This window comes from Engystomops pustulosus, chromosome 3, assembly GCF_040894005.1.
Source record: "Engystomops pustulosus chromosome 3, aEngPut4.maternal, whole genome shotgun sequence".
In the NCBI taxonomy this organism is placed as follows: Eukaryota; Metazoa; Chordata; class Amphibia; order Anura; family Leptodactylidae; genus Engystomops; species Engystomops pustulosus.
Window position 1 is genome coordinate 81,321,021 of NC_092413.1, and position 72,089 is coordinate 81,393,109.

Sequence of the window (72,089 nt, forward strand, 5' to 3'; positions counted from 1 at the left end):
CGGCTCCGTTTAGGAGCCGGCGCCAGAAGCTTGACGTACTATTACTGCATTTTGCGGGAACGCACCTCCCGCCATGCAGTAATAGTATGTCAAATGTCGGGAAGGGGTTAATCAGCATTCTGTATATTTTTTGAGCATACCACCACTATAAAAGACAATTTTTCTGCACAAAATCGGCAAGTCTGCTCAAAAAGGTTTAATTGTATACATTTTTTAATCATTTATTGGACTTCTATAGACATGAGTGGTTATTCTTTTTCTTTATAGTCAATTCACCCTGAAGAACATGGAAATTGAAATTGCAAGTGATGTTTTATCTTCTGGCAATAGTTGGTATTGCCCTTCAAAACTCCAGTCAGGTAAGAGATTATCTAACTACGTTAAATTACATCGAAAGTTTGTATGTCGAACAGGTGTCCACATTTAACGTTTAAAGTAAATATATATTTATTGAAAAAAACATGCAAACAAATGGCTACAAAGGTCATTTTGGAAAAAGTCTCCTAGGTTTTCTTATGAGTATTTTTCAAAGTAGGCCTTTTGTCCGTGGGATGTTTATGAATTACATTTAATGGGGCACATTTACTAAGGGCCGTGTGCAGTTTTCTGCCAGACTTTGCACATTCTTTTATGTGGAAACTTCTCTCACATGTATTTAATAAATTCCCATGCAACCCTTTTGTGTCACAGCTGCACTATTCTTCATGTGACACAAATTTAGGCATTCTAATGGGTGTTCTGGTGCACAGTCAGACTCTGTGCTACATTTATCAAGCAGAGTCTAACAGAAGTGTGTCGCATGCCACATCTTAAAGGTGCACCAAAAAATAGTTGGTGCACTCTGCCGGAGCTGTGCAGGGGGTGCCAGATTCATGAAGAACGAGTGCCACAATTCATAAATCTGCCGCCCTCTGCACACTACACAGGAAAACTGAATATAGTGCAGTTTGCAGTGTTTTTAGCAAATTTACCAGCCATTTTAATAATCAAGCATTCTTGGTAGACACTATTTACATCTAATTGGTTTTACTGCTAACAAATATGAGAAACCACAGGAGAACAACTGATGACACACCAAACTTAACAAAAAGCTCAGAAACCTGTCACAGCCTGTAACTCTGTGCCCGGGTTAGGGGTGGCTCCAGCGCTACGCTATGGAGTCCACCAGGCATCGTCAAGGTGTCACATGTTGCTCCTTTCTGACTGCACCCCAATGGGAAATAAGTCCAGTTAGTCAGTCAGGGTTTGCAGTGAACAGTTACCTTCTCTACTCAAGAAATTCAGGTGCAAAGCAATTATATATGCCCATTGTTGGCAAAGCATAGTCATTGTTTAAGATGCTGAATAATGACGTAACCTCTGTTTGGCTATTTTAAGATGTGCACTGGATGTTCTCAGGTTCTTCCAGTGCAGATTCTGTGATAAAAACATAGAACTGCACATTGCACCATTTTGTCCAGTAGGTGACGGACCCAATCCTTAAAGGGGTATTCCGGGAATATGAACATCTGATACAAAAGCCCATCATGCTATTAATTAATGAATGTAAGAAAACTTAATGTCATTAGTCAGAAAATGGAGCTTAAATAGTTTGATTTTATGATTCACAAAATTTTATGGCCTCTCTAAAGTTATCACAAGATGGATAACTTGCCACTAGAAACTACAAGTCCCAAGATCCTTTAGTTCTCAGTAACTCTTCCTTCCTCTTATGCTCTGCTCCCAGTGATGATGTAACAGGTTGTCTTGTTCTGTTACCATAGTAATGATGTGTAACTGCCATCACCAAAACATCGGCCATACTGGATGCACTGCAACCAACCCACTACAGCCAAACGTAGTGGTGATCACATGACCTGCCCAGGCACGTGCAGGACATGTGATGTGGACATGTGACCAGCGGCCATCTTCTGTCCTGTATATGCTCTGCAACGGACCGCGTGGAGGAAATTAACGGACTGACTAAGGGCCAGTAGCATTTTAATTCTTCATTACCGTCATCAGCATTTTTCTGCTAACAGGAGCAAAATTTTAAATAACATATTAGCTTATATTTTAAGGACCCATTTGTATATGAATTATGCTGATTCCTGGAATACCCCTTTAACAAACAGCCCTAATCAGTAGTTAGTATGGTTGAAAAAATACACTGTTTTTCCATCAAGTTCAACCAAGGAAGGCAAAAGAATGGGGAAGGAACGTAAGGGAACAGTATTCTATACAATCACGTAAACATTAAAATTATTTGGCTATAAGAAGGTGTCTAAGAACATCTTAAAGCCTTGTGCCAATGACCAGCTCTTGAGGCAGGCCATTTCACAGATTCACAGTTCTTATAGTAAAAAAAGTTTGCCACTGTGGTGTTACATGATGCACCTAGCATATGATAAATCTGAACCATCTAGTGTAGATCTTGCCATCTTCTAGTAACTTGTAATAACATATGTGGCAAAAATGCAGATGAATACATATTTAGTTGTGACTGACCGTATTTCAGTAGTCTGTGGGACATACATGAAGAGTAGTTTTCACATGGTCTTTATAATCTTGGCTTTCCCCTCGGAAATTTTGAGATGGCATACAGAGTATTTAGCAGACCATAATACCCACCTATGAATGATTGGAATTTGTATAAATGGCAATCACTACTATGCATTATAAAGTAGGGCATGTTCCTGTGAACCCGGCCTTATAATTGCTGTATCCTTAAGAAATACTGTAGTTGAGCACATAAGTATTTACAGATGTTTGGCTAAACACATTTCTTCAGATCAAATAAATGCAGCATTAGTACAGCATCTGATTAAAGTTCATGTTATCGGTCAGTTCACTTGACTTCTAAATAAACTGGTCAACTGGTAACTGTCAAAAATACAGTTTTATTTTTGTGCTTTTTGAACAAGTAACATAAATGTTATGTTACTTGGTCAAAAAGCACAAAAAAAACTATATTTCAGATTTTGCTTATTGGAAACAGGACAAATGTTGTTTCTTGTCCAATAAGCAAAATCTGTAGTGTGTACATGGATAGAGTCCAGAGTGGATCGCAGGACTTCCCATCTCCCATTTTGCTTATTGAGACCCCTGATGATCACACATTTTTTTATAATATATATTTATATAATATACATTTTATATAATATTATAATAAACAAATGCTAGAACAGTGCTGTCATGAAATTGACTACTCAATGAAGTAGACATATAAGCAATGTATAGAAAAAGAAAAATGGCAGAGACAAAGACAGACTGACATGGACAACTAGATGCACATTGTATATTTTTTAACACATTTGTGGATTGCAATTACCGTATATACTCGAGTATAAGCCGACCCGAGTATAAGCCGAGACCCCTAATTTTACCACCAAAAACTGGGAAAAACTACTGCCTCGAGTATAAGCCGAGGGTGGGAAATGCATTGGTCACAGCCCCCACCCAGTATATAGCCAGCAAACCCCCAGTAGTATATTGTCAGCCAGCTCCCAGTAGTATATAGCCAGCCTACCTCATGTAGTATACAGCCAGCCCCTGTAGTATACAAACAGCCAGCCAGCCCCTAGTTGTATACAGCCTGTCAGCCTCCGGGGAGCCGCGTGGAGCATCGGGCCGCCGGAGAGTATATAAGTTTATTTTTTTTAATATACTTGTGTGTAAGCTGAGGGGACGGTTTTCAGCACATTTTTTGTGCTGAAAAACTCGGCTTATACACAAGTATATACAGTAAATAGTGAATGGCTTTTGTTTTACCATTTTTGGGCGTGTAAATTCATGCTTGGTGTGTTGTGGTATTTATAAATCTGCTTTGAATTATTATTGTTACATCCATCTTTGTGCGTAAACCTCTGCTTTGATGTGAGTTTTATGTAAAAATGTATGTTTTCATGCATTTTTATATAATTTGTGTTTGCTACAAAGTTGAATAATGGCGGTACGGGCTGTGAACTGCTAACCAAGACAAATACAATTGCCAGATTGTCTGCTTTAAAAAATATATAGGCTTTAGGGGTTCTCTCAAGTTTTAATCTTGTTTAATTGCTATATTTTTTCAGGTTGTGACTTTCTTAAAATTTTAAAAGGAGATTTTGGGTTATTTCAGTATTAGTGATTTTGTGATGATTTATTTATGTGAACATATGATTATGGGGTATTGATGAACTCTACGCATGTTTATTTCTGTTTGGGGCACTTTTTTGCCATTAAGGCAATTTTTTGAGCCATTTTTATAAAATTTTGCACTTCTCTAAATGCAATTTTGAAAATGGGGCAAGTGTCTGTTTTCAGAAAATATTTAGTTGGTTGGAGTTTAGTATAATTCTTTATAATAATGTCATGTAAAAAATACATGTATAATACATGTCAAAAATGCAAAAGTTGCTCTGAGGTTTAAAGGAAATCTACCAAAAGTATGGAGTGCTTTTAACCTAATCAGATTTACATGCTGTAGTGTGACCAATGAGAAAGGATCCATTCTTCATTTATCAGCTATTACCTTTTTTTTCTGAGAAAAAAAGCAGTCAATACGCAAATGAGACTCAGGATCTTCTTCCCATCCCGTCCATTGACTGCTACTTATTCACGTTTTCCTTTGGCACCTGTGCCCGCCTCCTCCCTTCCCTGCCAGATGCTGGTGACATCAGATGGCTCTCGGTAAATCCTGCACATGCACGGTCGTCTCATCATTGCGCTGGCTGTATAATGTGGGAAGCAACTGCTTAAGCACAGTATTTGCCGTGAGCTAATTGACGTCACCGGCTCTCTTTTCAAATCTTGCTTTGGGCAGCAAGCGGGCAGCGTAGGGAATGTGAAAATCTCAGCAGGGATTCCCAGGATTGAACCTCCAATCACCACACAGAATTCACCTTGTCAGATTTGTTCAGGAAATTCCTCCAGCACACGCAGAGCCTTTTTTCTCAGATCAAATTTGCTTGTGGGTAACTGGCCTTAGTACTATGGCAAGGCTTTGGAAAGTACTCTAGGCTTTGGAAAAGATAAAATTTGCTCAGGGCAATATTTAATTTACATCTAGCCCTCTTGGATCCATGTTGGAATTTTAGCTCTTGGTAGATTTTAAACCTTATTATTGAACCTCTTGAATGCTTTTTTTCCCCCAGTAAAGTGATGCCTATAGTGTAATCAGCATAAACAATAATATGCTATGTAGTAGGCAGTGCAGTGATACACCGGTATAAATTGCTGCCTCATGGGTTGAATGATACCTGTGGGAGTGCTTTATTTGGAGTGAGTTGGTATCTGGAAGCATCACATAATCATTTTGCTGATAAATACCTCGGCTTCTTACATTTAGTGTGAACACAGTGGGGGTAATTTATTATGAGGCCAACTCCTCATAATAGTGAGTGGGGACTAGCAGCAATTTGCACCTAAATTTGCACCTAAAAGGAAAGTCTCAAATCATGAACTCAGGCCAATTGTTAAAACTAGTCTACGCAAATAATGAATTTGGTGTAAGCAGGGTCCATGTCAAAGTGACTTCACTGTCCCATGTTCATTTTCACCACAACTGAGCCCAAATAGAGACAAAAAAATTTGCATAATTACCTCCAGTATTTCTGCTCCGATTATATATTTTTCAGAAAATACCGTATTTTCCGGACTATAAGGCGCACTTAAAAGCATTGGATTTCCGTGGAAATCCAAAGTGCGCCTTATAGTCCGGTGCGCCCTATGTATGGTGCTGGGCAGCGGACCATACTTACATAGGTCCCCGCTACCGGAGACAGCAGATCTCCAGCGGGAGATCTGCTGTCTCCGGTAGCGGGGACCTATGTAAGTATGGTCCGCTGCCCTCCTCCACCTCCCCCTCACCTTCCCTGCTCACCTTCCCCGCGTTCCCCGTCGCGTCTCGGCGTCGCGTCCCGTCGCCGCGTCACGTCGGGTCTCCGCCACGCCCCCGGACCTCCGCCACGCCCCCGGCCCCCGGACCCCGCGCCTTATAGTCCGATGCGCCTTATATATGTAATTATTACATATATAAGGCGCATCGGACTAATGCGCCCTATAGTCCGGTGCGCCCTATAGGGCAAAAAATACGGTACTCTGGGGCAGATAAATCAAAAGGCATTTATGATGTAAATTTCTAAAATGTCTTCTATGATCCTGCATCAGCTTCTGAGTTAGGGATAATCGGAGTAGATGCGACTGTTATGCAGTTGGTTACAGAAAAATGTAGACTGCAAGAAAAAGAAAAGGAATATCTGCACAGATTGTCTATGTTCCACGTATTGTAAGGAATATGGCTGCAATGATTGTGTAGTCTATACACTCTACATACATAAGTGTATATGAGGCTAATACACTCACCGGCCACTTTATTAGGTACACCTGTCCAACTGCTGGTTAACACTTAATTTCTAATCAGCCAATCACATGGCGGAAACTCAGTGCATTTAGGCATGTAGACATGGTCAAGACAATCTCCTGCAGTTCAAACCGAGCATCAGTATGGGGAACAAAAGTGATTTTGAGTGCCTTTGAACGTGGCATGGTTGTTGGTGCCAGAAAGGCTGGTCTGAGTATTTCAGAAACTGCTGATCTACTCGGATTTTCTCTAGGGTTTACAGAGAATGGTCCGAAAAAGAAAAAACATCCAGTGAGCAGCAGTTCTGTGGGCGGAATTGCCTTGTTGATGCCAGAGGTCAGAGGAGAATGGGCAGACTGGTTCGAGCTGATAGAAAGGCAACAGTGACTCAAATCGCCACCCGTTACAGCCAAGGTAGGCAGAAGAGCATCTCTGAACGCACAGTACGTCGAACTTTAAGGCAGATGGGCTACAGCAGCAGAAGACCACACCAGGTGCCACTCCTTTCAGCTAAAAACAGGAAACTGAGGCTACAATTTGCACAAGCTCATTGAAATTGGACAGTAGAAGATTGGAAAAACGTTGCCTGGTCTGATGAGTCTCGATTTCTGCTGCGACATTCGGATTGTAGGGTCAGAATTTGGCGTCAACCACATGAAAGCATTGATCCATCCTGCCTTGTATCAACGGTTCAGGCTGGTGGTGGTGGTGTCATGGTGTGGGGAATATTTTCTTGGCACTCTTTGGGCCCCTTAGTACCAATTGAGCATCGTTGCAACGCCACAGCCTACCTGAGTATTGTTGCTGACTATGTCCATCCCTTTATGATCACAATGTACCCAACATCTGATGGCTACTTTCAGCAGGATAATGCGCCATGTCATAAAGCTGGAATCATCTCAGACTGGTTTCTTGAACATGACAATGAGTTCACTGTACTCAAATGGCCTCCACAGTCACCAGATCTCAATCCAATAGAGCATCTTTGGGATGTGGTGGAATGGGAGATTCGCATCATGGATGTGCAGCCAAAAAATCTGCGGCAACTGTGTGATGCCATCATGTCAATATGGACCAAAATCTCTGGGGAACGCTTCCAGCACCTTGTTGAATCTATGCCACGAAGAATTGAGGCAGTTCTGAAGGCAAAAGGGGATCCAACCCGGTGTAGCATGGTGTACCTAATAAAGTGGCCGGTGAGTGTATATTATATTAACAGGGGCGTAACTTGAGGGGTTGCAGAGGTTGCGGTTGCACCTGGGCCCAAGAGGTTTAAGGGGCCCTTATGGTGTTACTTTCCCATAAAAGAAGACTATTGCTATAAACCATAGATTACAGTCAGGGGCCTGGCACAGACTTTGCAATGGGGCCCATCAGCTTCTAGTTACGCCACTGTATATTAAAATAGCCATTTTCATTCCCTGAAATATAAGAAGCAATGAATAAAAGCATACTAGTGTTTGGTAACATCACCACGGGATACTTTATATATCGCTTACACTGTTTGAGTTCCAACACCAAAACAGGACAATGCCAGTATTTCAGCACAGGGCATCTAGGGAGTAATATCAGTTTTACCACATTAAAGGAGTCCATCTTAAAACGTCCTCCTTAGACTAAAGATATCAGCTGCTCTGCATCAGTTGCCTGTCAGATGTCTGGCTTGTCTAGTCTCTGGCAATAACAGCTGTTGTTGCTGGGGAAAGCTCTGCGCCGCTGCTTATGTAGTATAACATGGCACCTATTCAAATACATGGTTAACCATGTCATGCCAGGTAGTATAGAGTTTGTATGCTCTAGGTCTCTTGTGGGAAACCTTCTACCATAGCTTTCATATAACCTAATATCCATATTGGAAGGTGTTACTATGCTGTATATATGTATCTTTTCACTTGTACTCTATTAAAAAGTATTGAATCACAAACCTCATAACGTCCATACATCTTGGCAAAATTGAAAAATGTAAATAAAAAAACAATGTAGTCTTATGCAGCACTGGACAATGAAAAACTGTAGTGCTACCTTACTTGTGTCAGTGTCCACAGACAAGCTTATCCCGCATCAGTGCAGAAGGTTTGTTATGGGATTATATATTTTCTACACTCGTAACATTTTGCACCTGCCAGAAGTGATTTCTGAGTGTGACATTTATATAACTATACGGAGACATCTACATTATGTCAGCAATGTTTTGTCTTACTCAAGTAATCCTGCCACACTGGTGCAGCTGCCTGGAGATATCACAATTATAAATCAATTATATAGCATCAACTATTTTAACTAAGATGATAGAAATCAACCTTACCAGAATTATATTCGCCAATACTTTCAATGCCTTACATAAACTTGTTTTGTAACTCTGAGCAACTCTGTAGATTATCCTTCTTAATGAAGAGATGTGAAAATACAAAGAAACCAGAAACTAAGCATTGTCATTGGTAGCCTCCATCTGTGTTTCACATATTTGTTTTTATGTGGTCATTAAACACACACTTCCAGGAGAAGAAGGAAGTTAGGAAATCAAGTATCATAGGATCATGGTTATTACTTTACACAAAGCTTCTTATGCCACATTTAGAACTTGTTTTAGCTCTGCATTGTAACAATACTTTGGAGGGTATTCTGACGTATCCTCACAATAGAGGGCTAGGATGTATCCCGTTGTATGCAAATACAGTGGGATATGTTATCCTATTCCTCCCCTCCCTCTGAAAGAGGGAGGAGGAGTGAATATGTTCAGTGTACACTCAGCAGAGGCTGGGGGAGGATGCAATACTTTGCATCCATACCCCATAGCCTTCTGTGGCCTCAGCTGATTGTATACGTCACTCAACAGGAGGAAGTATGATAGAAAGATGTAGCTTGCAGCATTTTTTTCCATCCATTGTTTCCCACAGTTTGCAAAGTATTGTGTACAGAGGGGAGGCAAAAAGGTTGCCTCTGTCTGCCTTATGTGATGTATACACTGCATATAAGAATATAAGAAATAACAAGGTGGGAATGTAACCTTAAACTATTGAGAAAAAGAATGACAACCCACTTTACAAGGCAGAAACATGAATTACAAAAGAGATGGGTCTGGTGTTCATGTGAGCATTTTACTTCTTTTCGTGTATTGACTGATTTTTACTGCCCAGTAAGGGTCCTGGATAGTTTCAATAAATAATGTAAAAAATGCATATGTTGTGAGTACAGTAGCTGCTGATTTATTAGGTCGATGCTTTGCTTACACATCGCATTTGACATTTTGCATGTTTCTGAGTTCAGAGAGTCAGTGAGAGTAAAGCGTGTAACATGGGATTCATCTTTTAAACGTTCAGACCCTTTGTACTCCTGGAATGGATTGAGTGTTCTTTTCAATCCAGACTTTTTTGGCAGCCAGCGTGGGTGCACCTGCAAATGTATTTATCCAGCTGGCATCCTTCCATGTAATCTTCTGCATTAAGTCATTGCTTCAAATAAACCATTCACAGTAATAATGGCCTGAGTAGGAGCTATCTTAAAAGGAGATGCTTTATTTCATTGATCAAGTCCTAATGACTGTGATAATGGGTTATCAGCTAGAGATATCCCTGTGCTGTTCTAGGATTCCATACTTATGTGTAAGAAATAAGAAAGGAGAATGGCTTGCTTTGCTATAACTATTAGTTTCATGTTTCAATTTTTTTTTTTTATGAGGTCCGATTTGTTCAGCTTCATTTAGCAATGGCAATTCACAATTGATGATGAGCATAAAGTCAGCATAAAAGCATATTTTCAATGTTCTAATGTCCCTGAGTAGGGATAACACGGAAATAAATACATGCATGTTATGAGCTGTGCAACATTCAATTCATACATATTTTGCTTACTGCACTTGTAAAGAAATTACAAAAACTATTAGTGTCACATGACAACATTATTACTTTGAATGTCTTTATTAGTGTTCTAATCTACATTTTATATTGATCTGTAGCCAGTGCACATAACTCCATTATTACCTGACTTAAGCTTCACATCTGATAATTTCCAAAAATCTTTTTAGTCTTCCGTAGTCTTCCTGTCCTCACTTTTGATTCTGTTGTTTTTAGAGATCCAACTCGTTCAGTCCTTTAGCTGTCAAATAGCACATGAGCAGCAGTCATGTACCTGTCCAATATGGCTGCTCAAGACAAAGTGATGCCAATCAAGATCTAATCAAGAATGGAAGGACCTCATGAGCAAGTATATTTTTATTGAAAAAGTGACAGACAAGTAGACCGACAGGAGAGGATAATCTGAACACATAAATGTAAAGAACAGTTAATTGCTTTGTGTAGAGATGGAAAATCATTTCTGCATGCAAACTGATATTATCTGTTAATTTCCCTGATTGATCAGATAAGATCTAATCTTTAAAGATAGGAGTTGATAGTGAGCTTTGCTCTGCAAATCTAAGAGAGACCTTGTATAGTCAAACGTTTTATTTTCATATATTAGTGCAAATAAATACAGAATGAATAATTAAAAGGACATTCCCACTCTTTGCTTGCAATCACAAGCATTAGTCCATAACAATTGATCTCCACACCAACACCGTGGTATCATCGAGACCCTGGGCGCCCAAGCCGCAAGTCGGCTGCATGGTGATGCCACAGCGTTGGTGTGGAGATCGATCGTTATGGATTGCAAGCGAAGAGTGGCAATGTCCTCTTTTATTATTCATTCTGTATTTATTTGCACTAATATATGAAGATAAAAAGTTTGACTACACAAGGTCTCTTCGATTTGTTGTGCATGAATAAGAGGGAGGTGACGAGCTCCTGGTAAGACCTTGTTCACACCACACCACCAATAGAGGCTACAATATTTTTATAGACTTTGCTCTGCAGGACATTGTCCAGGAGATTTGCCGTAGTATCCCTACGATAGAGGAATATATGTAAACCTTTATCTTGTCCTAGTCTGGGTTAATATATGGTCGAGGTTCATGACAAGTTTTTGGTCTCTTCTGTTCTTTTCACAACAAACTCTCAATGACTGCCCCTTGGCTTTTTCCTACTTCTAGAAGAATCACTGCTTTACATTTTAGGGATTCTGATACATCCCTAAAGCAGAAAAGTATCTAATTTTCTATGACGTTTGCTTAACTGTCATTCTGAGCAGTCTTGTATATACTCTGTTTCCCCAAAAATAAGACTTTCTTTAATGTCTTTTATTAATTTTTGCTCCTAAAGAAGCAAGGTCTTATTTTCAGGGGGGTTTCTTACAACTTCTCTCACATCTTTATAACTCTCCAAACTATATTTCATTGTGAATTTCTTGTAAATCCATTTCTATTGGAATCGTTGTTCCCAATCTCTCTTGTATAGCAATAGTAATGACCTTCTTGTTCAGGTAGCTGCTCGTAGCACAACAGTCAGTGATTTTACCCCATGATTTCTTCACATGTCACAGCCTCTCGCAGTATCTAAAAGATTTACTAATATTAATTTACGGCGTGGGGGGAGCTGTTGCAATGACTGTTTCTAGGTTTTATTTACAGCGAAGGCCTTATATTTCTAAGCTTGAACAAACTTATACTAGGTCTTATTTTCAGGGCAATAGGAAAGCTTGTTCTTCCATGCTTACTAGATCTAAACCCATTTCTAAATTCTGTATTGGTTTTATTTAATGTATATGTACTGCTATAAATGGTTGACTATCATACAAACTGTCGTTTGCTTACAGAAATTGTTCTCTATAGAAAAAAATAGCATGGCATTACACTGTATGTAATGTTAATGTTTTAATCCCACTGCTCCTTTAATAATGGATATACCATTCTCTGTAACCTGAGTTGTCCAGAAACAAAATAAATCAGTAATCCTTACTATAAACTAATGTAAAAACTATATGGTCAGCGTTTGTATACCAGTTTGCTTTGCCAGGTCAGACTAGGCTTAAAACTTTTTTTTAATTGTAAGCAAAGCTTTTAGGAAACTCTCCAATTCTTAAGCATTGCTGCTAAGGATGAATAAAAAATAAGGATGCCAAAAGTAATAAAATCAACATAACCACAAATAGTGCATACAGCAAAAGATGTGATATAGAAAGACAGCTAGATTCCTTGCTGCATTTCATTTCTTTGGCTTTAGTTTTTGACTTCTCAGCTGCCAATGTCCTCTAGATCTTCTATTTGTAGTGAAAATCATGAAAACAAATTTGTTCCTAATAGAAAAGTTAGGTTTAGTTAGGAAAAGATAAGACAGCACTCCCATTATTACCCTATATAGTTTATTATGTTGCTCCGGGCACATGCAGCCATACGTCCATGTTGCCAGGACCCAATGTAATACACGAAAAATAGCAGCAGCATTCCTTATGTACCCATTGAAATAAAGTAGTGTACCTTACTTGCAGAGTTTTGCAACGTTTCGACATTAAATATTTCTCAAGCATCATGCAATACTCTGTGAATTAAGTACACTTCTTTATTTCAATGCATACATAAGAGGTTCTTCTGCCTTTTCTATTTTGTATGAAAATTGGTTTATCACAAAGGTTTTTATTATGCTAATGTGCTAAATAAAACCGTTTCCATCTCATTATGTTTATCTTTTATAACTTTATGCTACATAAGGCAGAACATTTACCCTCAGCGAGGTCACAATGAAAGCACCTTACAAATCAAAAAGAGAAAAAGGAAATTAAAAAGCAGTGAAAGACACTTTCCAGTAATTGGGCTGTGAGTCATGAACCTGAGGGTTATAAATGATTTCCACAATTTATTCTTGCTAAGAGGGGCCAAGCACAACTGCAGTTAGCCACTCAATAACAATAGGTCAATTTCCTATTATAGCTAATTGTGAAGATATCATTACATTAAATGAAGCGTTACAATTGAACTTTCCACATGAAAGGTTAACCATTTATATGTAACCCATCTTTTTCTAGATCTTTAGGGCAACATAAGTTCCACCAAATGCAAAGTGATATATTATAAATAATCTAAAATATTTAATATAAAAATGCTTTACACTACTTCTCAGTAAACAAAATCATCAAAATGTGTACCTGATATTTCCGCATAAAAAAGGGACTGTCTTTTAATTGTCATCAGCTGCAAATAATTGTATATGCTTGTTTTTTACTTCAACATGCAGAGTTTATTTTCGGTGAATGTAGTGTTTTAGGGTTTCTTCCTTATAGAAGCCTTGAGTAATTTTGATATAATTTAGAGGTGGACTTTTTTTTATCAACTCTTCATATCTTTATTTTTTAATCATTTCTGTGGTTTTACTCATATGTGTAAAATCATTGTCAAGTTGCAAGGTTCTCTTTTACTGAACTTCAGATTTCTGAGAGATGGTCTAGACTTAATCTCAAACAGATGATTCTCAACTTTATTACAAGGTTACCTGTCGCAAAATGTTTCTAGTCATAGGAAGCCCCAGTGATGTCCCTGCCTCAAAGAAGTACAGGGTGTGGAAAGATGAGACTTTTAAATACTCTTGTCCAGCTCGAGAATGTTGCCCAGAGATGCTCCCTGCTTTGGAAAGTATCTTTGTGCAGAATAAAATCAGCTTTAACTTCTTTATTGATAGAGGCAGTTCTTGTCGAATAATCCCGAATCAGGGTGCAAAGAACCCTAGCTGGGAGACCTTCTCTAGAATTATAGAGAAATCATAGTTCAGTTCATTCTATGAGTGTGATACCAAGGGCCTAATGCAGTATACACTCACCGGCCACTTTATTAGGTACACCATGCTAGTAACGGGTTGGACCCCCTTTTGCCTTCAGAACTGCCTCAATTGTTCGTGGCATAGATCCAACAAGGTGCTGGAAGCATTCCTCAGAGATTTTGGTCCACATTGACATGATGGCATCACACAGTTGCCGCAGATTTGTCGGCTGCACATCCATGATGCGAGTCTCCCGTTCCACCACATCCCAAAGATGCTCTATTGGATTGAGATCTGGTGACAGTGACCTCATTGTCATGTTCAAGAAACCCGTCTGAGATGATTCCAGCTTTATGACATGGCGCATTATCCTGCTGAAAGTAGCCATCAGATGTTGGGTACATTGTGCTCATAAAGGGATGGACATGGTCAGCAACAATACTCAGGTAGGCTGTGGCGTTGCAACGATGCTCAATTGGTACCAAGGGGCCCAAAGAGTGCCAAGAAAATATTCCCCACACCATGACACCACCACCACCAGCCTGAACCATTGATACAAGGCAGGATGGATCCATGCTTTCATGTTGTTGACGCCAAATTCTGACCCTACCATCCGAATGTCGCAGCAGAAATCGAGACTCATCAGACCAGGCAACGTTTTTCCAATCTTCTACTGTCCAATTTCAATGAGCTTGCGCAAATTGTAGCCTCAGTTTACTGTTCTTAGCTGAAAGGAGTGGCACCCGGTGTGGTCTTCTGCTGCTGTAGCCCATCTGCCTCAAAGTTCGACGTACTGTGCATTCAGGGATGCTCTTCTGCCTACCTTGGTTGTAACGAGTGGCGATTTGAGTCACTGTTGCCTTTCTATCAGCTCGAACCAGTCTGCCCATTCTCCTCTGACCTCTGGCATCAACAAGGCATTTCCGCCCACAGAACTGCCGCTCACTGGATGTTTTTTCTTTTTTTTACAATCTCTGTAAACCCTAGAGATGGTTGTGCGTGAAAATCCCAGTAGATCAGCAGTTTCTGAAATACTCAGACCAGCCCTTCTGGCACCAACAACCATGCCACGTTTAAAGGCACTCAAATCCCCTTTCTTCCCCATACTGATGCTCGGTTTGAACTGCAGGAGATTGTCTTGACCATGTCTACATGCCTAAATGCACTGAGTTGCCGCCATGTGATTGGCTGATTAGAAATTAAGTGTTAACGAGCAGTTGGACAGGTATACCTAATAAAGTGGCCGGTGAGTGTATTGGCCCAACAATATGGTATATATCTTTGCCAAACATGTCTTTGTGCCTGGTGTTTAACTCAGTTCTTGGGCAAACTTTCTGCACATGGAGCATATCCTTTGTAAAGTAGGTCTGATTTGTAAATTTTGACAGCATTTTCTATGAGCAGTTTGGGTGGTGATTTTTTTTAATTATTTCACATTTAAACATTTACTAGATCCACAGAAAATGCTTCTATGCAGACCTAAGTAGGTTGCCAATTCATTGATGATTCATACACATTGGCCAAGATATATTAGTTTTTTGTCTAAGTTTGCTTGAAGAAAAGTGTCTTTAGATTTGCCTATGTATTTTTTATGTATTTATGCCACAATTGTGTTGCTTTAGAATCTAACACAATGTCGCACGGTGTAGATTGAAGGTGCAACTTTGTGCATATCCTGAAAACAGATCAGATGAATTAAGAGTGTGCAACACTATTAAATAATGTACAAAGACACAGGACACACCTGGTGTGTGCCGTATCTTCTTACTCTATCAAGCTGTATTGAAAATCCTACAAATGCACCACTCCTTATCCATGAGTGTGGTTCCTCCATTTGTCTTCTATTACATAATGTGCACATTATTGAGGCAAACTGCACTAAGGCAGATTGTAATAGTTTGTATGTATCTGGGCCATTGAGGATTGAATGTGTTCAAGTTAAGAATGAGTAGTTTAAGCTATATAATTAACTTCTACATGATAAAATATTTATTATATACAAAGTTCAACGTATATATCAAAGTTTGCAGATTGCTTTCCCAAATGAGAAGGGTTGAGATCAAATGGGATTTTGGTAAGTGAACCAATAATACATTTGTAATAGAGAAACACAGTTAAAAGGTCAGCTTTGTCAGTGTGTGAATTACCACATCTGCAATGTATACCAGACCCAGTGGTAATATACTGTGTGCAAATAATAAGTAAATAAAGCCATTCTACATGGCTCAAATGAAAAGGATTTCTCACTGATCTATTTCCGTGAGAAAATAGTTCTGACAGAATGCCTTTGGCAAAGGCCATAAATTTATTTTAGTAATTGACCGTGGGAAAAATGTATTTGTTCATCTCGATTACTTAAGATAAGTGTAGGCTTCTGGTAACATTAGTATATTTCTCCAACACACAACACTTGCGGGGATGCAGAGCAATGAAGGTAGGCAGATCTCATTTGTTTATGTTTTTTAATAATTTTACTAGTATTCTCTCCATTAGAATCCATGCCCATATTTATGGTAAAATATGGGCTACTACTTTGCCATTATCTATAAAACATAAAGCATTTTATTCCAAATGACTAATTTTGTGGAAGATTACTGACATTCTTGATGTGGTAAATAGATTTTTATTTTTTTCTTACATTACTAGAAGAAATAACAGAAAAACTGTTGCCACAATAAAAGAAATTGAACTTCAATACCGATACCTGATGTACTTTAATATACTTTCTGGATAATGAATCTCATTAAGAAAAACCACACAAAAATAAAAGGTCCCTTCTTTGAATGTAAAATATTTATTAGATTGCCAGTTTTTTTTTTTTATTTTAGCCACGGGATATCAGGTTCAGAGCAGTTACTTTCCTACATGCAGGTCAGCTCCTCGGTGCTCCTTGTTGGGCCGGAATCAATGGCTTCAGCAGCACCTTGGTGATAGCAATGCATGAAATAAAAGTGGTTCTATGATTATTTTTCAACAGCACTCTTATTGTCTGCACTATTTTCCATAAGCTAGACATATTGTAAGGTTGACTCGCTTTATACATAAAGGAAACGGTTCTAAGAAATATTGGAAACATAACATTAAAAAAAAAATGCATTGGGTCAGAAAGCTGCCTAAAAGACATAAAATTTCAAGTTGCCCATGGCAACCAATCACAGCTCAGCTTTCATTTTACCAGTGCTCATGAATATTTTAAAGGGGAGCTATGATTGGTTGCCATGGGCAACTACAAATATTCTGACTTTCAGACAGCTTGATAAATCTGCCCCACTGACTTGAGTGATGGAAATTGCAATATACAATATATTGACTACTACAATTATAAAGAGTCTGGAAACAGATGAAGAGAACTGAAGTCATATTCAGAAAAGGATATTTTCTAACCATGAAAAAAGTGCATTTAAGAACTAAGGAGGATGATTTATCACTGTGTGGCTGGCAGACTTTTTTGGGTCTCAAAATGTAGTACAAGAAACCAAACAACGTGGTGATAAACCCCACCCCTGTTAAGAAGGATTGCCAGTAATTGGAGCACTATTGGCTTCACTCTGCCCAATGCACTCTACTGCTATAAAGCACTCTACATTGGCCCCCATAATGTGGCCACCCAGTTCCATGGCTTGTGTGGCGCTACACTCAAGATCCACACACCTAACCCACACAGCTAAACTTTGTACTTCCCTAAACATTGTGAAAAATTGCATCAATTCTCAGTATACACGATACAAATTATATTTAAGAGCACACGTGAATAACTGTAGATCTGTTACTACGTACTGGTTCATTGAGTAGTACATTATACACTGTGCAGCTTTATTCGATGCCTTAAGAAATCATATAGAGCATCCTGTTCCTCTTAGGTATTTCTTATGGGAATTAAATCCCTTCTACCTCTGTAAAAAATAGAAACACTTAAACTCCATTCTGGAAACATTGTTAACCTAATAAAACAACATATCAGTTTGCAAGATTTGTACTCCTCATATCCCTGCTGGTCAGTATGTTAAGGGCTGAATATGATCAACATCAGGCACTGAAGATTCAGGTAAATTGACGCACTTGTATGACCACAATGTCCACCATGAAATTGGTGCTATGGATAAAAATTGTATTAGGATTCAGTGAATGTTGACATATATGGTTGTAGAGGTTAGAGGATCAATGTTTATTATGGTACAGGCAGTCTCTGGGTTATGTACAAGATAGGTTTCGTAGGTTTGTTCTTAAATTGAATTTGCATGTAAGTCGGAACTGTATATTTTATAATTGGGACCAAAAAATTATTTGTCTGGAGGTACAGACAATAGGATTTTCAAACTTTTATAGGGCAGTAGGGGGCTGTCTGTATAAAGTTAAGTAAAATATAATAGTAGAAAACCAATATTAAAATTAAATGTTATAGTACAGGTGGATGGTAGTACAGTACATGTGTTATAGTACAGGTGGATGGTTGCACAGTACATGTGTTATTTTACAGGTGGATAATAGCACAGTGCATGTGTTATAGTGTAGGTGGATGGTAGTACAGTAAGTGTTTTAGTACAGGTGGGTGGCAATATAATGCATATGTTATAAGACAGGCATTACAGTACATTTACTAGAACACAGTAGACATTATATGCATCCTACAGCATATGAAATTACTATCTATATTGTCCATCTGCAATGTTACTGACACAGGCCAGCTGAACAGGGAGCAAGGAAGGGGTTCCTGATCAGCTTTAAAGTACAGGCAGTTTCAGACTTAAAGGGGTTTGCCTATGAAAGAAAGGTCTTTTAATACCTAGTGTTGTTTACACAATAAAGATCATTTTTACACCTCTTACTTTACAATTTTACTCAGTTTTATTGCTGTTTTAGCTCCTATCATTCAGTGATGGTCAGTGTAAAATTTCAGTGTGTGGGCGGGCTCTCTATAAGCAGACACTTCAGAATTCATATGTGCTATGAGATGCTGTGTGCTGATAGTGTGCTTAGTTTATCAGGGTACATGTTTATCTACACTTTTATTTAGCTTTTGAACATTCTACTAGTATCTGACATATATAAAAAGAGAGATGAGACAGATCAGAGATGTGAGATGATGGCACTATGCCTCCCTCTGGCTCTGCTATGCCTCCCTTTCAGACCTTATCCCGTCTGTATCTAGTAGAGTAAGTCTCTGCACGCTGCTTGCAAACAGGAAGTGCTTGAGCTGGTCTTGTAATACAGGGGGAGGGGCAGGAGGCAAAGGGCACTTTGTGCAGGCAAGAGAAGCTATTCATGAGAAGAATGCGACTACAGTCACAAGATGTACGCTCAGATCCAAGGACTGATAGGGGCAGTTTGGAATTATATCTGTGACATGCTGTATTTTTTGTTAATAACTGGGAGTTAGGATAACAAAACAACAAATTCTCTGAGTATATTTAGGAATCTTGTCTTCATGGGAATACCCCTTTAAGGACACTCAGGGTCAGACAGGGGGGCCTACTTACTGCTACATGGAAATATTAACTGTATATTTCTCCTCATATTGTGGCACTTCATCTCCTCCTCATATTGTTGCCTCTCATCTCCTCCTCATACTGTGGCCTCTCTCATCTCTCCCTTATATTATGGGCCCCCCTACATGGAAATATTACCTGTATATTCTATGGCCATGTTTATAGAATGTCTCTTCATTGTGTTTTCGAAAGGCAACGAAAATGCATCAAGTAAAATGTATCCAAAAACTCATCAGTATTAATGAATTGACGCAATTCAAACACATAATATGAAAGCAGGACACAATTGAATTGTATTTTAAAATGCATTTTTTGTGTTCAATTGACGTAGAGGCATTGTACTCCTCTAACACCCCACATGAGTGGGGTTTAAGAGGCATAAGACACTTTTTTGATACATGAGGGATACAGTTTTCCCAACACAATGAATTTGTGCTTCAATTGCTAGCCTTTCTACTGACACACAATTTCTTTTTATTTAATCACAAGCAAGAGACTGGGCTGGAGGGAAGAGACACAGATATTTGGAGACCATATGTACCAGATTACAAAGGAAATTGATTTATGGGTCAGGTTTATAGATGACATATTTTTAATATGGAAAGTCAGTGCCATTGAATTTAGCAATTTTGTCCAGCAATTAAATGGGACTTTTGTTCACTTACGAGACTGAGAAAGAAACGTTATCATTTTTGGATGTAAATCCAAAAAGTGATACGGGAAAGCTTGCTACAAAAATTTACCGTAAGGCAACAGCGATAAATTCACTCCTTAGATGGGACTCCCACTACCACTTAGGTGGCGAATACCCAAAGGGCAATACTTTACATTGAGGAGAAATTGCTCCTCTTCTGAAGAATTTAAAAAATAAGCAAGGGACCTAAGACAAAGATTTCTGGATAGAGGTAACCCAGATTATATTTTGCGGAAAGCATATCAGTAGCGAAATCAAACGGAAGGAATGAGTTGCTTACAAGATGTACTAAACAACAGGAAAAGAGACTAATACGCATGATTACAACAATTGACAACAGGGCCGAAGAAACTAGAAGAATCATGAAGAAGAACTGCCATATCCTAATGATGGAACCAGATATTAGAGAGGTACTAGGGGACCATCCATAAATAACATTTAGAAAGGGGAAGTCCCTATGTGTCAGACTGGTTCACAGCCACTTCACTCCACCCATGAATAAAACTTGGTTGGAGAGAATTGGTACAAATGGGTGCTATAGGTGTGGCGACAATTGCGTAGCTTGCCCATTATTGAGAACAGGGAAAAGATTCATCTCGGAACAAACAGGGATGAATTATGTGATAAACCACTTCATAAATTGTAAAACTGTAGGAGCTATTTATAAATTGACATTTTTGCAAATTAAGAATATGTCAGAAAATTACAAACCGGGAATTGCGGAGACTCATAGGAGAACATCTGAATGACATCACACACAAAAGAGATACATCAATCTCCAGACATGTAAATTCACATCATGCCGGTGAATGTCACACATCTTGTATTCCCCCCATGGATATAGTAAAACAAACAAGCGTTGGTAATTGGACAAAATTGATGTTGCAAAAAGAGAGCTATTGGATCTTTGTTCTCAACACATTGGTACTCATTTACTAAGGGTCCGTGGACAGCATTTTCTTCGGGTTTCCCGACGATTTCCGTGTTGTGCCCCATTGAACAAGGGTTTTTGGCGCACGCGATTGGATTTTGGCACAATCACGCCGACTTTCATGCGATGCAAATTGGGGGGCGTTGACGTTGGACAACCCGACGGATTCGGACTATGTGTGGGATTTAAAATTCAAATTGTGACGCAAGCCAGGCACTTACAAGCACCGGGAAGAAGGTGAACTCCAGCGGACCTCAGCTGGGAAGCGACAGATGCAGGATATTGGGCGCACCAGCTACGTGAATCGCAGCAGATCCGAATCCTCGTTGGACAACGCACCTCAGGGATCGCGATGGGAAGGGTAAGTAAATTTGCCCCATTGACTCCAAATGGCCTAAACGAGGAATTGGAATTTGGCTGTTTTCTATCAAAGTACATTAATCTAGCTTTTTCACCCTAGCTGTAAGCAATTCTGTATTAAACATGTCTATATGGTCTGGATCTAACCCCCTACTAAAACCCCCTATCCCCATGGGATAAAACATGGGGAATAGTGGACTAGTATTATATAATAATGTTATTAAGGAGAGCTCAACTCAGGTGAGTATATACTCATTGTGCAATTAGTAAAATACTAGGGTATCACTGGTACAAAATAGTGGAATTGCATACAGTTATTCAGCACTTCAAATGGATATAAGGCAAAATCTGTTTCTTAGAAAAATCCCTTTATTTGGTATAAAAACATGAATTTCATATATTACACACCAAAGATAAGCATGATTTGGGAAAGTATTTTATTTAAAAACTTTAAATGATAATGCATTCAATATAACTAAATGTAAACCAAGTTGAAATATGTCCAAAAGGGACAAAATTATATACACAACAAGATAAAATAATTATAATAACTATAGTATAATTGTTATTCTTGCAATGTTATACATTTCTCAATAGTGATATATCCAGCATATAAATAGGTTTTAATAAGTATATAGTATTATATAATGCGACCTGCAGACTGGGCAGCAAATACTGCAACACAACTTGCTAAATGTGAAGCTATCCCTATAAATAGTAAAAGAAAGGGTTAATAATAAAAGGCAACAGGCTGTGTAAATGATATAGTGTATCTTTGGAAGTGCACATATACATTCGTGGGGGGGGGGGCAGCAAATGACAGCCATTAAGAAGTTAAAGGGTTATTCCCACAAAGACAAGTTTCTTAAATATACTCAGCACATCAAAATAACACATTCTCTAATTCACTGTTATTAAAAAAAATACAGCATTTCACAGATATAAGTCCAACCTGTCTCTATCCGTCCTGCTGTACACAATTTCAGTTGCCCCTAGATCCAACCCAGTAACTTCAGACTTAGGGTTGGGTGCTATCTTGGGTCGGGCGCCCCCTGAAGTCCTATCACAGAGCTCACAGACACATACGCTGATTCACTTCCTGCCAGGAGATTGAGAGGAGAGACAAGTTGCAAACTACAAACTACAAGGAGATAAGTGATCTGGGAAAAGGGGAATTCAGCTGTGAGATGTAGCAGAGCTCACAGTGTAACAGTGTTATGGTCCATCAGCCTCCGTGTAATTATCTCATGCATCTCTCATCTGTCTCATCTCTCTCTGTCAGTATGTTAGTACAATGTCAGAAGCCATATGAAAGTGCATATACACCTTGTACCCTGATAATCTAACCACACTGTCGACCCGCAAAACTAGATTGGGTGATGATGTGTCTAATAGAGAGGCCCCACCCACACCCTGGAATTTTGCATTGAGCACCATAGATAGTGATAGGAGCTAAAACAGCAATAAATCTGAGGGATTGAAATGTGAGAATTTTCTTTCGTGGGAAAGCCTCTTTAAAATTAACTTGGCAACACCCATCCCCTAGGCAGTGCAATGATGAGCTGCAAACACAGATTGTTGGCACCATCTCTGGGTGATGTCTGGGGATCCAGTGACACACCATGATGAGTCAAGTGACCGCAGTCACATGACTATACTGAAGGCGGGACAAGTAATGTGACCGGTAACATGTGACCGGAAGTAGGAGTGATGCAACACCATGTGATCTCAGTGGGAAATCTGGAGGTGGAGCCTAAGGGGTTTAAATATCAGCATGGTGAGCAGTAAATCGCCCAGATGCAGAGGTTGCGATATCACCTCTACAAGCATCTATAAATACGCTTGGTGATTTTCTTGTTTAGGCACTAGCTGACAGCTCAGAGCGGTGGAAGCGCTTATTGCGATCAGTGCGTGCCGTCGCCAGATCCCAATGCCAGATCCAGAGCCGATAGAAGGTCATGTGACCGGAGCTTAGGTCACATGACATGCTACAGCGGCCACGGGGAGTAGCTCCGACCATCCCCTTGGCTGTGTGCGATCATGCACACTGTGCCATGCCATCGGCAGGATTGAGCTGTCTATATGACAGCCCGATCCTTTACCGTGACAGGGGGCTGATATTGTCAGTCCCCTGTCACCCTACCCGTTTACAGTGAGAGGCTGCAGGGAGAATGCTATATGCATCCTCTGCATGTCTCTCTATACAGATCACTGATAACCATTAGATCACTGTTATCTGTGATCTATATAATAGAACTGCAGGGAACACATGTATAATGTGTTCCTTGCTAAATTTGCCCCTGTAAAAATAATAAAAATTAAAAAATTAAAATCACCCCCATTTCCCTAGAACTGATATAAACCTTAATGAGCCGTAAAAATCCCAAACATATTAGGTCTCGCCGGGTCATAAAATGTCCCAGTCTATCAAAATATAAAAACGGTTATTCCTGGCAGTGAACCGCGTAACAATATAATAGTGCACAAATGTGTGACTTGCCACTTTTACACCATTTTACATCACATAAAAATTGACCAACAGGCTGTACAGCCCTCAAAGTGGCAGCAATGAAAACATAATCTCATCTTGCAAAAAATGACACCAAAGTATGAAGACGTTATTAGCATCAGAAGATCGCAAAATGTTCTTTAAATACATTTTCAGAAATTCATGAAACCTACATAAATTTGGTATCACTGTGATCCTACCGAACCAAAGAATAAAGTAGACGTATCATTCGGAGCACACAGTGAAAGTTGTAAAAAACTGATCCCACCAGAAAGTGACACAAAAGTGTTTTTTTTACCAATTTCTTCACATTTGGAATTTTTTTCCAGCCTCCCAGTACACGACATGGGATAATAAAAAACGTCACTGAGAAGTAAAAATTGTTACACAAAAAATAAGCCCTCACACAGCTCTGTACACGGAAAGGTATAGATTTTTGAGGGTGGAGAGCGAAAAATGAATGAAAAAAATGCTGCAACGTGAAGGGGTTATAACTATATACAACTAGTTTGTATTATTAAAAATTTCATACTCCTCCTCAGCTAAAAATACTCCTCAAAAACAGTGAGAGGAGTATTATTTCCCTTCTGGCAAAATGTTAGTGCGACCTCTGCCCAGATGTCTAGCAAAACTAGATGAGGCCTGAAATTAATTTGTTCCCCCATGTTTGATAAACCAAGAAAACTACAATACTGGTTGCCAGCCATTAGTGTGGACCTGCATTCTTGTTTATATCTTAGCCATCTGTGAAGGTGAAGGGCTGAGGGAGTTATACTGCTAAATCCCCTAAGGAGTCAAAATATTGATGAAACACACAGGAAGCGTAGGTATATTTGTGTTTGGGCCAGAATAGCCACCTACAGGGACAGATTCTGGGTACTTGTAAGGGCAGGAGTCATTGTGGCTATAAGCGAACAGATAATAAGAAGGGATAGAGACATAGCTCCCTGGTATACACCTTCTCCCTGAGACTCCTGACTAAATGGCTTTACGAGTCTGTGGTGAGACCAATTCTTCTTTACCGTGCACAGGTGTTAAGGGTACACAGACTTTTTATACACATTTTTGTTTGTATGTGATGCATATGCATTATTTTAATGATCAGAAGTAATGTAAATGTAAAGTTTTATTAATGGAAGTACCCTGCTTCAGATATAGATAGATTTAAATTGGGGGAATCTCCTCCTGGAACGTCTGCATTCAGTTGTCAGGGAGGAAATTCTCCAGATGCACCTAAAATGTAATTCAATCTTGTGAACATGGAATATGATTAGATAGGACATATTGAAAGCAATCGGTCCCTCTGCAAGCTCCTATTGTGGCCTCTTACCTCCCCCTCATATTGTGGCATCCTCTCATCTCCCCCTCATACTGTGGCCTCCTCTCATCCCCCCTCATATTGTGGCCTTCTCTCATCTCCCCCTCATATTGTGGCCTCCTCTCATCTCCCCCTCATATTGTGGCCTCCTCTCATCTCCCCTCATATTGTGGCCTCCTCTCATCTCCCCCTTATATTGTGGCCTCCTCTCATCTCCCCCTCATGTTGTGGCCTCCTCTCCAATCCCCCTCATATTGTGGCTTCCTCTCACCTCCCGCTCATACTGTGGCCTCCTCTCCACTCCCCCTCATACTGTGGCCTCCTCTCACCTCCCCCTCATACTGTGGCCTCCTCTCACCTCCCCCTCATACTGTGGCCTCCTCTCACCTCCCCCTCATACTGTGGCCTCCTCTCACCTCCCCCTCATATTGTGGCCTCCTCTCACCTTCCCCTCATATTATGGCTTCCTCTCACCTCCCCCTCATACTGTGGCCTCCACTCCCCCTCATACTGTGACCTCCTCTCACCTCCCTCTCATATTGTGGCTCCCTCTCACCTCTCCCTTATATTTTGGGCCCCTTCTCATACACTCAATGTTATACACTTCCAATATAATGTGCCATTTACCTTGCCATTTATGGTAGCCAAGCACAGCTGATATACCACTAATATAGACGTTGAACCCTCAAAATGAATAGTTTGCTGTGTTCTTCCATTGGCAAAGCTAGTGGTTGCATTTCTGGAGTGGACTATGCCCCATCTCTGTACCCAGTCCTTTTTTTATGATAGTAACGATTAACACATAAACGTCAAAGCACTCAAAGCAGAATAAAGTACAATGCGTCACGGGTGGTGTCTCACTCTGGTCCCCGGCACATCCGTGGCCCCCATCGTCCCTCCGTACTGCCTTAACTCTTCCCGCTGAGCATTCGGCAGCACCCTTAGGTGGCAGGGATGCACGCGGCAGCGCTTGAAGATTTAAAGGGCCAGCACACCGCTAATTGGTGCTGGCCATTTCCAGGAATTTTATAAAAGCCGGCCACTTCCTGCATTCCCTGCCGGATCAGACCAGGTGCCACTTAAACTCCGGTCCCAGGGGTCGGCTAGTACCACCTCCCACGGTGGTCCAGAGGATCCACTCATAATGATCTGAATCCTGACATAATGAAATAAAGTTTCTCTTGTTTTGTTCATCTAAATTTGCTGCTAATCTGTGCTACTGAGAACATTGTGACAATCTTTTTTTCCTATAGACATTCCCGGAGATGTGGCTCTCTACTATATGAAAAGAAATATTTCCATATATAAATCTTTTCATTGTGACTCAGTTGCAGATCATTTTTGAAAGAGAAAAAGCTCTGCCTAGGATTAGCTCTTCAAATACTGTAGTTTTCCATGGAGTACACTGAAATAGTTAAAGCAGATTATTATGTAGAGTAGATATATTTTATAGAGTAGAAAAATGTAGCCTCTTTTTGTTGAATTCACAATATTTTTTCTTAAATAATACCTTTTCTGATAATAGTCCTGTATTATTCGCAGGTATAGTCAATAGACTAAGTGCCAGCTGAACACTTCTCCTCCATAAGAGGGGCATGTGCTGTGACTACTTCTCTACTGGGGGGCATCTGCATATTATACGGCTCTCACGGAATTACATTTTAAAATATGTGAAGTTCATAGTTTTTTACAAAAGGTTTCTGATCCCTAGCTTCGATACTGTCCATACATCTTATAGATGCGTGGCCTGTGTGTGTGTGTATACATGTATTAACCTGTCACATGGTATCACTAAAAGATGGAGAGACTGTTGGTGATGGCCTGTGATTCTTTAGATACACCTTCAGAACATGACATACTAGGAGGAATTTAACATGGCATTACTTAGCATGGCAGACAAGGGAACGACTTACAAGGACAGTGAGCCCTAACACTAAAACCCACTTCTCAGCTGTCCCTACCTAATTTGGATAATTCCTTATAACATCACATATAAAATTATAGTAAGTATAGTAATAGTAATGCATCACTTTTATATCATGCAGTGGCTTTGAAGCTTTTTGTGTAATTGTCACAATTCAGAAATCCTTGCACGGCCTTGTCTTAGCCAACAGAGTAATAAATCTGTCGGTTATTGCTGTTAAGTTGACACAGGTCAAATACTGTGGTGTAACTTTTTTGCATCTTTTTGATGCCAAAAAAGTTGCAGATAATGAATTATAAAAGTCCCCATCTGGGACCATCCAGAATTGTTAAAATATTGACTTCTTGGTGGGGTGGTCTTCTTAGAGCAGAAAAATGTCACAGCAGCATTATTCAGTTTTTACTGAGACCAGAGGAACAATGGCAGAGGAACAATGGCTCTTTATCTCAGTGGTGTTCTGCTTCAAGTTGCATGTAGAGATGACTCATTTCATAGATGGAGAATGAAAAGAAAACCTTACCATTGAAATTCTTGTATTCCATTAAAAAATGTCTAGGCTATGGAAGAGAGGAACATATAAGGTCTAGTGAAAGGTACTGTGGACAGTAAACTAAGATTTAACGACTAGAGCCACGCAGCTTCTACAGAGGCAAGTAATATTATGTAATGTATCAAGAGAGGCACAGATGCTCACATTGTGGACATAGTGTTGCCTTTTTACAAATCACTAGTCAGACCACACATCAAATATTGGGTAAAATAGTGAGCATCAGTCAATAAGAAAAACAAGTTGACTTTTTGATTTCAAACAATTGCGATCAGCCATATGGATTATTGTTTGCCTGCCTCTGGATTAACAACATAGAATTATAAATTGGATTGAATGGACCTGTGTATTTATGATATTCTCAAACAGTTGGTATTTTGAAGATGTTTTACAGTATATCTTGGCTACTATTATCTATAATACCTTCTTTATGTTAAAGGGAACCTGTCATCAGAAATTGACGCAATAAACTACTACCAAAATGCTGTCAAGCAGTTGAACAGCTTCTGGATCAGGTTTCCTTCATGGCCCAGCGTGGTGGCATTATCTAGACCAGTCATGGCGAACCTCATAGCGACCGAGCGCCCAAACTGTAACCCAAACCCCCCTTATTTGTCGAGAGGTGCCAACCAAAAATTAAAGCAGTCATTTATTGCTCCCTGTTCAACAACTTTCAATCAGATTGGCCTCCTGAGGACAGCAACACAGTAGAAAGATGGAAAATTTTCTATAGCTCATTTATGATTATTTCCTTTGCATAAAGAGATATTGAGACTCTTTTTCTGTCTCATAAGCCCACACTTGGGTGGTTACTGGAAGTGCAGCAGCAGGGATCCAAAGCCATGTGAATCTGACCAGTCACAGTCAGAAGTATGTCAAGAATTTCTAAAGGAAGTGGTGGTTGGTGAGTCAGCATGACTAATTTTGTTCATTGTAAGTTTGAATTTTTTTCTTTTTTGAGCTAGTAGGTGTAAATGCTGAATATAAAGTAATACAGTTCTGCAGCTTTGGATACCAGGATCTGCCTTCAAATCTATGCTTTTGTAGATAACTAGTTAACGTATATAGTTCTTTCAATCAGCAGGAAATTGGAGAACTCCCTAGTCAACCTGAGGGTATGTAGACTTGTATGATGCTAGCAGACAGGTTGTTTTATTGAAACAGTGCAGTGCTTTGTGACTTTATAGTATACTTTTGTTGTAGCATTATATTTGTTACACGTTGTATCGTTGTTGCAAGGGATTTTGCAGGAATATTATATTTGTTGTGTAGTACTGTGATGTTCCCTGTGAGCTGGTCAGATAACATAGTGGCAATAAAAAGGATTTAATGTTGTACATTGTAAAAGGGAAATCATACCATATTGTAGCACCTTACTGTATTTAATGTAAAAGAGTTACTTGAGACATATAATATATTAGTCTTTAGACAAGGTAAGCAAAATTGATGGTAACAATTTTAATCCAGAAGTGACAATGTACCATGATTATGTGACTTTACATGTGATGGGCTTGTAAGTTTATGGGGCCCCAAAGAGTGTAGTCACTTTGAGGTCAGTAAGCTAAGGGCAATTCCCAATTTAGTTTTGCTGTAATAGGTTGTGGGTGGAACATCCTTGGCATAACTAAGTTACATTAAAGAGGGACTCCCGTGGGCAAACAGCAATTTTTGGTCACACAGTGACCACTTCCATCCTAAAGATACAATAATCCATGGTTTATGTAGGTTGCATGCCAATGTCCACAGATCATGCAAGGTTTTAATATAATCATTAGATCCTAAAATTGGCATTTAAGAAATTACAAAAATAATCCACTTGCAGGAGATTCACTAGGGTCATATTCTGATCACTGGTTAATGAAATTTTCCTTCTACACTGTTAGCTCTTCCTTTGTATTCAAGAAGCATTGTCCTTCACTACTTCCCCAACTATTTTAGATGGTTCAATCAGTAATGACGTTCTCTGTCTCATGTAATATTTCCCCCTTTTATCCAGACTGTGGTTAGTGATGTAATCCCCTCATCCTTTATTCCATAATAAATCATATCAAGATTAGCAGATTCCATACAATCCACGCAAATTATTGTATCATCCTGTTTCCTAGCTGTGTATGGTATGTACATTTTTTGTTGGGAATGTTGTAATTGACATTTGCAGAATTATTCTAGCGGACTCCGTGATCACTCATAAACAAGTCATCGTTTGGAGTGAAGTCAAGTTTCACAGACTTCAGAAACTTGTATAATGTTTCTGCATTTTAGGGAACTCTTACCCCTTTACGCATCCGCTCAGCATCAGTGAGCAAGATAACATCTGTGTCTTTTAGTAGTGTAAAAGAGGCAGCTCTTACCAGGATATGCTTAGCACTAGAAAATGGAAAGACACTCTCTCTTGTCTGATTCATCACTTTTTATAGTATAATGAGGCAATAACCTTTTCTGATTTGTTTTAATTATTAGGGTCTTTTGTTTTCTCATTGCTAATATTTAGCTGACTCATAAATAGTGAAGTACATTGAGATGCCAATTAATATCAAAGTTAGCACAAATGTGTGTAGTATGTTCTGGGAAGTGGGGTGCGCTAAGGAGTATGTGCAACCATCTGGTCCACCAGACTGGTGGACATTTTAACAGAGACTCATAAGAGCAAAGAGGGCACCGCAACAAGAATGCAACATCAGGCATTTTATTACATTTATTCCCATTTAACCCCTTTGTGATTGGTGCCTGAATGTACAGGTCAATTTTTGCGTTCTGTTCTTCGGCGATATCTTTATAACTGCTTTACATATCCTAACAATTTTTAATTTGTTTTTTTTTTTCATGACATTTGAGACTTAAATTGATTGAAACCATTATATTAATGTAATTTTTGTAATTTTTCCCTTTACATTTTCTTATTAATAAGTGGTAAAATTGTGAAAACCATCTTCTGTATATAATGCAGTTCTGAAACAGTTGAGATGTGTATTTTGATGTTCTACAGCAGCTGAGTTATTCATTATAAGCTTCTCTAGCAGCTGAATTGTGTGATATAAGTGTAGTATGAGGTTCTGCAGAAGCTGAGGTGTATAGTGTAAAGTTCAGTAGCAGCTTCAACATGTTTTATGATGTTCTGCAGCAGCTGAGGTGTGTGCATTAAGAGGTATTGAAGACAAACTCAAGCCAATTGGTTGTGGGTGAGAGGGAGATAGGTTAGTAGGCATATCATAGGCTGTATCTGGCGTGCATGTGCAGCAGAATGTTGCCTACTTTGTGAACTTTAGATACCACAGTACTAAGTTCTTTTTCAGATGAGCCTCTGCTTGTCTCCATTGTTTGTTTGCACGCAGGACACATTTAATAGTAGGGCTAACTAGCTCTTTGCCAGATACAGGCTAGGGACTGCCTTTGGAATGGTAGGAGCTACATATGGGGTCAGGATACGAGCGTTGGGCATGAAAGGTGCCTGCTACCAAGCTCTGCATTTCATACCCCGCTGTGAAAAAATAAAAATAAGTAAATACAGTGTAGTGCTTAGAAAGAACAAGGGAATCTACCATCAGTAATACCTCAGTTAGTGTATTCCAGATGGTAGGTTTCCTTTTAAGTTTTAAAGATTTAATACATGGTTTTGAAGTACAAACATAAAAATAATTGGCAGATAAAAGATGAACAAATATTTACAAAACATTATATTTATACATTATGTATACATTTATATAAACATAAGAATATAAACAAAATACAGATACAAACAGTCATTAAATTAAAAGGGTGCACAAAGAAGCCTAACTAATGAATAGTAGAAATGACTTAAGCTGTTGGGCGTAGCAGAAAATTATTTGGGCATTAAGTGGGCATCTCTAGCCTATTAATTCATCAAGATTGGGCATTTGGCAAGAAAGGTGCCTGCTACCAGGCCCTGCATTGCATACCCCGCTATGACCAAGATAAACAGATGAATAGCGGGTAGACTTACGCCTTTTTTTTGTATGCTTCTTTGTCCATAAGTTATCTGTAACCTGTATTTTACTGTATTCTATATTAAACCTCCACAAGCGGTTTATTTTTGGATATACTGGGGCAATAAACTGTGCCACCTCTTATATTACTGTGCAATAATTTGCATATATCGTGTTTTTTCCTCAGATATTTCCAGCTGGATATCCATTTTATTCAATCATTGTGATTTTAGCTCTTTGCACCATTTAAGGTTAAGTTTTAATATATCTTTACACATCCTGCTGTTTTGATAATTTGATTCACGGATGTAGTGACTATTTGGCACCTAGTTGCTGGATATAGTTGGGTAACTTGAGTAGTCTGCTTTTTGTATTAAAAAGTTTTGCATGTAGTGTAGCCATATGTTGTCTGTGGCTGTGGCCTTAAAGTTTGAAAGTTGCCACTAAGAGCTCTATAGGAACATCACAACTCTGTGTACTGTAGTTTGGGGTAAGTGCCCACTGCTAGACATATCAAATACATTTTTAAATTAATACTTGACTTGGAATAGCAAAGTCGTCTAGGAATAGTAATTTGCATTGCTCAAGAAAAGAGCTTTTGGTGAATTAAATCTGCAACCACCAGCTGAATGAATTCACTTCAACTTCACACCTACTCACCGGAATCGGTATTACTGGTAATATCACTACATTTACTGGCAGAGTTTGATATAGTTTCATTTTGTATGATTAAAATGACTTTATTTTTCACGATAACATTAGTTGACAAAAATAGAACACACATGTGTTATTTACTATTCCACTGTAATGTTTGAACTGTTTAACCACTTAAGTACCAGAGGGTTTACCACTTCCCCCATTACTGAGACTATTTGCGCAGAATATTTTCTTGTATGCACTGCTAAAACTGAACTTTACAAGGACCAATTTATCACACAAAATCCTGTCCACCTATTCAAGATGGTGTATTTAAAGGAAATGAACCACTTAAAAAAACAAAAACTATCTAAGGATACTTACCTACACTCCTCTTTATCTTGATCCCAGCACTTGTCTTCGCTAAGCTTGACATGCTAGGATCACCTAGAAAAGAAACGCATAATTAGCAGCAAGGAGTGCAGGGACAAGAGCGCAGCCACAAATAGAGACTTATTAACAGTAACCTACCATTATGAAAACACTGAGGTATTCCTGATGGTAGACTCCTTTGTTCCTTCTAAGCCCTACACTATCTTTAACTAATTGTTTCTCCCTAACTAAATAAAACCTTTATCCAGGAGTAGCCCAGCCAAGAGCCAGGGGCGGTGTAGTGAGCCAGAAGTTACGTGCGTGAGCACAGGCTGAATACCCAAAGAGTACTGTGGGGACGTGCTCAGAGGCAAGTCTACAGAGGCTATAGGGGCATTTAGGACCAGATATATTAGTTAGTTAAAAAATATAAAGACAGTGTAAGGAAATCTACCACCAGCAATACCTCAGTCAGTGTAAAGATTTCCTTTAAGTTTTAAAGGTTTAGTACATCGTTTTGCAGTACAAACATGAAAATATTTGGCAGATAAAAGATAAACAAATATTTACATAATCATAAGAATATAAACAAAATACAGATACAGTCAGTCATGAAATAAAAAGGGTGAATAAATAAGCCTAACTAATAAATAGTAGAAGTTACTCTCCGGGCAGTGACGTGGAATCTCCAAAAACTGACAAAGTTGGCATCTCCATCCAATTAATTTAAGATCAGTGAGTCACTGAGAGGAGGATGTTCATATTCTAATGTGGCTTACCCTTGATCTTGGTGAGGTACATTTTAAGACTAAATAAACATTTTATCTTTTGTATATGTAAATGAACTTGAGGCTACTGGGGAGTGGAGTGGCCAGGCCGAGCGCTTGGGGCTAAGGCTACACCATGGCCCTTTAGCCTCTGAAGTCTTATCTCCTGGCACGTCCCCACAAAACTCTTCAGTTATTCAGCGTGTGCCTATGCATGTGCAGTAACTTCTTTCTGCCATTTGGCAGGTTATCGTTTACATTGTGTGATACCCCTGTTTGTAATCCCCCATTTTATTCAATTGCATATGCATGAAGGACAACCCTATACCCCACCTTTTCACAGGTATGAGGTAATGCAACTTAGCCCTGCAAACCTACATAGTGGGGGAGATTTATTATGTCTTCACCAGTTTTCTGGTAGAGAAGACATAAAATCTACCCACCGGCGCTAGTTTGGGGACGGGGCAGGCGGGGGAATTCACTCCATTAATTATAGCTTTCTAGTGTAGACTAAACCATTTAATAAGCGGTGCAAAGTATAACTTCAGAGTCTTGTGCTAAGCCAGAATTATCATCCAGCATCTGACATGGTGATAAATCTGGTGCCGTATGAGGTTGTCTAGTCTAACTTAAACCTAATACTCATGTTCATGTGCATTTTACGGTCTACAAATAAGGGGCTTCACTCACACACAACTGATAGAAGAGACTGCCCGAAAAGCAAACTAGAGCAAGAATAGGATCTGCTCTATAATCTGCAGCCTGGGCAATCAGCTCACTGCTGTTTGCACAAGCCCAAAGAAGTAAAAGGAGAAGTGTGCTAGACACTAAAACAAGGGCTAACACATGTCACCATTATACATTTGTATACATGAGGCCTTACTTGTAGACATTTTTGATGTATTTGCTACAAAATAGTTTCCTTGATAAGTTTTCTATTATAACTGAATTATTCAGTTCTGGAATTGGAAAATGTCAATAGCAATGTGCTGCTGACTTTGACAATTTGTACCATTACATAAGAATTGTGATCCACTAACAAGTGGACATTTATTGGCTGAGGGCTGAAACAAATCACAGTTCATTGTGCCAATATACTAGGAAATTCCAATGATTTATTACAGATCTGCTATATTCTTAAACTACTTCCCAAATCTTTGAAAGCTATTGTTCATATAAGCACAAATCTAATATACAAGAAAACAGCAATTCTGAATGTGTAAAAGGTGATTATTTCTTCGCACCATGAATCAGTCTAAGGATATAACTGTGGTGAGAAAAGCCTTCAGTATGAGCTCCAGCTGGAAGCATTTATGTATGCTGTATAATTTGTGAACTGCAGCCTGAAACATTACACTTGTTTCAGCTTAGTTGGCATTGGCATCTTGTGCCTGGAACTGAGCATATCCATGCTCCATATTTCATTGAGGACTCTGAACATTTCCTTCTGTGCATCTGTGAATGTGCGACCAAGAACATTATGTCCTAGATCCACCTAACAGCTGCCAAGGAGCTGTATTCCACTTTCAGTGGAGGTTTCTGTTTATTAGTCTGTATCTATCTTTGTAGTGTTAGCACCTCCTCATGATGAACCTACTGTAACACACATCTAGGAAATCAAAGACATGTTCACAGAGTTTACATAATAAAAGAGTACGTCCATGATTTTAGTGGCACTCCATTTGTCTGTGGGTTTCTGTATGTTGGCTGGGAAGGAAATTTCTGTTTGCGCACAGATTAGCAAATTACAGAAGAGCACAGTATTATATTTTGTCAAAAAGAAAACTGAAATACAACAATTTACACAGAATTGATAAGTTATTTTGAACACATGACATGTTTGACAACGGAGCAGGACTTATCTGGAAAGTGGGCAAGGCTATCCGTCAAATGGTGTTGCCTATTGCACATTACTGTGCGGCAAAAACCCCAGCATTTTGGTGTATTTTTTTTGTCTAGTCCGTATAAAGATGCATCATCCAGCATCAGCCACTGTGATCCATAGCTCACAGTTTCAGACCATCTAGTCTGCGTTTGCCCAGTCTAACTAATGGACATGTTTAGTAAAGCTTAGTTTTTTTTTTTACATACAACGTACAGTTTCCGCACCCCTCTCCACTAAGAATGCCTCTAAGTTTACACTGACAGACTTTCAAACATTGGTATAGGATCAAAAGATTTTAGTGCGACATCCTCCAGTGGAACTAAAAGATAAAAGTAAAATAAAGTTCAAAAATGTAACAAACTAACAGAAGAAAGTGTATTCCATATAAAATTGTATTTTTTTTGTATTGTATTTGTTCAATAATAAATACAGAATACACATCCATCATAATATTTAGAATGTTAATTGTACTATAAAAAAAACTGTGTTAGTTTCATATAGACAAAAGAACATACAACAATAAACTCCATCTGCTATAAAAGGCTGCTATTTACATTGACCAAAGAATTAAAAAGTAATGGCAAATAGTTGGAGAAGCATGTAAAATAAAAGTAACATTTTTTTTTATGCTGCATAGTTACTTGCACAACAAATAAAACACAAAAAGCAAGGTCAGAATTGCTGTTTTGTTTTCATACTCTGATAAAAAGTGTTAGCCCTCATACTCACGATCATTGTTTCCAAAGGTCTGGGCTGTCTCGCGGCTCCATGCATTGTTATAGGCTCATGCACACAACTGCAGATTCCTCAACACTGTGTCTGAGCCTAGTATTCCTAAAAAACCTCAGAGGTCCTATTCTTTGCCAGTATTACCGTATATACTTGTGTATAAGCCGAGTTTTTCAGCACAAAAAATGTGCGAGTTAATAAAAATAATAAGCTTTTTTACTCACCCACTGATGTCGGCACGGTTCCCTGATGTCGTCGTGGCTCCTCTTCTGTGTTCCCCGCGGTTCCTCTTTTGTCTTTGGTCTTCTGTACAGCAGGCAGGGATAGCCCATGCTATGATGCCGCTGCTAATTACGTCATAGTATACGCCGGCCGGGAAATAACATGGCCGCGTCCCTGCCTGCTGTACAGAAGACCGAAGAAAGAAGAGGAGCCACGGGGAAGACAGAAGAGGAGCGCATCAGGGACATCATGAGGGTGAGTATATAAGTTTATTTGTGTTTTAAGTGCTGGGTGGGCTGGCTGTATACTACAGGGGGCAGGCTGGGCTGGCTGTATACTACTGGGGGCAGGCTGGGCTGGCTGTATACTACAGGGGGCAGGCTGAGCTGGCTGTATACAAAAGGGGGGGCCGGCTGGGCTGGCTGTATACCACAGGGGGCAGGCTGGGCTGGCTGTATACCACAGGGGTCAGGCTGGGCTGGCTGAATACAAAAGGGGGGCCCGGCTGGGCTGACTGTATACTACAGGCTGCAGGCTGGGCTGGCTGTATACCACAGGGGGCAGGCTGGGCTGGCTGTATACCACAGGGGGCAGGCTGGGCTGGCTGTATACCACAGGGGGCAGGCTGGGCTGGCTGTACACAAAAGGGGGGCCCGCTGGGCTGGCTGTATACCACAGGGGCAGGCTGGGCTGGCTGTATACCACAGGGGGCAGGCTGGGCTGGCTGTATACTACATGGGGTAAGAGGGGCCGGCTGGGCTGGTTGTATACCACAGGGGCCAGGCTGGGCTGGCTGTATACCACAGGGGCAGGCTGGGCTGGCTGTATACTACAGGGGGTAAGCCTGGGCTGGCTATATACTACTGTGGGCAGGCTGGGCTGGCTGTATACAAAAGGGGGGCCCGGCTGGGGAGGCTGTATACTACAGGGGGCAGGCTAGGCTGGCTGTATACTAAAGGGGCAGGCTGGCCTGGCTGTATACTACAGGGGGCAGGCTGGCTGTATACATAAGTGGGGCCGCCTGGGCTGGCTGTATACTACTGGGGGCAGGCTGGGCTGGCTCTATACCACAGGGGGCAGGCTGGGCTGGCTGTATACTACAGGGGGTAAGGCTGGGCTGGCTGTATAATACAAGGGGCAGGCTGGGCTGGCTGTATACTACAGGGAACAGGCTGGGTGTATACTACATGTGGGCTGGCTGGCTGTATACTACATGTGGGCTGGCTGGCTGTATACTACATGTGGGCTGGCTGGCTGTATACTACTGGGGGCTGGCTGCCTATATACTGGGGGGCTGTGACCAATGCATGTATTACCCTTGGCTTATACTCATGTCAATAGGTTTTCCCAGTTTTTGGTGGTAGAATTAGGGGTCTAGGATTATACTCAGGTCAGCTTGTACTCTAGTGTATACGGTACTCCCCTGCCCTCCCATAGAAGTCTAAGGCACTGTGAAAAATACGGATGACACAAGATGTGTCATCTGTGTGTCATTCCTACTTGCAGAGGGTTGCTAGGTAACAGATTCTTGTGTTGGGATAAACTACTGATATCATTTGCTAGCCTCCCGTTTCTTTTGTTTGTTTTTTTGGCCAAACAGCTTATACTCAGGAAAAATACTGTTGACACCGGCTCCAAAAAAATAAGTAGGAAAAATTTGTTAGCTTGATCAATGCAGATGATGTTGGTCAAAACTGCTGTCAGACTCCCTTTAACTCCTTACAGTCACTGGATAGTCTTACGTCCTTTCAGATCTGAATCATCAAGTGAAATATTTTCTAGTTTACTTTTGAAAGAGTTGATCTTCGGTCTCCTTTCCTTATCTGTCTGCTATGTACAGGACCTGAGAAGGTTCTCGGTAACACTGCTCACTTTAAAGGAATTCACAATTTATCTACAAGGACTGCCTGCTATGTTTTGTAGGACTATGCCCACACATGCCACCTATTGTTTTAATTTTCCAGTTACTCCTTCCATACATAAATGTTACTGTAGAAATATGCAAAATAAGCTGAAGTGCTTTGTCAGAGCACCTCAGTTCTCTAACTTCGCATTTCGTTGGACCACTTAGTGACACAAAACTGAAGGGGAAGGGTTAGCGGAGCCCCTGGGAGTGGAGGTGTAGCAGAGGGTGTTGTTGTTCCTGTAATGCTAGGTAAATTTGTGTTGATGGATCCCTTTAACCCCCTACCGACATGTGACGTAGTATTAGCCCTCTCCATAAGTAAGTCTTTGCTGCATATTGGTTTTGTTTTCCCGCTGATTACCGCCCGTAAAGCTGCCAGCGGCTTCAAAAAGATGGGCGCCGCCATCTTTCTGAGGATCATCGCTCCCCATCAGTATATGATACGATCGTGCAGACAACCTAGTGTTAAAGTACCCTAGGAAGTCTGAAAAATAGTTAAAAAAAAAAAAAGGTTTTAAAAAATATGTAATAAAAAGATCTAAAACCTCAAATCACTCCCCTTTCCCTAGTACTGATATAAATATAAATAAACAGTAAAAATCATAAACACAATAGGTATCGCCACGTCCGAAAATGCCCGATCTATCAAAATATGATAACGGTTTTTCCCTGCGTTTAACCCCGTAACGGAAAATTGTGCCCAAAATCAAAAATGCACTTTTTTGCCATTTAAAAAAAATGTAAAATTATATAAAAAGTGATCAAAAGGTTGCACAGTCCTAAAAATGATAACATTGTAAACGTCATCAAAATCTGCAAAAACTACACCTCCCACAGCTCCGTACACCAAAGTATAAAAAGTTATTAGCGCCAGAAGATGGCAAAATCCCCCCCAAAATTTTTGTACAGGAAGTTTTAATTTTTTTAAATGTATGAAAACATTATAAAACCTATACAAATTTGGTATCCCTGTAATCGTAACGACCCAAAGAATAAAGTAGACATGTCATTTGGGGCGTACAGTAAAATCCAAGCCCACAAGAATACGGCACAAATGCGTTTTTTTTTACCAATTTCACTGCATTTGGATTTTTTTTCCCGCTTACCAGTACACGCCATGGAATATTAAATACCACCATTTTGAAGTGTAATTTGTTAGGCAGAAAATAAGCCATCACAGAGCTTTGTACATGGAAGAATTTATAGATTTAAAAGTTATAGATTTTTGAAGGTGGGGAGTGAAAAATGAAAACGCAAAAACGAAAAAGGGCTGCGGCGGGGAGGGGTTAAGGAGAGGCAAAAAGCAGAGAATTTCATTCCCTTATTGAAGCATGTTACAAAGTTTAGTACTATCCACTTCTCTTTCCAGTTTTGGAATAAAACGTCTTCAAAGGTTTAGGTACCATGTAACAAAAGTAATGTAATAAGTTTTATGTACTTCAAATGGTACCATTCAAAAATAATGTGTTCTGCAACAAAAATAAACTCCTTCATAGTGCAACATTATAAGAAAAAAGTTATTTGCTTAGGATTGCAACTGTTAAAAAATGGAACCTAAGCAGATGTTTCTTACTGCTATTGAATAAACTTGTCCTATAAAAAAGGCCTCAAATTCATCTATTCCTATTCAGGCACTATATAGTATGGATAAAGTATATGAATGTGTTGCAATTAATTGGAACCTTTACATTGAAGACACATGCTGGAGTAGATCCAAACTCCTCTAATACATATGGTTTTACTAACGGATAACATTGCCCCCATGCATTCTCTATATACTTTACTATTGACCCAGAGATCATTATTTCTTGGATGAAACTTTATTTGTGCATCTGTTTTGCACATGAGACTGTCATGTCTGTAATTTCTAGAGTTGAATCATTTCGATCTCATTAAACTGAATTTCCACTATTAGATTTTTTTTTCTCTATAACTTCCCATTAAATTGCACATAATTCAGTGTATATGTAACCTGTCTTCTCAGTGCTTAAATAATGATGTTTTTGCTTTAATGTTGCCTCGTTTTATTGATAAGATATTGTTCAATACAGCATGTAAAACCTCATACTTAAGCGATTCCTGAAATGGTTGCCTATTTATGTTGGCTTTTAGCTCTGTTATTATTTTTTTATCTATCTATGGGGAGATATTACCAAGTTTCATAAAGCACTTGTGTGAATCTGCTGACTGTTTTGTAATTTGAGCACATTGTAAGGTTTGTGCTTGTACTGACAAAGCAATGTCTGATGACCTGCAAAAAATACATGCTTAGACATGTGCCAATGTTCTCAGAGTTGGCCACGAAAATGTAATTATGTAAACGAGTCCCAAATATGAATCCTTGTGTTGTAAAATTATACCTGTTCCTATAGTTATAGAGGAAATCATGACCATATCAACCAAAACCCAGAGCACTAGAGAGCGCTGCAGAAGTGTTAGTAGTTTTATGGACAATGCATAAAATATTTTCACAATGATATCTCTAGAGTTCCCATAATTTGAGGTCATTGCCACTGATAACTTTTATAAAGATAAGATTCTTACACATCATAACTTGCAGAAATTAAAAAGTTTTACACTTTAAATAAAATTCATCCAAATGTTTGTTTATAAAGAGATAATTTTAGTCCTAATCTATTCTTCAAGGTGCAGATACAGTTGAAATAACATCATAATAAAACTTTCAATAGAGAACCTCCCTATTTGACTTTGGTCTGTGCTAGTAGCCCTAAGGGAAACCACTCCAAGGAAAGCCTGTTATAGAGCAAGTCAATGTGGCTACTAGAAGGAAGAGAGAACCTACCCCTGCTAGTAGAAGGGGGCAAGACTCACAGAGAAAGTCCAGGTGGCTGCTAAAAAGCCCTATGGAAGAGGGAGCCAAACCCAGCTAATGTTTAATAGAGTCCATAGCACGTCAATTTGGCTACCATATGACCCTTTGGAGGAGAGCCAAAACCTGCTTATGTTTAATAAGAGGGGGCAAGACTCCAGAGCAATGCTGTATGCAGCTACATGTGAGAAATTGCCCCAAGGGTCAAAGAAGGATACTTGGGGGAGAATAATCTCCCAATATCCTCTCCATCAGAAAAGCAAAAGATTTGTCATGTGAGATACACTGGAAGTAGAGGGAAATGGTTTAGGCAACAAAATCAGGGCCTTGGAGCAGTAGTGGCCTCATTTGTGTATGGATTAAACTAGGAATACATAGGAAATGGAATGATGGACAAAAAGCATAAGGTTTGTTGGAAAACGTACATGTTTTTTCTACAAGCTGAAAGGACATTATAATGATTGGTTAAATGGTAGACTCCCTTTTAATAAGAGAAGTTGAGAAAACCCATAGTTTTGTATGAAAGCAAAAGGTTTTCTTTTACTTTCCAAGGCTTTATATAGCATGTCATAATAACTGTTTAAAGCTTAAATATTATCTTTACTTTTATATTCACTTGAAAGAGGTACACGGGAATACTTCTGGTCTATCTGTTCTTTGCATCAACAGTGCTTTAAAGGGAGCATGTCTCATGAAATATGCAGTTTTAGCTGGAAGCAGCATGTTAGAGAGTAGGAGGAGCTGAGCAGAATGATATATAGTTTATGAAATCAGATTGAGTGTAACTTTAATTAGTAATTTATATATTAATATTTTAATGTATAATAGCTATTTCTACATTAAGTAGTCAGGGAGGTGGACCTATCATTGATTGGCATGATTATCTATGCAAGTTATTACTAACAGGACCATCCCCTGAATTCACGGGATATGCAAAGAAGGGATATAAATGGGGGCTGGCGAGATATACAGAATTTATCACCAAACAAACTATACATCTGTTTATGAAGAGGTTAATACAGGTTTCCCATAATTTCAATGGACACAATGTAAAGTTTTATACATCCAGTGGTGGATGCAGAGGACTAAATACATGGACGTGCTTTTTTTTCAGAAAAGAGATTTCTGGTACATTTACAGGTTATGTCATAAATGTCTGAAAAATGTAAGACCAGCAGCTATGACTAAAATACAGCCTCAAGATTCATTGACATACAAATCCAGACTTTCAACCTACAAATGAGCTACACTGTTTCTGTAATTCTTATAGAAGTGAAGGGGAGTTATAGAAACAATTTACTATACTGTTCTCTTATCTACTTCCTAGGGAGTTGGAGAAACAGCTAAGTTGAATTCTACAATGTTTCTGTAAGATCTGACTAAAACCCGCAGTTTGGCTTTGACTGTCAGCAGGAATGGAGAGCATGGTCATGGGGATCATATTAAAGGGAACCCATCACAACATTTTTCACAAATACAGGTAGTTACAGGTTCCCTTAGAGCCCCAGTAACTGACACCTTTTTTTAGCTAAAAATGATTCCCCTGAGATCCCCATATATTCAACTTTATAGTTTTTCCTCGTATCTAAGCATTACTATAGCAAGTCGAGGTGGGCATGGCCTTCTGGGACTGAATCCGGCAGCTCCTCTTCATCCTATATCCTTATGCAGTTCTAATTTTATGTGACCAGGGTGACCTCATCGCAGGTCCTGTAGCTTTTGTAGCATTAGAAACTGTACACCAAGCATATATCTCATGAAATCACAGCATATTGTATCACATGAACTCACAGCAGTCTGCATGGAGAGGAGTAGGAGTCCTTGCAGGCTGCTGCAATTATTTTATGTGATCAGATATGTACATTGGGTATAGTTTGCTAATAATAAGTTGCTTAAGGAACTTTGATGATGTCACCCTGATCACATGACATTAGGCCACGCCCCTTGACTCGCTCCAAAGATGCATAGATACCAGGCAAGATTATAACTCTGATTTCATGGGGATCTGAGGGAAACTACTTTAGCTAAAAGCAGGATGTCAGATAGTTACTAGGTGGTGACAGATTCTCTTTAAAGATAGATCTCGGTCCCAGTGGTTAGATCTACAATTTTTTATCACTGCATAATGAAAAAAAAACCAAAACACTGTCACTCACCTCAGTCTCCTTCGGCTTGTCGCTGTTCTCTGCAGGACCGAGTCGCGGTGACATCATCACCCGGCGTCTCCTGCTCCCGGCGCTGTAGTGAGCTGCTTGAAGCAGGAGAAGCTGTGTGATCGCGTCTCCCTGCTCTCTGTACTGGAGTGGGGAAATCTGCCCGGGCAGCAGGAGAAGTGTCCTGCTGACCAGGGACATTCGGGGCACAAGGCAAAAGATCCGGATCTTTTGACCTAGCGACGCCCCTGGGCAGGGCCAATTCTAGGGTAAATTCTAGGGAAAATTTTAATGACCCCCCCCCCCCCCCTTACACTGGTCCATCCCAGCTTCCAGGATATGTTCAGCCTACTGAATTTCCAAATTTTTAAAAAGAATTCACAACCTGATAAAAATAATGCTGACGACATTACTTAAAGAGGATCTGTCACCCATAAAAAAGAGCACTAGGAGCTGGGTTCCGATAACGCTAGCAGTGTAACACTGCTGCATCTGAGATAGCGCTAGGAGCTCCTATTTAAAATTAGTCACTGACCCTCTAGCCGGTCAGTAACACAGACAATAGTGGCATCTAGTACCTCACAGGTGACGATCCGCTCCATCAAGAATAGGAAGCATCTTCTCCCTCCCAAGACTGTTGAATTTGCTGCCAGATGTCTTCAGCTCCCGTCACCAAATCTCAGCACTGCACCAATAGAATACCACAGTCACTTAATTCTTTATCCTCAAGTTATATTATATACAGCCCACCTTGATTATATAATATGTAGTTAAATTATGGTTAAAAGCCACCCCCAGGTTATATAGTGTCCAGCTCGCCTACCATATTATTATATACTGTTATATTATACTCAGCCCCCCTTATTAAAAAATATGCAGCTCCAGTATTCTATGATATATAACCCCCTTACATTATGTAGCCCCCTTATTATATGATATATAATGATATATATGATGCAGCCCTGCCTTATTATATTAGATATAAGGCAGGGCTATATAGATGACCTCCTGTTGATTTGGAAAGGAACAGAGGAAGATATACAATCCTTCGTGACCACTATCAATCAGAACAACTGGGGCCTCACATTTACACAATCAATATCAAAGACAAGAATAGAATTTCTTGACCTGCATCTGCAAATAGAAAACAATAGAATTACTACCGAGACCTTCTTCAAGAAGGTCGACAGTAATAGTTTTCTACATTTTAACAGCTCACACCATTACAAATGGAAAAAGAATATCCCGTTTAGCCAATTTAGACAGATAAGAAAAAATTGCTCTGAGACCAAGAGTTTCCAAGCTCAAAGCAAAACACTTATCAATAGATTTAAGGATAAAAAGTTTCCCAACAAAATTGTCACAACAGCTTTTAAAAGGGCTGAACAACTGTCACAAAAAGAAAGCCTCCATCCGAACATACACCACATAAAAACCGCAAGTTGAATTTCATTACTACCTACAATGATAACCATCTATACCTAAGAAAAATCCTCGAGAAGCATTGGCCTATTCTGTTGGACGACGCTTACCTAAAACCTCAAATCTCCACCCAACCCATCATTACCTATAGAAGGTCTCAGACCCTAAAAAATATTCTAGCCCCAAGCAAGCTTCGGAATACTAACGACAAAAAAACTACTAATACCTTCCCCTCCAAATCCATTGGGAGCTACAAATGTGGCCAACCCAGTTGCAAATGCTGCCTGAATATAAACCATCGGGCCAAACATTTTAAATGTAATACTACAAACGAAACGTTCAACATCAACTCCTTCCTAAACTGTGCGTCTACTTTCGTGCTCTACATGCTTGAATGTTCGTGTGGGCTACAATACATTGGACGCACAATCCAACAACTAAATGCAAGGATAAACAAACATCGCAGTAATGTTACGAATGGGTTCTTGAAACACAGTGGGGCACATTTACTTACCCGGTCCAGTCGCAATCCAGCGGCGCGTTCTCTGCACTGGATTCGGGTCCGGCCGGGATTTAATAAGGTAGTTCCTCCGCCGTCCACCAGGTGGCGCTGCTGCGCTGAAAAGCATTTTAACGCGCCGGAATTCACCGAGGCCGTCTGAGTGAAGGTAAGCGGGTCCCGAGCGACACATTTTCGGTTCTTAAATGCGGCGGTTTTTCCGAATACGTTGGGTTTTCGTTCGGTCACGCCCCCCGATTTCCGTCGCACGCATGCCGGCGCCGATGCACACAGGCAGCGTGAGACCTCCAGAGCAACAGAGTGGCCCGGACAGAAGGATCTGTGCCGGCGCCGCTCTGTACATCATTTGCGTCTATCTCTTAGAGAGACAGGTGCAATTGATTTTTCATGTGGGCAATTCGGGCGGCAATGGTCACCCGAATCGCCCACATTAGGCCCCAAATTTTGCCGCCTGGCGAGATTTTCATGTGCGGCCCTGCTCAGTGGTATTTGGTCTTAACTGCTATAAATTGTACTGTTTACCACGATCATGAAACAAAACTAAGTGAAATAGTAATTATAAAATAGTTTACCTAGTGATCAAAATATTAAGATATTTAAGAAGATAGTAGTATCCATTTTTTTAAATGATGTGGATATAACAGTATAGAGTTTTTTTTATTTGCAATACTGAACTTGGTAGAATGTTCCCCAGAAATATCACCATGTTCTTGAACCTGTTGTGTAATAATGAAGGCAACTTGCCTACATATGGCTATCTCTTCCTTTTGGAGGAATTTGCTAAATTCCTAATCTACATTTAAGTCTCTCAACAAAATATTGATTATAGGATTATAATAGACCATTAGTTTAATAATATAGAAGCATTTATAGATACTGTATATACTGCAATGTGTTTAGAAGCTAGTAATAACATATAAGGCTACATTCACACGATGTATGCCCACCGTACCGTAGTAGGGCGGGCATACATCGGTGCCGGGGAGAGGAGCAGGGGATGAGCGCTGCTCACCCCTGCCCCTCTCCATAGGAATACACAGGCGTCGGCGATGTATTCTGTAGAAAGATAGGACATGCTGCAACGTACCGATCCCGTAGAGCGCCGCAAGGCCATTGAAGTGTATGGGGGACATATATATGGCGGCCGTATATATGTCCCCCATACGTTCGTGTGAATGTAAACTTGTGAAAAATTGCCAGTGTAATATTATATTACCGTATTTTTCGGACTATAAGGTGCACCGGATTATAAGGCGCACCATCAATAAATGCCTGCTAAAACATCTAGGTTCATATATAATGTGCATCAGATTATAAGGTGCACCGGATTATAAGGATGAATGACCAGCAGGTGGCAGACCTGTGCACATTTCAAGGTAGCTTTTGTCTGTTTGTAGGGTTCATTTATAAGGCACACTGGACTATAAGGCGCAACTTTGATTTCTGAGAAAATCAAAGGATTTTTTGTGCGACAAATACGGTATGTAAGTGCTCTTTATTATTATAGACATTATTAATAGAGTATCGACACTTTTATGTGTTACTTGACACTCCATGCATAACCTTCATTTTACAGTTAATGTTTGCCCCCTGTGACAAAAACCTTGAGTTTGATTTGGAAAACTGCTAGGACACATCATTTAGCCAATGAAAACACTTGTCTAATGCATCTCGCTTTCAATGTTTTGGTGTTTTACTATCTTGTATGTTATTGTCTCACTTTTTGGCAGTTAAAATGAAATACTCCCTCTATTTTGAGCTTTACATAAACGGTACGCATTGCGGGGCTTAGTGGTTTTGGAAGAATTGTAGTAACCAGATACATTAGTGTGTCAGACCTGTGCCAATAGTAACAAAACCAAAATGTGTGACACTTTGACCTCCATATTCCCCAAACTCTTTTATCTGTGCTGTGAGTCATTACTTTTGAAGTATGCTTCATGAAAATTAACCTGTGTTTTATCAGAAAGTGAACGCACTGCTAACATTTCTGCAGCTGATTCTGGCTTTAGGGTCTTTCATCATCTACATTAATTTCAGGTGACTGTGTATAAAATTGCCAAACTACTGTACATAGAGTTTGGATTACCATTTTATGCTTTCTTGGTGATTTTATTTATTTTTGATTCATAAAAATAAGGATAGTGAATCAATTTAAATGTGTTCTCTCCCTAATAAAACAGATCACACAGTATTTGTTCTTTTTCTCTACAATGTTACATATTACCGTATATACTCGTGTATAAGCCGAGTTTTTCAGCACAAAAAATGTGCTGAAAAACGTCCCCTCGGCTTATACACGAGTCATACATAAGTCATACAGTCATAAAAATAATAAACTTATATACTCACCCTCCGGTGGCCCCGGTGGCCCCTGCAGCGCTGCTTCCCCCGATGTCCGCGCGGGTCCGTCTTCTGTCTTCTCTAACTTCATGCTGGGCGCCGTCATGTTATTTTTCCAGGTGGCGCCTAGTATGACATCAGCAGTGGCGCGTCATACTAGGCGCCGTCCGGGGGAAAACAATGGCGGCGCCAAGCACGAAGTTAGAGAAGACAGAAGACGGACGCCGAAGCCAGAAGAGGACCTGCGCGGACATCGGGGGAGCAGCGCCGGAGGGTGAGTATATAAGTTTATTATTTTCTTTAAATACTGGGCTGCCTGTATATTACTGTAGGCAAGCTGTACTGGGGGCAGTGCTGTATGCTACTGGGGGCAGGCTGTATACTACCTGGGGGCTGGCTGTATACTACTGGGGACTGGCTGTATACTACTGTGGGCAAGCTGTATACTACTGGGGGCAAGCTGTATACTACTGGGGGCAGGCTGTATACATACTGGGGGGGGGGGCTGTGGTTTTCCCAGTTTTTGATGGTAAAATTAGGGGTCTCGGCTTATACTCGAGTATATACGGTACATCTATATGTTATGCTTTCAAACAAAGTACATCCAAATATAAGATTATCCTAGCACCTGGACTATTCAAGCTGCCTTTACCAAAAATAACCATTCAGGAGATACTTGGGTATGGAAAGTATTCAGACCCCTTTAAATTTTTTCACTCTTTTTTATTGCAGCCAATTAGTAAGATCAAAAAAGTTTTGAGATAGTACAGCCATGAGTCATCTTCGGAATGATGCAACAAGTATTTCACCCCTGGATTTGGGGATCCTCTGACATTCTTCCTTGCAGATCCTCTCAAGTTCCCTCAGGTTGGATGGTGAATCTTGATGGAAAGCCATTTTCAAGTCTCTCCAGAGATGTTCAATTGAGTTTAGGTCAGGGCTCTGGCTGGGCAGGTCAAGAATGGTCGCAGAGTTGTTCTAAAGCCACTGGTTTCTTATTTTAGCTTTGTGCTTGGGTCAGTGTCTTGTTGGAAGGTGAACTTTCGGCCCAGTGTTAGGTCCAGGACACTCAAAAAAGGTATTTTAATCCAGGATATCTTTGTACTTGGCTGAATACATCTTTTTTTCAATTGCAAGCAGTAGTCCTGTCTCTGCATCTGAAACACCCCAAAGCATCATGCTGCCACCACCATGTGTCACTGTTGGGATTGTATTTGGCAGGTGATGAGCAGGTCCTGGTTTTCTCCACACATACTGCTTAGAACTAACACCAAAAAGTTTAATCTTCGTCTCATTAGACCAGAGAATTTTATTTCTCATAATCTGGGAGTCCTTCATGTGTTTTTGCATACTATGCAGCTTTTATATACATTACGCTGATGAGAGGCTAACGTCAGCCCCGACTGGTGGAGGGCTGCAGTGATAATTGACTTTGTGAGAATTTCTCCCATCTCTGTACTGCATCTCTGGAACTCAGCCACAATGATCTTGGGGCTCTTCTCTACCTCTCTCACCATGACTCTTCTCCCACAATTGCTTAGTTTGTCTAGACGGCCAGGCTAAGGAAGAATTGTGGTCGTCCCAAACTTCTTCCATTTAATGATTATGGAGGCCAGTGTGTTCTTAAGAACCCTGAGTGCTGCAGAAATTCTTTTGTAATCCTGGCCAGATCTGTATCTTGCAGCAATTCATTCTCTAAGCTCCTTGGGCCTTTCCTTAGACATGATTCTCATGTGCTCTGACATGCAGTGTGAGCTGTGAGGTGTTATATAGACAGGTGTGTGCCTTTCCGAATCAAGTCCACTCAGTTTAATTGAACACAGCTGGATTCCAATAAAGGAGTAGAAGCATCTCAAGGAGGATCAGAAGGAAATGGACAGCATGTGAGTTTAAATATGAGAGTCACAGCGAAGGTTCTGAATGCTTTTGACCATGTGATATTTCAGTTTTTATTGTTTACTAATCTGCAAAATATCAACATTCCATTTTTTTTTTTTGTCAAGATGGGGTGCATTAATGAGCAAAAATTTTTTTTTATTTTACCAATTGGCAGCAATGAAACAGAGTGGAAAATTTAAAGGGGTCTGAATACTTTCCATACCCATTTTATTTACATAGTCTCCTTGGACCCAGTGCAAAGCTTTCTAGGTATAACAAATCACTGTTACTTTAGGTGGCGAAGGGACCTTTGAGTCTTCTAATACTCTGTGGCCTGGGAAAAATTATTTTCATTTTTTAATTTTTTTTACTTTTAAAATTTTAAAGCTTTATTATCACAAAAAACATATTACAATAAAGTAAAAAGAGACATATACATTGCCATTCGACAAATTCGAAAAATAATTTTAGTGGTGTTATTCAAGCACAAATTATATACTACAGTTATTTAGGAGGTATTATAGGGGCACTACAAAGGGAACTTTTAGCTTGACACTATTGTTTTTCAGGTAATGTAAAGCACAGTGGGCACACTATAGGGGTAGTTACATTAGGAGAGATAACAGTTGGGGGGTAATATAAAAAAGGGTTAGGATTATGCAGAGGCTATAGATGTCTATCTGTTATTGTACTAACTCTGCCCCTGCCTACATACAACTACAAACTTGACTTTCTTTGACATTTATCTTGTGCTGTTTGCTTCACACAAGCCATAAAAGCAGTAAACGTTTTCAGCCATTGTTGTATATAGGAGAAATAATGGCAGATGCTTGTGGGTGGAATAGATGAATGATTGTATCCACAGCATATAGAAACTGAAACTACATTTCTGTAGGTGGGGAATTAACACCATAATCCCAGTTAACATATAAACTCACATATAAACTTGTTGGTTTGCTGGTCACAAATACTGTACCGGTAAAACCAAACCTAGTATACAGTATTACCATGCCAACAATTATAACAATCACCTGACTCTGTATTCATTTCCATTTAATACCTTATCCCGTCAGTCCCCGGGTTACGTACAAGATAGGGTCCGGAGGTTTGTTCTTTAGTTGAATTTGTATGTAAGTCGAAACTGTATATTTTATCATTGTAGATCCAGACAAAAAAAATTTTGGCCCCAGTGACAATTGGAGTTTAAACATTTTTTGCTTTAATGGGACCCAGGATTATCAATAAAGCTTCATTACAGACACTTTACAGCTGATCATTGCAGTCTGGGACTATAGTAAAGCATTCAGAAAGATTCACCAGAGGTCAGAGGGGTCTGTCTGTATCTGTGGGTTGTCTGTAAGTCGGGTGTCCTTAAGTAGTTATATAATTTTTTCTCTACTAAAACTAATAAGTTGTCTGATTTTCTTGAGGGTTTCTTTTGCAGGAAAACCCTATAAAAGTGGCTATATACTGACATCAGTAATGTTCTGCACATCTTGATAATATGTAGGTCGAAGGGTACATTCAAGCCCCAACATTTTATTCAGCATGTGGGTAATATTAGGTGCAATGTCGTTGCAGGGATGGTATACTAAACTATAAATGAAAGAGGTCTCATCGAAGGCAGGTTGCACAGATGCAAATTTATTCTGACAAACATTCTTTGTGTGTCTGCTGGATTTACTGCTGTGAACATAGAAATGCTGTACTAAACTGAGATTTGGAGTTCTTTTTCCATACCAATCAATGTAGCAAACACATAGAGCAAGTTTGTTGGAAACTGGCTTGTGTATGGTAGGTCTAAGGGCTTGTGCACACAAATGTTTCTGGACATGGACTAGCCATTGTTTCAACAGTTTAACAGAAAATGACCCCATTTATTTTTGTGGGCTCAAACACTTGGCTATGGTTTCTACAGGCCTGTGTGTGAGGGGGCCACTTGAGCTGCCAATTATAGTTCGTCCTATTACTGCCAAGTGTGCCCCTGATGCCCATGATATATGGGCCATAAAAAAAAGACGAACCAGGGCCTGTTGCTTGCAATCAGATATTGCACACTTTTGTGTGCAGGGAGCCTAAGGCCTGCAACATATGTGGTGGTCAGATCCAGTGGATATATGCAGGTATAGGAGTCTATTGCAAAAAAATTGTTCAAAAATTCTTGTGATTAATATATATAAGTATATAGCAAGGAAAGGGGAGAACATGTTAGGTCTTTTCTTGTACATATGTGCCTTACACATGCCTCACTTACCTCGGCCTTAACTTAAAAATGGTTTATTTAACTCTCTGGGAGAGAACTTTAAATACCTAGTTTACATCTCAGCAGGCTCAGTGGTACCAGGAGTTTTCATATAATTCCCTAAAGACAAAGAAAATATGGCCAATAACTTCCGATGCCAGTTATGAAATTATGGGCCACCCCAGCCAGATACCAACTACATTTCTGGTATAAGGGCAGTACGGCAAACACGTACCTATCAATCTATTCTAGAGTCTCAAACTAGAATCTAGAACTCTCAATGAGAATATGGAAGGGGGCCGTGTTTGGTCTAAAAACTCATCCTGGTTCTGTTTGAGGTAGGAGGGATGTGTCTACACCACCCATAAAAACACATTCTCCCCTTCCCGCCCATGGTTTTTTCCTTAGGGGATTATTACCATCACAAGATCACAAAAGAAAGAAAGAATCTGAAAGTATGGGCCATCTATTCCCATGGTTTTAGCACAAGATCATTTTTTTCTACCTGATTGCTTATACTTGTACTTCACTTGCAACTTAGATAGGACAGCACGTTGGCTTAATGGTTAGCATTACAGTCTTACAGTGTTGGGAACCTGGGTTCAAGTCCCAGGTCAACAACTGCAAAGAGTTTGTATGTTCTCTCTGCGTTTGTGTGGGTGTCCTCCAGGTCCTCTTGTTTCCTCCCACACTCCAAAACATACTGGTAGGTTGATTAGATTGGGAGCACCATGAAAGGAGACTGTCAGCTGTGGGCATAGGCGAATGATGCACCACACCGGAACAACGGTGTGGACAACTCTATCTCACTTCCTGTGCATCCCAAAACCTGTGCACTCCGGGATTTTCTATGAAAAACAGACCCTTAAGGGGTCTGGAACGTTATTATACTCTTAGAGGAATTGATCCACATTTATTTAGCAATCTGCACAAGTATTCTGCTGTAGATTGCACATAAATACACATGCAAACTGTTTGCACATATATTTATTAAGTGTTTCCGCCAGTATTGTGTGGTGGCTGCACTGTGTCTGACACAACACAATACTCGGCACCTAAAAGAGCGTACAAATTAGCTTCTGTGTGCACTAAGGATGAGACTGGGGCTGTTGGTTATCTTCTTTATATGCTGCTTAGCGCTACTACTACTTTAACTACTACCACCAGCACCAGCAAGCAAAATCCCTCAGTGCACAAAGAATCTAATTTGTATAAATAGAAATATTACATTTTGTAATTACAGACGGTTGGGAAACAGAGAGAGGTCCAGATATATATCGGCCCACATTTATTAAAGTGTTTGCGCCAGTTTTCCGTCTGACTGAAAAGAACATGAAAACTGCTTGTACATGTAGTTATAAAGTGTCTGCACCAGTATTTTGTCGCAGCTGCACTAGATCTGCCATGCCACAAAATACTACCCCTAAAGGAGCATTTGGTGCCTATTTGGACCCTGTGCCACATTTATTACAGTGTTGCACGCATGTTAAAGGTGCACAAAAAAAAATGGTGGACACTTCCCGAGCAGTGCAGGGTGTGCCAGATTAATGAAGACCGTGCACTAGTATTCAATAATGTGCAGTTTGCACTATTTTTGATAAATGTGGGCCATTATGTGTTCTCTGCCAATTTTCAGAGTAGTCACATATGAAACATCATAGGCCCCCATTCTGTTTTATTTTCCGTCCCACCATTTTGGGAAAACCAGCGGAGACTATAGTTGAAATACCCACTAGCCTATTTTGACATTTCCTCTGGCTTGCGGAGTATGCTTCTGGCTATACTAAACGGCCGGTGAAGGGGGAAATTTAGACTGCGGTTAAAGAGGCTATTCTCTGTATATTTCCCCCAGTATATCTAGTGCCCATGTAAGGTTGTTTTCATTTGTGAGTTAGTTTTGGAGCTGGTAGATCGTGATTTTGGTGATCTATGCATAGTTCAAAATTCCCTTGATCTCTGTGTAGTGGTTTCACCTGAGAACTTATGATATACGAGTGAGCTGGGCTGCAATTACCCAGCTTGACTGATAAACAGTGCACGAAATAGTACTTCTTTGGATTTACGTATACTGTTATTTTCTCATTATTCTGGATTAAGTTGAAATCAATGCATTGCTGGGGGTTTCAAGTGTTGTACCCTATTGATGTGATATTAAAGCCTTATTCTATAACACACGGCAAATCTCGATCACCAGCAGCCTGGCAGTGCCTTTATTCATGGGGAGCTGTATATATCATAGTGTATCATAGTATACATCATATACCATGATGCAGAGGAATATAATTAAAATATGAGGGGACTATATATAGTTAATTTATGAGGGGCTGCATATAAAAATAACCATGACACGGCTGTTTGAGAATGGTAAACTTGGGAATATTTTAGTTAATTTCTGAATTTTAATGTCGCCACATGAGTTCACTGCAAAGGGGCCCACTGAGGTTCTGTTGCCCAGGGGCCTACTGAAAAATGCATATATGTGGTTAAGAACTAGTTAGTGATTTCATGAAGTAAATTTGGAGCCTGGGCCACTTTAAATATTATTGTGGGTTGAAAACATGGAAATTCCCAGTTACAAGTAACTCAGCTATAGATAAAACATCATTAACCTTCCCAGATGACATAAGATTTGTAGGTGTTGCTTTCTTGCTACCTTTAGTGATAAGATGAGACCTTAATTATACACTTCCTTCCACCAGGGTTACATGAACTTTTACTTCAAAGTACTATACACACTATTTGGTTTCCCTTGACCTTTGCCTCTGATATATTTTTAATTAAATCAGCAGTAAGGCTCAGTTAAACCATAAACAGATGTAGCAAACTTTAACCCCTTGCATCGATGCCCTTTTTGGCTTTAACATGTCTGTTTTTTACTCCATGCCTTTCTAAAGACAGAACTTTTTTATTTTTCAGTTTACAGAGCTGTTTGAGGGTTTGTTGTCTGTGTAAATATTCTCCGTAGTGTCAGTTTTTAATATTCCATACAATGTACTGGGAAGCGGAAAAGAAATTAACCACGATTGCCAAATTTATATACAGTGGTGGGCAAAAGTATTGGCACCCCTGCAATTCTGTCAGATAATACTCTTTTTTTTTTTTTTTTCCAAAAAAAATTATTGCAATCAGAAATTCATAGGTATTATAATCTTCATTTAATTTGTCTGCAATGGAAAACCACAAAAAGAATTGTCAAATTGCCAAATTGGATATAATTCCACACCAAACATAAAAAAGGGGGTGGACAAAAGTATTGGCACTGTTTGAAAAATCATGTGATGCTTCTCTAATTTGTGTATTTAACAGCACCTGTACTTACCTGAGGCACCTAACAGGTGGGGGCAATAATTAAATCACACTTGCAGCCAGTTGAAATGGATTCAAGTTGACTCAACCTCTGTCCTGTGTCCTTGTGTGCACCACATTGAGCATGGAGAAAAGAAAGAAGACCAAAGAACTGTCTGACGATTAAAATTGTGAAGAAGTATGAGCAATCTCAAGGCTACAAGTCCATCTCCAAAGACCTGAATATTCCTGTGTCTACCGTGCGCAGTGTCATCAAGAAGTGTAAAGCCTATGGCACTGTGGCTAACCTCCCTAGATGTGGACGGAAAAGAAAAATTGATGAGAGATTTCAACGCAAGATTGTGTGGATGGTGGATAAAGAACCTCGACTAACATCCAAACAAGTTCAAGCTGTCCTGCAGTCCGAGAGTCAGTGTCAACCCGTACTATTCTTTGGCGTCTGAATGAAAAGGCACTGTATGGTAGGATACCCAGTAAGACCCCACTGGGTCTTACACAGAAACATAAAAAAGACAGGCTGGAGTTTGCCAAAATTTACCTGAGAAAGCCTAAAACGTTTGGAATGTTCTCTGGTCATATGAGACATAAGAAGAGCTTTTTGGGAAAAGGCATCAACATAGAGTTTACAGGAAACAAGAGGCCTTTAAAGAAAAGAACTCGTCCCTACAGTCAAACATGACAGAGGTTCCCTGATGTTTTGGGGTTGCTTTGCTGCATCTGGCACTGGACTGCTTGAACGTGTGCATGGCATTACGAAGTCTGAAGACTATCAACAAATTTTGCAGCATAATGTAGGGCCCAGTGTGAGAAAGCTGGGTCTCCTTCAGAGGTCATGGGTCTTCCAGCAAGACAATGACCCAAAACATACTTCAAAAAGCACTAGAAAATGGTTTGAGAGAAAGCACTGGAGACTTCTAAAGTGGCAGCAATGAGTCCAGACCTGAATCCCATAGAACACCTGTGGAGAGATCTCACAATGGCAGGTTGGAGAAGGCACCTTCAAATCTCAGGGACCTGGAGCAGTTTGCCAAATTGGAATGGTCCAGAGTTCCAGCAGAGCATTGTAAGAAACTCATTGATGGTTACCGGTAGCGGTTGTTCGCAGTTATTTTGTCTAAAGGTTGTGCTACCAAGTATTAGGCTGAGGGTGCCAATAATTTTGTACGGCCCATTTTTGGAGTTTTGAGTAAAATTATCGATGATTTGACGATTTATTTTCATTCTCTTTTGTGTTTTTATTTTACAAATGAAGATATTAATACCAAATAATTTGTGATTGCAATCATTTTCTGGAAGAAAAGGAGTATTATCTGACAGAATTGCAGAATTCCAATACTTTGTTATGTTTTATTGCAACAGATTTAGGGATTTTTGAAAAGTGAGATGGGCACAGAGCAGGGACGTCCACTGAATCAACTATAGCCGGCAGCAGAATACTGGCAGAGGTTATTAATGAAATCAAAGCCAGTCAGGCAATGGGCTAGATTTCATTTTAGCGTGCAAGTGTAGCACTGCATTTACAAACAGGCTGAAAACTCTTAGTAAAATTGCCATGTCATGCACAATGTGTCTTAATAATTTTCCCCCAAAATACATGATTTTTACATGTAAATTGATGACTGGTATGCCTCCCTTTAAGTTTGGCCTTATTCAGTGCAATTAGCTCATATGCCACAAGGTACAGAAGGACTGGAGAAATGCATGTTAGCTGTTTACCTCAGAGCTATGGAGTCAGTAAGGCAAACTTCCAACTCCTCAATCTCCCTAAGGCTTCATTTACCCTGATGTATGCTCACTGTGCCGTAGCTGGGCGAGCATACCAGAGAGGCATGCTAGGAAAGAGGAGGGATGAGCACTTCTCACACTTCTTAGCATGCTCTATGATGGATGCGTATATCCAGCCACAAATTTGCGGCTGGATATATGACCCTCTGATGGTCATGTGAATGCGGTCTAACTCCGACTCCAACTCCACCAAAATAGTCACCGACTCCACTACTCTGACTCCACAGTCCTGTTTTCCTGATTACTCTAGGTGTGGTAACTACTTTTTAGTTGTACTGTACTGCTCCCAGGTCTTCTTCTGCTTCTGTCACAGTTCTGTCCTGATGTTGGCACATACAACAAGGGGGGGAGACAAAGCTGAGCAGCACATGCAGGAGAGAAGAAGCTGCAGTGTAGTGCAGAGAGCAGTCTTCTCTGGGGCTCTTCATTATTTGTCTGCCCTAGGGGTCTCCAGAATTATTAGTTGTCTGCTCTGGGGATCTCCAGTATTATGAATCTGCTATGGGGCCTCTACAGGGCTGGTGCCAGTAAGTGCTGGGTCCCAGTGCTGCTGGGGGCCCACATAAGGCTGTACTTAAGGAGTCCAAGGGGGATGAGGGAAACTTTATATAATGAATCCATATGGGTTGTATATAAAATAACTGTTTGGACTGTATAACTGAGAGGACTGTTTGGGATGATAAATAATAAATATTTTAGGAAATAGAGACTTTGTTTTAGTTTATGTATTTTTAATGCTGCCACATGAGTTCACTGCAAAGGGGTCCTCTGAGGCTTTGTCCCCCAGGGGCCTACTGAAACCTGGAGCCGACCCTGAGTCTCCACTATTATTATTGTCTTTTCTGTGGTCTCTCCCAAAATAGACAGGCTATTCCACAGGTTCACAGTTCTTGCAGTAAAGAAACCTTGTTGCCTTTGATTTGATTTAACCTGGAACAAATGTCCACCATATATATGTAATGGATTTTTGTATTTCTATATTTAACCCCTTCCAGGTGTGGTAAGTAATAGTACTGCACAAGGAGCTTTTTTAACTAACATGAAGTGCAATGTTTCACAAGAAAACAATCTCAAATTCACCTGAATATGTTGAAGGGTTCCAAAGTTATAATCACATAAGGTGACACATATCAGATTTGAAAAAATGGGCTGTCAGGAAGGTGAAAAATGGACAAGTTGTTAAGGGGTTAAATAAATGAATCATTTCCCTCCTTTGGTCATCTGTTTTCTGTAATGATTTAATCTAATTGCTTTTATCTTTCCTCAGAGACCCTCCATACCCCTTATTATATTTTGGTTCTTCATTGTACCCTCTCCATTTCCAGGGCATCCTTTTTATGAACTGATTCCCATTACTAAACTACATATTCCAGGTGAGGCCAAAACAATGTACATTACCAACTTGTACTGTGGTAATAATATATCCCTATCTCCATACCTCTTTTGATTTTGCTGGCTTTAGAGGCATCTGATTGACATTGTATGCTGTTATTTAATCTGTGATCTACTGTATCTTTGTCAACGTTGCCAGATTTAAAAAGTTTTGCTCTTGATTTGGTACAGTGCTTGTACTTAAAGATTGGTGAATTGAGCATCCCCAGGGGAACAGGGTAGTTATGTTTGACCTACAGGGTGCGGTCACACGTTGCAGTTTAAACTGCATCGCAATTAGTTTTGGGGTGGTTTTAGGTGGTATTACTTTGATAGACATCAAATCAACAGGTGAATGAAATTTGTGGAACAGCTTTCTCCTTCAAAATCAAATTCACCCAAATTCAGTTCATATCTTTCACCTGAGAAATTGACAAAACTGCACCTAAAACCACCTCAAAACTAATTGCGATGCAGTTTTAATCTGTGACCGCACCCACAGGGTTTACTTTTCTTCTCTTTATAAAAGGCAAACTGACCTTCTTACAAATATTTTTGTTGTTTATGCTCTGCAGCAGGGTTTGGTAAAAAGTAACAAAATGAAAGCAGAGACATTTATTTATAAGCTTGTTATGGTGATTTGTTCTAGAAATACGTATAGTGATATTTTAATACACTAAAATTGGAAATACAGCAACCTGCCCCTAGGGGGCGATCTTCAATAACAAATTGACTATATTTTCATGTTCTCATGTCATGTAGATCAGATCGATATATGGATCTAATATTTGAAGAAAGGTTAGTTATAGGCCTTAAAATAGATCTAAAAATATATAGCATTTCAAAATCAAGAGGTATTTTAGCACTATTTTTAGTGATAACATCCAATACATACTGGTTGGTTGATTTGATTGTGATACCCATTGGGGACAGGGACTGATCTGGCAAGCACTGCATAATCTGTGTGCAGATTATTATTTTATGTTATGTTGTTTCTTGTATGTAGTCTTTCAAATCATGCAATTTAAAACTCTTACTGACAAATCTCTTCTATTTTCTGAATTTATAATTGCTTCTATTTAAGTAATACATATCTGTGAACTAAAAGTAAAGGAATAGTCATAATTGTCTTTCCATTATGAAAAAAAATTATGTCATGTCATGACATTTCATTCTCTATATTCACTCCTTTAATCTCTGTATTCATTGGGATTTCTATGTATTTTAATAGATGAAAGATTTTTTTCTTATTATTGACTACAGTTTATTAAAGTCACTGTTGTATTTATAATGATGATGAGGGGCTAAATTTACACAGTGTTATATTATGTTTTTTCATTATTTGCTGCTTTCACACAAAATTATATTGTTGGCCCATGTTTTAAGTAAAATTGGTCATTTTTTGTTCTGTTCTGCGAGCTTTTCTCTGCTAAGGTAAAGCATCCAGGGACTAAGGTAAAGCATCCAGAGAACTTCATCACAGGGGTAGAGGTCAAAGTGGGTAGAGAGGTCCGTCTGTAACTAAGGGATGTCTGTAATTAGGGTGTCCTTTATTCGGGGCCTGCCTGCACATATATTGTTTTCTTTAATAAATGTTGGCCATAAAGTTTATTATATAAAGCGTTTGCTCCAGTTTTCTGCGTGACTGCTTGCACATGTATTTATGAAGTGTCTGCGCCAGTATTGTGTAATGGCTGCACTGTGTCCACCGTGCCACAAAATTCTGCACCTAAAGAGGCATTCCAGTGCAGAGTCGGACTGTGCACCATATTCTTTATAATATTCTTTATTGATTACAAGAACACAGGTAGAAATTTGGAACGCAGTCCGCAGTATATCAATCAATAAAAAAAGAGCATTTATGGGATATAAACCATATACAGTATAAGGCTACATTCACACGGACGTATGAAAACGGCCGTATACGTACCGTTTTTTTACGGGTTACATACGACCACATTCATTTCAATGGACAATACGTCCAACCATTTATATTGCCGTTTTTGACACTGGAGTGTACCGTACCGTATACTGGCCGTATAAAAATATAGAGCATGTCCTATTTTCTCCCGTATTTCAGTTCTGTATGCCCTAGAAGTCTAAGGGCACGTATAAAATACGGGTTAAATACGCGCTGCATACGGATGAAAAACGTCACGTATATACGGGGTCATACGGCCCGTAAATACAGGACTGGAGAAATCATACGGTCGTGTGAATGTAGCCTAAGAGTGAATTCACAAGAACAAGGCGTCTATAGCGCTCAGGCCTGGGACGTTGAACCCAACGAGTGCTCACCGTACCGTTCTGTGGCTGCAAAAAACATAAAGCATGCTCTATCTTTGGCCATAAGAATGCAGCTTTATTTTCTATGGTCCTCCACAGTGCGGCCCACACAGGGCCCGCAAAAGGGTCTTCAATAAGAAAAGGGATGAAAAGTAGAAGTAATGAAAGGGGGGAGGAATGTGCAACAAAAAAGATGTTGCACACTTCATGAGCAACGCAGGGTGCACCATATTAATGAAGACCGTGTGCCACTTTTGATTAAAGTGCGCACTCAGCACACGCCGCAAGCAAACTGCACGTGATAAATGTGGCCCAATGAGCTTTGGCTTACTGAATGCTGCTATCATAAAATGTCAACTTTCTAGAAGGTGACTAAATGATCACCATCCCAGGAAAGATTTTGGACCATTGGATGAATATGCAGAATTTTTATTGCCTAATCTATAAAGACGTCCAATGACAAGTAACCCTTGTCTTATCCGACTGTCCAAGATTCAATAACTGGATTAGAGTAGACATTTTTTCTAAATATTATTTTCCGGAACAAAATGTTTTTATCATGTGATTTATGCACAAAGATGTCTTAGTATCGAGGGGGCTGTGCTGCAACATGAGACCACTTATAGCAGATATTTACCCTGATATGTGTCTGCTACTGTGTACTCTAAAACATCACAAAATGTTTTAGCATATGACAAAGAATTGGATAAATAATTTCTCATTTTAAGGGTAGGAAGTGGGTTGAAAACAACACATAAACACAGCTGCAGGTATATTTTGTAATGTAAAGACATAGACATGCATAATGTTTTGACATACAGTTTGCTAACACTTGCAGTGATCAACCTGTATATCCCCATAGAGCTGCCCTAAACTAGTAGTCTAGTCAGCCAGCCTGATATTGCTAATTAAGTTTTGTTACAATGAAGGGTTAAACCATGAGTTTCCTGTATTTCCTTATTAATAACATCTCCATTTTCATTGGTAATTGCTGTATTGTGTAACTGAATATTTCATAAACTAAAATAGTGCTCAAAGAGGTTTTATAAGATACAGAGGAGTGAACAGCGACTTCACAACTTCAGCCCTGCTTCATCGATGTCATTTTCTTACTTTCTCTATGTGGACTAAATCCTCCAGAAAGCTTTAACATGCATTTGCATGTCTGTACAATGAGTAAATGATGTTGATGCAATTACAAGACAAGATTAAAACTGGTAATAACACAACCTTGCACCCTGTAAAACATAAACCTAGGATAACGTGTCTTTGCAAGCTGTTATTGTTCACTATGAATGTGTACAGACCAATTACTCATCTCTGTTAAAGCTCATTGTCTTGGATGTGTTATTCACTGTGAATGTGTATAATATGCTTCAACTTTGTTATCTCTTGTGAGTTACAATTGGGTCAACGCTAACACACAGGTTTTACACTTTTTTCGCAAGTAACATTCAGGGAAATTTTACTTGTTAAAAAAACCCGAAATCTTTTAGTTTTTTCAGAAATGTGAACCCAATGTTGTAATAACTAATATTAGTAGTAAGAGGGAAATCATAGGACACTTGTCTTCCATATTAATATTGCTATTACTTTAAATGTAGCTTATCTACCAGATCAGAATGCTTGTATAACAATTATGCTGCAATAACTGATTAATTTCTGTAATTATCACACTTTTGAATAAAAAAAGTATTTGTATTAACTTTTATATATTTGTTAGTAGTTGTGTCAAATTGTTTCTACACAAATATTAATATAACATCAAACACAACAATAAATACTTAGGTTGTATAAAGCATATAAACCACATTTTATTTGTATAGTCTGTGCTCATAAATAGGTAAATTGATTAAAGTAAATTACAGTTTTTGTACCCATTCAAAAAAAAAAAATAGTAACCCAAAATATATGGAAAACAAAGAAAAAAACTAAATAGTTATGGTTTATTTACATAGGAAGTCTAACACTGTAATAAAGTATATATAGGCTAACATTAGCAATTATTATGGAACATACATGAAAGAATCTAGAATTGTGTCTAAACTTATCAGAAGGCTTGAAATGAGCAATAGTAGAAGCATATATTGTAATCTCTGTGATCTATAAGGTTCAGAATAGTAATGGCAAAGCCTGGTATCGCTGCTTTGTGTCTCACAGCTATTTATATCTGTAATCTGACCATTCTGTATAATGCAATATTTTCTACACAGGGGATTATCGGTCACAGATTCAGGAAAAAATATTGGAGGGTTTGAGTTTTAATTGCCAAGTTATATCCTTGATTGACAAAGGTGCACAACCTGACAAGTGAAAACTTGTCCCTTTGTGGTTGCGACATTTACATCTTGTCACCATTAAAAGTGGATTGTGTTTTTTCATGTGCTTGTGGTGTGTCATATCTCCATTCGCATATGCAAAGTGCTTGCGGGTACACATTTCACTAGCTGTAGTAAGAATATTACTTTTCACTAGTAAAAGCATTACAAATGCGCTTTTGCACGAGTCTGTGTTCCCTGTGCTTCTGCTGAAATAAAGTTCATGCTCTGACTTGTAATATACTGTATCACACCTTGAGAAAATGGTTTGTGTGTGAAAAATCACAGTTTAATAGGGTAGCAGAGAATCACCATATAACCTTAAGAACGTGTACCAGAAATCCTGAATCTGGTTCACCTTGTACACTATACCGGCAGACTGCACTGTTCTTAGTAAATGTTCCCCAATGTTCTTAAGGGGACCTAAGAGAAGTAGGCCATGGATTTTGCACCAGCACAGGGATTATGTCGAAAAATAGTAAAAAAACTAATATCAAGAGAACATAAGTGAGGTTTTCAAATTACTTTTTCCACTAGGGACTAAAAAGTGAACTTTAATGAAAAATCTTGTCTGATCCCAGATACGATTTGTAATTTTTTATGTGCTTTTAAATTCAGCATATTTACTGAAATTACATAAAATAGTTAGAGGAATTGATTTCAGCAACATAATATAGCTAAATGTATGCATAAAAAATCAAATAAAATAAAAGGGCCCTCCCTTTAGAAAAAAAACATCTCGTACATAGAAGACATGTGCAAAAGTGGGGTACATGAACCTTTCTCAAGTTCTGTCTATCCATTGCTGTTACCTATCCCAATGTACTTAAAGTATGTGAGCACTCCTACCTACAGACTCCTAGTGTATTGTGTAGAGTAATTACAACATACCTTAACCTAATAAGCTAATCAAGTGTTATGAAATCTACCCTATTGAAAAAATTTAGTAAAAATGTCTGTCATTTTTACCTCCATACTACCTACTGTGTCTGAAAGGACTTCACCTCAGAGGCCTGGACTTCTTTAATGTAAGAGATGCATGTGTTGTAAATGTAGTTGGCTCTCCTACCTCGGCCTTCATTCTGGTCACGTGGTTACAGGGAATCATTTGTAATGTTTCTCTGTGAATGCATGGAGAGTATGCAGCTTGTTTTCTGATAACTCTTTTATAGATGGAATATGTAAATGAGAGTTAAATGGTAGGTGAAAAGTAGGATGTAAGTAGGTTGCATTCCGTACATCTTCCCTTGTGCATTTATTCCATTAGTTGTGGTTAATGCACAGTAAGATTCCCCTGACTTTTTACTAATTTCATTCTTAGTCACTGGAAAGACATTATGTGAAGGTTTTACCATGACTTTATCATCTCTATGTATCACACAAATGTGCAGACATCAGTAAATGTAGTTTTGTCCCCCAGGATTACTGTGGTCCTACATACATGGGCCCACAGCTGGCAGGTATACGGTAAATTACATTATGTCTCTTTACTGTAAAAGCTTGTGGCTTTGATCAGTCTGCTGAAAATACATTGTGTTTCGTATTCTCAACGCTGCACTGAATACAAGCTTCCTGAATAGAAAGCATTTCTGGTTCTAATGTGTAAACAGGTCTATGGTTACAGTCATGTGTCTGCTCTCCTTTGCTTTGCTGTTAACAAATGACATTTGTGGACAATCATGCTTCTATGATGCACAAACTTGCAGTATTACAGTGTTACCAATCCAATATAGAGATTTTTCACTTCACTTTGACTAGGGCAAAAAATGTCAGAAGCTGGGTCTGTCAGGAGATTTACCATGAACATTGGGACTTTTCTAGTATTCTTTGCCCCATTTTGCTTTGATGTAATATTTGTTTAGCCAATCATAATGCAAGGTTTGATGAATTGCCACATCTTTAATTGTAACATTTTCTAACATTTTCATTCCTGTAATATAACTGTAGTTTTTACACTGCCCCTTTATGAATTGAGATTGCTACCTTTTTTGGAAGGTAACATTTAAATCTGATGTATCAATTTGGTGGATTAACCGTACCCCTTCCCTCCAGGCTCTTTTTTTTTACTTCTTTCAAGAACTCATAACTGGATAGCTGCATTTTGACCCATGGGTTTTCTTGAGAAAGGCTTGTCATTTTCCCAATAATCATTGCTACTTGCAAAAAAATGTCTGCTGTATGCTTGTATTTTTTCTGAGTCCTGTACAATTGCTTGTTTGGACACTTCTTCTGATGTAATTGTTTTTGGGAAATATGCAAATACATTTTTTAGGATAGTAAGAGGACAACTTTGCCTCTTTACTAACCTTAGTAAAACCTTTTCATAAAGCCTAATGACATGATGCAGGATCAAATTCAAACCAATATTTCTATTCCCGAAAGGAACAGATTCCAAGCTTCCCCAGCTTCAATCGCTATGCATCTCATCAGTACAGTGTAGGTAACTTGTAAATCCAAGATGAGAGGCTTGTAACTAGGAGTAAGAAGACTCCTTAGGGAGACTCGGCCATTTAAGGCAACCTTAGCAGGCATGTGGAGACTAACAGTCATTTATGCAGCACTGGGGAATTTGGGGAAAACTTCCTCTTGACTACCTTTTAAGGCAGCCCCCTTAACATCAGACATGACTTTTTCAGAAATCCTAATGTCTTCATGTGGAATTAAAGCCTAATCAGTATATCTTTTCTAAAAGGAACAGATTCCTTGCTGTAGACCGCACTGTTTTCATGTCTTTGCACCTCGTCAGTAGAGTGTAGTTAAGTAGTTTAACTGTTATGGTTAGATGATTTAGTGGATTGCTGTACTAGTGTTTGTCTGTTCATATTTCCTACTTTGTCTGATGCTACATTAAGTATATGATTAGTGTAGCCTCTGTCAAATAATCTTTTTTTCATATTATTTTTTTCCTGTTGGTAAAGATTATTGTTGCTGCAACTACGTTTTGCTCGTATGAATTTTCCTAAAGGCAGATTATGGATTACATGATATGGGTGGTTGCTTTCTGCATGGAGTATTGCATAGCCACTAGTTAGTTTTCCATAGAGCGATGTAGTAATGGAATTAGTGAGAATGGAACCTTGAAGAAAAAATATCCAGAAATGGTACTTTTTCAGTGCTATGTGTGAATTTGAGGTTAAAATTATTAGTATAAATGTATTCCATAAATTGCTCCATGTACAGTGTGGACCCCTGCCATATTATTATTAATTAGAGATGGCTGCTAATCTGAAATCATGGCCCCACACCAGTGTGCAGATATCTGAACAAAGCTCTTTACACTGTGTAGAAGCCTGTCTGAACTATTGCAGCTTAGTTTAAATTCAAATGATTGGATAAAGGGTTTCATTTACTAAGGGCCCAATTCGAGTTTTTGTGACGGGTTAATATTTCCGTTTTGCACCGATTTTCCCTGTATTGCCCCGGGATTTTGGCACACACGATCGGATTGTGGCGCACCAGCGCCGCCATGCACGAATCGGGGGGCGTGGCCGTACGAAAACCCGACAGATTCGGAAAACCCGCTGCATTTTTAAAAAAAAAAGTGTCGCTGGACTTGCGCTTACCTGCACTCGGCCCGGCTTGGTGAAGATCAGTGCATTCCGATGAACTTCAGCGCAGCAGCGACACCTGGTGGACGTCGGAGGAACTGCCTTAGTGAATCGCCGGAAGACCCGAATCCACCGCAGAGAATGCGCCGCTGGATGGCGAATGGCCCTGGTAAGTAAATCTGCCCCAATGAGTTATAATAGCACAGTACAGCCGTCAGCTTTTAGCTTTGTACATTCTGCTTGTATCAGCTGATCACTGTGGGGTCTGCTTATGAGATTCAGCTCTCCATTCAATGACACCAAGTGCATTGTCCGACTATAATGCACTCTGCCGCGATTCACTAAGATTGTGTGCCTGATATCCTGCATGTGTTGCTTCCCTGCTCATGTCTGCCAGAGTTCACCTTCATCTTCCCGGTGTATGTAAGTGCTTGATCTTGCGACACAATTTGAAAGTCGGATCGTCCAACGGCACAATTCCCCCCCCCCCCTCCCGATTTCTGTCACATGAAAACTGGCACAGCTGCGCCAAAATCCAATCCGGTGCGCCACAATCCCCTGTTAAATACCTGTCACAGCCGTGAAATCCTGAAAAATGTTGGGAAATCCAACGAAAGGGCGATGCACGGAACCTCAGTAAATAAGCACCACTGTGTTTACATTTAGCACTGTAGTGCTGCACAGAGCAGAAAACATAAAGGAGCAGGTTTGCATTTTAGGGACCCTAAGCAAAATTATGTCTTGGGGCCCTCGAATGCTAAACACTGCTCCTTTGTGTGACTATTGGTGCCACGGGACTACCCTCCTCCTCCTTCTCTCATACTGAAGATTTCAGGGCATGCTAGAGAGGGAAGGAACAGGAAAAGTATAACAATAGGGCTATGTCACACCAGTTGGTTGACAGGGAGGATGCCAGTCTTCACATTCTCCTCTTTGGTTACCAATATGAAGACCTGGTCCAGTGAATTTGGATCCCATCACTGTGTAGAGTCTCTAGGGCCTCATGCAGTTGTAAAGGATACATTATGGGTAAATCCAACTGTGAAAACATATAGGTTTCATTCTTTTCTTTAAGCATTATTTCTTCAGTTGATGGAAATGTCATCTCAAATTCATTGTACTTGGCTTTTATTGTGATAAAAAAACTAAGCATTTTTTACTGCTGCACCTAATCTATTCACTAATCTGCCAGAAACTCCAGTCAGCATGTAACAAGGAGATATAAGCTCACTATGCTCCCTCTTTACTCACTTTCTTGGCTTCCTTCCAATGTTTCAGCCTTGGCTTAAAATGCAATCCTTAACTCCTAAAGGGAATCGTCAACCCCCAGGTTACAAACAAACCAAGCATGTATACTTGAAGGTGAAATACTCTGCATCCTAAGCATTCTCTTTTTATTTTATAAAGGCTGTTGCTGGTATATAGGGTAACCTTACTTTTTCTGTATATGTAAATTTTTTGAGTGAGGTCTGCTGCACCCTCTTTCTTTAACCAATTCCTTACTTACACTGGGTACAGAAAGTATTCAGACCTCTTTAAATTTTTTTGTTTCATTGCACCCAATTTTCATCCAGCATGAAAAACATTTTTTGCTCATTAATTAACTGCACACCATCTTGACAGAAAAAAATAGAAAACTATATATTTTTGCTAATTTATTAAACAAGAAAAAATGAAATATCACATGGTTATAAGTATTCAGACCTTTTGCTTGCATGCTGTCCATTTTCTTCTGATCCTTCTTAAGATGGTTCTACTCTAGGTTCAGCTGCAATGAAACAGAGTGGAAAATTTAAAGGGGTATGCATAATTTTTGTACCCACTGTATACTTTTGTATAGCAGCAATAGCTGTCCGAAAAACCTCTCCATATGCAGAGGTGTCAGCTGCATTGTACTTCAAACTCATGGGGGATGAATGCATTTGCAAACCAAAATTTGCTAAATTGTGTATCAGGTCCGTTTGTACAAGAAATCAACTTTATAAAAATATGGTAATGAGCTGGAGACGCTCCAGCTTACGTCTGATTCCAGCCGCTAATCAATAGTGCAGTTTGCACTAGTTTTGGTAAATGTGGTCCATTGTGTCTTATATCCATCTCATGAATCTGATCTGTCCCACTCTCTTTTTCTACGTGTCAGATGTTGGTAGACTGTTGAGAAGCGAAGTGAAAGTATAGGTAAACCCATCACCCTAACAATCTAAGCACATTTTCAGGACACAGCATTTTATAGCACAGAGGAATCATGAAGTGTATGCTTAGAAAGTCCCCAACCACACTCTGGAATTTTTCACTGACTATTTCTGAGCTATAGTTATAAAACTAAATAAAATTGCAAAGTAAAGTGTCTAAAATGGTCTTTCTTGTGGAAACATGACTATGCAATTAAAATGTCAGATCTTTATTTCATGGGCAAAAGATTTTATTCTTAACTGAGACAAAAAAGTCTCAAAATATAATACAAGCAATCAGACAACATGGTGATAAATCCTCCCGCTTTATGCCATAAATAGCTAATCTACACTTATCTTGAAAATAGGGATCCCTTGACATCCCCTGACAATGTGGGGTGCACTTGTGTGTTGCTTTCTCTCCAGATCTATGAAGTGCACTAAAAAATAGCTGAGCAGACCACCATGGCTATTTTTGTACTTGAAGAGTGGCACACATTCTTCACAGCTTCATAACTATTTAAGATATGTAGATTTCTTTAAAAAGGAAGTTTATGTGAAATGAGAATATAAAAAGATATTTGATTTTACTTTCAGAGATATTTTCCTATAGTGAACCCATATTGCAAAAGTATCAGCAGAAAATAATAACTAGCAATGGTGTAACTACTGCCCTCTTGGCCTTGGTGCAAAATTCACCAACCGTTACCACCATTGATACAACAAAAATACAAAAAACACTGTCATTCTAATAATAAGTAAGATCCCTTATATTAGACTAATATCTGTAATAGTACTGTTATACCAGGAGCAAATATTACCTCAGTGCAGTGACCAATATTAGGTGTAATGAAGAGTGCCATGCAAAGGACAATATCACTTAAATAACACTGCTACACCATGAACATTACTACATAGAGACTGAAAAATACCACCACCAAATATACCATCAGTATATCTAAAGACCAATTTACCACAGTACAGTGACGTGATAGCAGCTCAGCGCAGAGAATATAACTTGCACTGACCTACCACTAATGCCTTGATGGAACTTTTCCCTTCACAGTCTCATCTTCCAGACAACAACTTCCGGCCTCTACTTTCTGTTAAGAGACATATTTGCTATCACCATTGTTTATCCATCATACTCTTTATGCCCCTTTAATGCCATTTTATTTCACCCTGCCTCTGCCCTCTTGTTCATTTATAACACTACCATGCTTTCCCTTTAAAGGGGTATCCCCATCTGGGCATTTACATTTAATTGGATTCATTTGCCAAATGTAAATATTTCTTCAATTGGATGTTGTTAAAAAATGTGTGAAGATCATTTTTATAAATGTTGCCATGTTGTCCCTTGGAAACGAGATGGCTTCCTCGGATACGACCACCTCTGCTGAAGGGATTGCACAAAGAAACAAAAGGTTTTTGTATATGATATGTCCGGATACCAAATTTGTATAGGTTTTTTTTAGGTTTTAGTAGATTTAAAAAAAATTTAATCTTTTGTAGTGAGGTAGTCACTGACATTTTCATTTATATTAATTTGGGACCTTTATAACAGTTTAATAATTTTTAATTCAAATATTTATGGTTGGAAAAATAATGAAACGTGGCAATTCAGACATTTGGGCGCTTTTTCATTATGGTGTTCATGGCCGGAAATAATCTTATATCTTATTTTCATAGAACAGGCATTTTTGGGAAGTGGCGATACTTAACATGTTTATGATTTTTACACTTTTAATTTATTACTTAATTTTTTTATGTTAACGCACACAGATTACACAGCACTGCACAGAGCTTGCCAAATCAGTCCCTGTCCCCAATGGGGCTCACAATCTAGTCAACCTACCAGTATGTTTTGGAGTGTGGGGGGAAACCGGAGGATCCGGAGGAAACCCACACAAACACGGAGAGAATATACAAACTCTTTGCAGATGTTGACCCTGCTTTAACATATCCTGGGGATTTTGAGATTGTTTTCTTGTGACATATTTCAAATTAGTTTAAACATTTAGATGAAATCTTTTGTGTTCAGTTATGAAAAAAACTAAAATTTGACAAAAATTTTGAAAAAATTTGTAGGTTTCAATGTTAGAAATTCTATACTTTTGAAGCAGATTGTTATAGCACCCAAATTAATTAATAACTTACGCTTCCCAAATGCCAGCTTTATGTTGGCATGGTTTTTAAGTTTCAACATATTTTACTAGCATGTTACAAGACTTTGAATTTGGGTACTATTTTTCAATTTTTTTTTATAAATCACCAAAACTTGTTTTTCAAGGGACCTGCTCAACTTTCAATTGACTGTGTTTTGAACTTCCCTAATGGAAGAGCATAAAATCTGGTGTGTCTCTTTAGGCACTTTCTAGACTGGGTCAAAGTTGCCTCCATGCATTCTAGCTGGGATCTGGAGAGAGAACTTGCTGCCCGTGGAATCTGGTAATGTAATTACATACAATATGGGTGAAAATGCCAGGGTGAGTAAAATTCTCTATATATACACAATACTGGCCTGGAAACAGATAAGAAAGTTGTATGGCTTACCTTTTGCAATTCAGCAATCAGAATCATGGTGGGGTTAGAATGAAGGCAAAGAGAAATAGAGGTAGTGAAAGATTAAATAGAACCTTTCACCACATTTTCACATATAAAGCCAGTGACTGGTTCCTATAGGGCCATATTAACTGACACCCTTCTTCTAGCTAAAATTGTTTCCCTTACATCCCCATAAATAACCTTTTATCTTATATTACCTGGCATCAGAGGAGGTATGTCCTGCTTGGCTAGCCCCTCCCATCTACTACTCCTCATGCCTCCTTACTATTCAGCAATTCTTGTCATGTGACCAGGGTGACCTCATCTCAGGTCCTTTAGCCTCTTAACAATAGAAAACGGTACCCCATGTATTTATCTGACCACATGAAATCAAAGGAGCCTCTATAGACTTATACTCCTCCTCATCTGCCATGAAGGCTGCTCTGATTTCATGTGATCACATACATGGTGCACAGTTTGCTATTGTGAGAAGGCTAAAGGACCTGTGATGATGTCACTCTGGCCACATGACATGAATTTAACACAAGGCACCGTGTAAAAAAAAATTGACACAATATTTCCTATAAGTAAATAGAACTTTCTTTGTCTGTAGTTGAATATTAGCAGACGGTCCCTAAGTACAAGGAGGCAGGGCAGTTATTTGAAGAGATACCAATCTGTCAGTCAGAATTATGGGGCCTGGTTAACTGCAAGCCTGGGAGAGAGTCAATGCCAGCAGACATGAGTCAGGAAAGCTAATTTGCATATCAGAAAAATGTCTGCCTCACTAGCAGCTAATTTTAGGTGATATAGGAAGTACTTGTAACCCTTTATCAGCAGGCATCTGGGTGGTAAAATTATTTTTGTAAGTGGAGTAGTGGATATAAAGAAAGAATGTGCTGATAAAACAGACTGCAGGTCTTGTTTGTGCTTAATACTTTACTACATGGGTGGTCACCAATTCGCAAGGTGACAATTAATGAAAGGTGGAGAGAGACATACTTTAAACTATTGCACTGGGCAATAGACATGTTAACTATTTTGCCCTCTCAGAAATTCCCTGATCGCCTTATGACATGACCCAAATGTGGGGAAAGGTCAGTGGTATGGGATATAGGTGTGCCCTGTGATTCAGAGCTTTTGGCAAACGTTAATAGAATATGTGAAAAAATATTGGAAAGCTGAACTGTCTCAACAA